Here is a 72089-nt window from a genome sequence, read left to right as displayed (position 1 = left end):
CTTCTGGGTGTTGCAAACATATGCACTAACTTATAATACCCTGTTCCACAGCGTGGAGCAGGGTATAAAAATATATGCATAATATAATTATCCCAAATCCACAAAAGATTTCTACTCTATATTTGAAGTCTACTACTAATTTTTGTAATCTTCAAATCCAAGTAATCGACTTTTGAGTTTTTTGAAAATCGAGTAGTAACCAAACTCAATTAATAGTCTAATGTTTCATCCAAATCGGCGAGAACAGTTTTAAGGAAATAATTAAAAAGCCGAAAAGGAAACGTAATGAAAATTCTATTTATGCTGAAAATTCATCAAAAAATCGAAAGTCGTGATGTCAAAAATCGATTTTTCTATATTGATGAAAATTGAAATTCGAATTTTTCTGCAATGGCCCGAAACTCGAAACTCGAAATCCGAAAATTTGATTTTTGTAAAATTGCAATAGTCGAAATTTAATTTTTTTAGCTCAGGAAGTCAAATCCATAGATCGATTTATATGAGGGCTATATATAATTATGGTGTTATAGTTAAAATTTATATTGCAGGCAGGGGACGTCCTTTCTACGTCCAGATGCTTAAATCACAGCAATAAGAAATAAAATCTCGACAAAATTCTCTATAGAAATAAAATGTTGACAAATTTTTCTATAGAAATGAAGTTTTGACAAAAATTTGTGTAGAAATAAAATTTTGACAAAATTTTATATAGAAATAAAATTTTGACAAAATTTTCTACACAAATAAAAAAATGACAAAATGTTCTGTAGAAATAAAATATTCACAAATTTTTTTTTGTAGAAATAAATTTGTGAAAAAATGTTCTGTAGAAATAAAATTTTGACAACATTTTCTATAGAAATAACATTTTGACCAAATATTCTATAAAAATAAAATTTTGACAAAATTTTCTATAAAAATAAAATTTTGACAAAATTTTATACAGAAATAAAATTTTTATAGAAATAAAATTTTGACAAAATTTTCTATAGAAATTATTGTTGATAGAATTTTCTATAGAAATAAAATATTGACAAAAATTTTCTTTTGGAAACAAGTACATGCATCAGTAAGTTCGGCCGGGTCGAATCTTAAATACCCACCACCATAGATAGAATTTTCTATCGAAATAAAATTTTAACAAAATTTACTTTCGAAAAAAATTTTCTATAGAAATAAAATTTTGACAGAATTTGCTATAGAAATAAAAGTTTGACAAACGTACAGATGCCTTAATCGAAACACTAAGAAATAACATTTTGACAAAAAATTTCTATAGAAATAAATTTTCACAAAATTTTCTAGAGAAATAAATTTGACAACATTTTATATAGAAATAAATTTTTGAGAACATATTCTATACCTAGAAATAAAATTTGATTAAAACCTCTGTTGAAATAAAATTTTAGCAAAATTTTCTTTACAAATGACAATTAAAACAAAAAATCTATAGATATCAAATTTTGAACAAAATTTTCTAAACAAATAATTCTGAGAATATTTTCTATAGACATAAAATTTTCTACAGAAATCAAAAAATTAGAAGACTTTCTATAGAAATAAAATTTTGGCAAAATTTTCTTCAGAAATTGAATTTTGTCTAAATTTTCTATAGAAATAAAATTTTGAAAAGTTTTTCTATAGAAAAAAATTTGACAAAATTTTCTATAGGAACACAATTTTCACAAAATTTTCTATAGAAATAAAATTTTGACACAATTTTCTATAGAAATATATTGTTGACAAAATTATTGGGAAATACCCTAATTTCAAACAAGAATTGAACAGAAAAGTCAATATGTGTATCCCCTTTATAGGAAGATTTTTGTGAACAGTGTTATTGATTCCATAGAGACCCGGACTTTTCCGGTTACGAAGAGTCTTAATTATGTCGCTTACAGTATCCACAGATATTACTGGTCCGTAGCCAACGTATGCTTCTAATGTACACGCAGAGAAGAAACATGATTGCCACAATCATATTCGAAGAGCAAAATAATATGATAGCAGCTATTTTTGCGGCGACCATGTAACATTTTAACCTGCAACCATGTTGGATCAGTGAACATGGTTCTAAGAAAAATACAATTGTCCTCATCTAAAATGTTATTATATTGATAAAAAGAATTTTGTTTCCATTAAAAGACAATGGTCACGATCTAAAATGTTATGTTATTCGTCAAAAATGTTTTTCTTCTAGTTAAAAGAACATGGTCACAACCTAAAATGTTTTGATTTTTATGAAAAAACTTTTTTCGTCGTCGAAAAAAGGACGCCACTTGAGAAAAGAAAACACAAAATCAACTTTATTTATTTGTTTTTATTTATTTATAAACTAATTCATTGTTTATTTGTATTTATAATGTCGTGCAAGCAAACTTCACATATTTTTACACACTCTAGTTTGGTTCAATTTCAACAATAAGTAATCATTCCATATTTACTTCGTGACCATCAAATGTACAAACGCAGACATCATGTAACTGCAAATAAAAATAAATTATACCATATATCAAAATGCAGAACAAAAACCAGGTATATTTTTTTCAATTACACTTTCCTTGTTTGTATTCACATAAAACCACGTGCCATTTCTGAATAAATAAATTAACACAATACACAATAATTCCGTATTCTCCGTCCATTCCAAGAAACAATCAACACACGACTGACGCGCAAAATGAAAATCGTGTGTACCTGCTCAATGTTTTTATAAAATTCTTGTCGCTGCAAAAAAATTAAAAAATTAAATGGTCACGAAAACAATGTACATGGTCTTTATGGCCATGTAATGGTTGTAGACATGTCTATACGTAAACTATAAAAATATTTTTTTCTCTGCAAAAAAGTTAAAAAATTGAATGGTCAGATACATTATTTTCCTGACCATATAATGGTCTCAAATTCTATCATTTAAATAATAGAACATGTTTGCGGCATTTGAGAACCATTTAAATGCTTATTGCCAACATATATTTTTCTCCGCTCGAAAATTATTTTTACAAAGACAAAATACATGGTTTTCGCGACAATTACATACTCTAAATAAGCATTAAATGGATGCGGCAACCATGTCCAAACATGTTTTTTCTGTGCGTGTAGAAATTGAACTTTGTACTAACGCCTCCACAGAGAAATTTCTAAAATTTGAAGTGGTAACATGGTTTGATAGCAAGTGCCTTGTCAGTAATTCAGATTTCTCCGCATTGGTGTAATATGTTATCCCATCCCTCTTACCTTTATTTGTATACCCTGCGCCACACTGTGGAACAGGGTATTATAAGTTAGTGCATATGTTTGCAACACCCAGAAGGAGACAAGATAGGCAAATGGTGTCTTTGGTAATAATGCTCAGGGTGGGTCCCTGAGTCGATATAACCATGTCCGTCTGTCCGTCCGTCCGTCTGTCTGTGAACACATTTTTGTGATCAAAGTCTAGGTCGCAATTTAAGTCCAATCGCCTTCAAATTTGGCACATGTTCCTAATTTGGGTCAGAATAGAACCCTGTTGATTTTGAAGAAATCGGTTCAGATTTAGATATAGCTCCCATATATATCTTTCGCCCGATATGGACTAACAAGGTCCCATAAGCCAAAGTTTTTCCCCACTTTGGTTGAAATTTTGCACTAGGAGTACAATTAGTAGTGTAGTCAAGTGTGCCAAATTTGACTGAAATCGGTTCAGATTTAGATATAGCTTCCATATATATCGTTCGCCCGATTTACACTCATATGACCACAGTGACCAATGTTTTATTCCGATTTAATTGAAATTTTGCACTGGGAGTAGAATTAGCATTGTAGCTATGCGTGCCAAATTTGGTAGAAATCGGTTCAGATATAGATATATCTCCCATATATAGATTTCGCCCGATTTATACTCATATGACTACACACAAAAAAAAATTTCATGAAAAATTTTCCAATTAAAATTTTAATTGAGTTTTAACAAATATTCAATTAAAAATTTAATTGATTCAACAAATTTTTTAATTGAGACAAAAATCAATCACAAAAATAATAGTATCAATTAATTTTTTAATTGGATCAATTAACTTTTTAATTGACCTTCAATTAATTTTTTAACTGATACTATCATTTCTGTGATTGAAGACATTTCAATTAAAAATTAATGGGATCAATTAATTTCGTGATTGAATCAGAAAAACATTTGTTTGTGTGCACAGAGGCCAATTTTTGACTCCGATTTTGTTGAAATTTTGCATAGGGAGTGGAATTAGCATTGTAGCTATCCGTGCCAAATTTGGTTGAAAACGGTTCAGATTTAGATAGAACTCCCATATATATGTTTTTCTGATTTCGACAAAAATGGTCAAAATACCAACATTTTCCTTGTAAAATCGCCACTGCTTAGTCCAAAAGTTGTAAAAATGACTCTAATTTTCCTAAACTTCTAATACATATATATCGAGCGATAAATCATAAATAAACTTTTGCGAAGTTTCCTTAAAATTGCTTCAGATTTAAATGTTTCCAATATTTTTTTACTAACATTGTGTTCCACCCTAATGCATTAGCCGACTTAAATTTTGAGTCTGTAGATTTTGTAGAAGTCTATCAAATTCTGTCCAAATCGAGTGATATTTAAATATATGTATTTGGGACAAACCTTTATATATAGCCCCCAACACATTTGACGGATGTGATATGGTATCGAAAATTTAGACCTACAAAGTGGTGCAGGGTATAATATAGTCGGCCCCGCCCGACTTTATACTTTCCTTACGTGTTAGAATCTTAGCTACATTCCAAAGCTTATTTGAGGATTTCGTAAGATTCCTTAGCATCTTATTCCATTTGCCTTTTCTGAATTGGAAAATCTTTTCCTGAATAAGCCCATTAAGAAATTTCGTGTCTACGTCTAATCCATAGTCTTCGAATGTTATTGCGATGTTTTATTAACGCTTTCACTACCGATGACCACTTAGAAGGACATTCGAAAAAGACACCAAATTCTATTTTCCCACTTAGTTTCGATTTATTTTTCGATGTTATGTTAAAGTAGAGGCTTTAGTCTAAATAAGCTATAAATATTTTCCATATTCGTGAGGTATAAAATACATTTTTATAAACTTCTTTAGCAATAAACGAAAAGTACGAAAGTTTGAGACAATTTTTCTATTGTATGTTTCTAGTAAATGGACATTCATACAAAAACTATAGCTGATACTTTTACGGGTTATTTTTTGTATTTTTTCTCACACTTTGAAAGATATCATAGGCCAAATAGCGCTTATTTTCGTAAGGCCATTTGGTCACAATTCAAGAATCAAGTTTTCAGAACAAGCTCATATAGCTCTTGAAGTGATTGTGGTAGGTTTTCAAAATTACAATTTTTGTTCTATATGCTGTTACACCGAAAGAATTTTCTTCGTAAAAAGAACGAAAAATTTCGTTAAAAGTACGAAATTTGTCATTGTTTTACAACCAAAGAAACTTTTCATTAAAAGTACGAAATATTTCGTACTTTTTACGAAGAAAAGTTCTTCCAAAATTTTCGTAGTTTGTAAGAAAAAAATTCGTACTTTTTATGAAGAATCTTCGTACTTTTTATGATGAATCTTCGTACTTTTTATGAAAAATCTTCGTACTTTTTATGAAACAATTTCGTTCTTTTTATGAAAAATCTTCGTACTTTTTATGAAACAATTTCGTTCTTTTTATGAAAATGTTTCGTACTTTTTATGAAAAATTTTCGTACTTTTTATGAAAAAATTTCGTACTTTTTTCTGAAAAATGTTCGAACTTTTAGAAAAAAAATTTATAGTCGAAAGTGCATTTGGTTGTAGCTGCAAGTGTGAAAAATGACATCACTACTTTACATCTTAAGTTTTTGAATAATTTTTAGTTTTATTGCTTCACTTTTATTCATAGCGCGCTATCACCCAAATGAGAATTAGCATAGACTTGCATACAAAAATAGAATAAAGGAATACACTCAAGCACATTATAAAAGACAATTTAATGCCGCGAACGGAAATTTTACAACTTCAATGAAACTTCTTCGTTATTTCAAAGAAAATGTTTCGTACTTTTTATGAAGAAATTTTAACGCAGAATGTTTCGTAAAATATTCGTAAAAACTTCTTCACAAAATTCATGAAATGTGAAGAAAGTTTCGTTAAAAGTACGAACTTTTTACGAAGAAAAGTTAATGTAGAATGTTTCGTGGAAGTTTCGTATATTCGTAAAATGTTCTTCGTAAAATTTACGAAAATGAATGAAAATTTCGTTATTTTAATGAAGAATTCAGGAAGAATAGTTAATGAAGAATTCTTCGTAAAATTAACGAAGAGAATTCTTTCGGTGTAGTACAAGTAAAAACCGAATAAAAATAAATGTTTTTATCGTTAGGTTTATTTCGGTAGTGAAAGGGTTAAAGATAATAAAGATCGGGGTAATTTCCTACTAATTGTTTATAGAAATAAAATTTTTGACAAAATTTTCTATAGGCATAAAATTTTGCCAAATTTGCTATGGTATGAACCATCAACGACAGCCCTGCATTCTGCATGGATACCTTAAGCATTTACTTAAGCAGCATTTCTACCAGAATTTCTTTAAAATTAACTCATGTAATATAATTTGCATAATCGCTTTTGACAAAAGGCAAAATGTAATGTCCACTTTATGTCACATTATTTATTGATGTCACTTAGCAAAGCGCCCTGGCAATAATCATGGAAACGAAGAAATTGATGGAAAAAATGCATTAAATATTCCAATTTATTTTACAACGAACAATAAAACTGAAGACTCGATCATAAAGTTTAATAAAATACACACACAAAAAATAAAATAAGACACAAACCACAAAAAAAAAAAAACAACCACAAAGCGTAACATCGTATATCGATCAAATATAGATGCCAAAATAAAACAATGATCACCTAAATGAAGTCGAAGTGTTTGGAGATTTTATTTTAAAATTTAAATTTGATTATGTTTTAGTGGAATATCCAAAAGAAAAAAGACATAAAAATTGTATATGAAACCAGTACCATTACCATGTGATGATGACAGCTGACCCCTTCCTCAGATGTTGGTTTGAACTTCACTAGAGCCATACTCTCTTTGCTACTACTCAACTCTCGGCATGGCATGCACATCAACCATCTTGAGAGCTTGATTAGCATCCGGCAATAACTACTCCATGGCCCAGCCAAACCATACATGATCAACTGTGATGGGCAGCATCCATCCGGGCAGGCCTGAAACTTAGTCAGACAGCCAGCAAGTCAGTCAGGCAACCATGAGCATCTTTGCAAAGCGTGTTATTTGTTTTGCTTGTGTTTTATTGCTGATTGCCAAACTTGTACTAATAAATACTTTTGATAAATGTTAATTTTTGCCATAAATCAATCAAATAAATTACAATTAAACAAAAAATAAAAATACAGTAATAAACATCATCGTCATCATCATCATCCATATTTAAAACGAAAAATAAAACATACTCGTACGACATACTAAGCCATATGCATAATGTCTCCTCACTAACGATCTTCATCGGAATCTTCGGCGGAACCGGCAGCAGCAGCAGCAGCTATATCCACAGCCACAGTCTCTTTGGCCACGACATACGACCATCAGTATTAAATTTTAGTCGTCATATTCACATTTGAAATAAAATCATCTACGAATATGTATAATTAAAAAAAATCCAATAAATTAACATAAAACTCACATAAAAAAACAAATTCATCTAATTGATCATAACACACGTACAAACGCGATAAATATACGAGGGGCGGGAGAGGAAGTTGAAGTCATAGCTTAACATTTAATTGGAATTTGAAATAATTATGGTTTTCGTTATAGACGCAGAAAAAAATATCACCAAAATATTTCCAATTAAAAAGTTAATGGCATCTGAAAACTTTTTCCATTAAATTAAATTAAGTGATACGATGAACTTTTTAATTAAACTGGAAAGTCAATGAATGAAAATTTAAAATTTTGACAATGTTTTCTATAGAAATAAGATTTTGACATAATTTTCTATAGTAATAAAATTAATCCAAATTTTCTATAGAAATAAAATTTTGACAAAATTTTCTACCGAAATAAAATTTTGTCAAAATTTTCATATGAAATAAAATTTTGACAAAATTTTCTACCGAAATAAAATTTTGTCAAAATTTTCATTTGAAATAATGTTTTGTCAATCTTTTCATATGAAATTAAATTTTGACAAAATTTTCATATGAAATAAAATTTTGGCAAAATATGTTAGAAATAAAATTTTGACAAAATTTTCTATACAAATAAAATTTTGACAACATTTTCTATACAAATAAAATTTTGACAAAATTTTGTACAAAAAATAAAATGATGACAAAAAAACAAAATAAAATTTTGACAAAATATTCTATAGAAAAAAAAAATTTGACAAAACATTACATTTACAAAATAATATATTTTGGTAGTTTTTGGTAAGATTTGCACCAAATGTTGGTATATTATTTTTTCTCAATTTTCGACCGTGACTGTAATGGTTCGCATTATTTTAGTACGAGATCGATAACTTCTTATTTAAAAAGTGTTCGTGTGGAAGCGTAATATAGAATCGCTTGCTTTTTATACCCTCCACCATAGGATGGGGAGTATATTAACATTCTCACTCCGTTTGTTACCCATCGAAGTATAGCTCTAAGACCCCATAAAGTATATATATTCTGGGTCTTGGTGAAATTCTGAGTCGATCTAAGCCTGTCCGTCCGTCCGTCTGTTGAAGTCACGCACACTTCAGAACGAAACAAGCAATCGACTTGAAACTTGGCATAAGTAGTTGTTGTTGTCGGATGGTATTGCAAATGGACCATATTGGTCCACTTTTACGTATAGCCCCCATAAAAACCGATCCCCAGATTTGGTTTGCGGAGCCTCTTAGAGAAGCAAATTTCATCAGATAGGGTTGAAATTTTGTACGTGGTGTTAGTATATGGTCTCTAACAACCAAGCAAAAATTGGTCCATATCTTTCTAATATTATATGTAGCCCCCGATCCCCAGATTTGCCCTCGGGACCTTCTTGGAGGAGCAAATTTTATCCGATCCGGTTGAAATTTGGTACGTAGTGTACCTATGTAGTATCTAATAACCATGCACGCCAAAATTGCTCCATATCTCTTCATAATCATATATAGCCCCCATATGAACCGATCCCCAGATTTGATTTTGGAGTCTCTTGGAGGTGCAAATTTCATCCGATTTGGTTGAAATGTTCTAGGTTGTGTAAGTATATGGCCACTAACAACCATGCAAAAATGTATCCATAACGGTTCATAATTATATATAGCCCCCATATAAGCGATCCCCAGATTTGACCTCCGGAGCCTCTTGGAGGAGCAAATTTCGTCCGATTCGGTTGAAATGTTCTAGGTTTTGTAAGTAACATCCCCAGAGTTGACCTCGGGAGCCTCTTGGAAGAGCAAATTTCTTGGAGGCTCAAATTTCATCCTTTTCCACTGAAATTTGGTACGTTGTGTTAGTATAGGGTCGATAACAACCATGCCAAAAGTGATGGATAAACCGATCGCCCATCTTGAACTACACTGAAAAAAAGCTTCCACAGATTTTGTCGTTACACTAATGATTTTGATATTTATTCCGAGTCAAAGAAGTAAGGACAAATATTGAGACACAATTCTTTTTTAAATTTCAGTTTTGGGTACTTGATCCTAGGAAACAATTTTTAATTTATTTGTTTTTTCACTTTTTTTCTTCATGTTCTATCAAATTCGCGTACTACCGATAACTTAAATTTCCAAATTCAGACTTGATTCCAAGTAGAAATCATTATATGTTTCAAGTAAAAAAAAGGAATTTGTCTTTCATGTTATATATGGACAAACTGACTTCACACTGAAAAAAACCATGCCCGGTTCCAAAGAGTTTGTCTTTAGTTTAAAAATGTTGGTATTCATTCCGAGCCAAAGAAGCGGAGAATACAAGTAAGGATACTTTTAAGACACAATTCTCTTTTAAATTTGGGTTTTGTGTACTTGCTTCTAGGAAGCAAATTTTAATTTTTCGCTTTCTCAGCTTTTCTTTCTATGCTATCTTTATATGCTATCAAACCCCTTTAAAAACGAGTTAACGGCAACTTTATTTTTGGACAAGGAAAATAACTTTATTTTAGAGAAATACGTCTTCTATGCTAAGCAAAATTTGTATTCGTATTTTAAAGACATGAAATCTTTGACCTCACGACAATATTTTTTTCAGTGTACCCTCCACCATGGATTGCATAGAAACTTGTGCTAAAGACTGTCATCCACAATCGAATTACTTGGGTTGCGGTAACACTTGCCGATGGCAAGGTATCTTAAAACATCTTAACACCGTCTTCTCAATTGTCCACACGGACAAAAGTCCGATTAAATACGTAAATAATTCAGTTTGACAAAATTTTCTATAGAAATACAATTTTGACAAAATTTTCTATAGAAATACAATTTTGACAAAATTTTCTATAGAAATAAAATTTTGACAGAATTTTCTATAGATATAAAATTTTGACAAAATTTTCTATAGAAATAAAATTTTGACAAAATTTTCTATAGAAATAAAATCCAATGAAGGACTGGGGAATTTTTCCCACTTAAATATGAGCTAAATTATTAGTTTTTGTACGCAAAGAAGTTAAACCCAACAACAACAATGCAGCAATTTTAAATTAAGCCAAACGAAATTTAAACAAACCACAAAACGGCGAAGAAAGCAACTACAGGGATTGATGGCAACAACAACAATAATGATGTGAAGTCTGAATAAGATTTTCCACTTCCACAAAAGTTGAAGACACCACCAGTAGTCATAAGTTTTGTTGGGTATAGTAATAAAATTTTGACAAAATTTTCTATAGTAAAACAATTTTGACAAAATTTTCTATAGAAATAAAATTTTGGAAGATTATTTTTGGGGATCGGCTATATATAACTATAGACCGATATGGACCAATTTTGGCTTGGTTATTAGCGGCTATATATGTTACTAGCGCAATATATCAAATTTCACCATGTACCAAATTTCAACCGGGTCGGATGAATTTTGCTCCTCCAATAGCTCCAGAGGTCAAATCAGTGGATCGGGGTTATATACAATTAAGACCGGTGTGAACCAATTTTTGCATGGTTGTTAGAGACCATATACTAACACCACGTACCAAATTTCAACTGGATCGGGTGAATTTTGCTCTTTCAAGGGGCTCCGGAGGGCAAATCAGGGGTTCGGTATATATGGGGGCTATATATAATTATGGACCGATGTGAATCAATTTTTGCATGGTTGTTAGAGACCATATGCTAACACCATTTACCAAATTTCAGCCGGATCGGATGAAATGTGCTTCTCTTGGAGGAACTGCAAGCCAAATCGGGGTATCGGTTTATCTATATATAATTATGGACCAATGTGGACCAACTTTTGCATGGTTGTAAGAGACTATATACTAACACCATTTCAGCCGGATCGGATGAAATTTGCTTCTCTTAGAGGCACCGCAAGCCAAATCGGGGGATCGGTTTATATGGGGGCTATATATAATTATGGACCGATGTTGACCAATTATCGCACAGTTGTTAGAGACCATATACTTACACCACATACCAAATTTCAGCCGGATCGGATGAAATTTGCTTCTCTTAGAGGCTCCGCAAGCCAAATCTGGGGATCGGTTTATATGGGGGCTATATATAATTATGGACCGATGTGGACCAATTTTTTTCTTGTTTGTTGAAGACCATTTACTAAGCACCATGTACCACATTTCAGCCGGATCGGATAAAATTTGCTTCTCTTAGAGGCTCCGCAAGCCAAATCTGGGGATCGGTTTATATGGGGGCTATATATAATTATGGGCCGATTTGGACCAATTTTTGCACGGTTGTGAGAGACTATATACTAACAGCATGTGCCAAATTTCAACCGGATCGGATGAATTTTCCTCCTCCAAGAGGCTCCGCAAGCCAAATCTGAGCGTCGGTTTATATGGGGGCTATACGTAAAACTGGTCCGATATGGCCCATTTGCAACACCTACATCAATAACAATTACTTGTGGCAAGTTTCAAGTCGATAGCTTGTTTCGTTCGAAAGTTAGCATAATTTCAACAGACGGACGGACGGACATGCTTAGGTCGACTCAGAATTTCACCACGACCCAGAATATATATACTTTATGGGGTCTTAGAGCAATATTTCGATGTGTTACAAACGGAATGACAAAATTAATATACCCCCATCCTATGGTGGAGGGTATAAAAAAGAATTTGTCTTTCATGTTATATATGGACAAACTGACTTCAATGAAATGTCTACACGCAAAAAAATAATTCTTTCCTCCCAAACGAAATTTTAGACAAACAAAGTTCGTTTCTCATTTGCTTTTCGCTGTAAGGAAGTGTATTTGGAAGAAAAGTATATACTTTTTGTGATAAACGTTTATTCTTTTCCAGGATGTAAAAACAATTTCATAAAGACTAGCTCAAAAAAAATATTATTTTCTTGCTAATTGCATTGCCCCTCACATCTTTCTCACATCCACGAGGATTTTTAGTTCTTAACACCTTTTCCTGTAATACCAACAATGTAGAAGAAATTATACGATTTTATAAATTTTTAAAATTTTTTTTACCTTTCGCCTGGACGGAGAATCGAACCGAGGACCATGCACATTGTAAGCCAACACACTAACCACTGAGCTATGTACCTGTTATGGTCATCAATAGATAAATATCAATATAAGTTATATTTATATAGCATAGCTTGCGGCGCCCACGAACCGAATAAACAAAGTTTATTTAACAGAAACAAACACTTAGTTTGGCACCGTGGAGCAGTGGTAGCTACGTCCGACTCTCATGCCAAGGGTCGTGGGTTCGATCCCTGCTTCGGCCAAAGTTTTTTTTTTTTTTGCTTTTGTTTTTTTTTTACATATATTCCAGATATATTCGGAAGATTCCGAAAAAATGTTCAACATTACATTGTACTATATTAAATTTTGAACTGTAAAATGTGTCTTATTAAAGACCTAAAGTCAGAAATGAACAGTGTTTGATATAAACGAAATGGACTGTGTTGTTATTTCAAAAATAACTTTTTTTATTGAAAAAATAAAAATTTTGTAACAAACGAATTTTTTTGGTGATAAAAGTTTAAAATTTTCGAAGCAATTCAAAAAACTCTAACAAAAGAAAAACGTTTTCGGTACACGATTTCCAAACGTTTTTTTTTCTTTGCGTGTATTAACTTTTGAACAAGGAAAAAACTTAACATCAGACAAATGCGTCTTCTATGCTAAGCTAAATTTTTATTCATTTTTTAAGAAGATGAAATCTTTGGACTCACGAAAATATTTTTTTGTAGTGTACATAAATTTTCTTTAACGAATGTCAAACATATTTTCTTGAGTTTGTAAAAAAATATCCTACCATTCCATTTTCATACCCATTGCTATAGCTCACACTCATAGCCTCAGCTCTTGTTTGCAATTCTCGCCTTGTTTCTAATGACTCTCAAACTGTTTTCTCTTTGCTAGCATAATAAAAGCCAAACACAAAACAAAACGTTACTCAAACTAAAGCAACAACTACAAGAACGGCAATATTAAAACTAAAAGACGAAAATTGTTATTCTTGAGCAAATGAGAAAATTATTGAGATTTATTCCGTAAGAGAGTAAAAATGAATCCTATCATATCACCTTTTCAAATATAATCAGACCAGTACTACAAAACAACATTTAACCACCCTCGTAAGATAAAAGAAATATCACATCACAAGTATATCATTTCCATACTCATACCAACACAAATACAACTACAAATAGCTTTTAACTGTAGAGCACCATTTAAAATGCGTGCTGTCGCTTTGCATCAGTGATGAGATCTAACCAAGCAGATAACCAATCCAGCTTTGCTATTCAAAATGAGTGATAATAATGTTTATTGTCTTCTCGCTGTTGTCGCCCATAAAGAATGCAAACAAAATCAAAAAAATAGCTTTAAAATATATAGGAATATTGTCTTTTAGTCTTTTCAGCTTTGTGTTTTATTATTAATGTTTGATGATTGGTGCTAAGCGCCGAAATTCATTTAAACATTTTTTTGATTTCAAACAAAAATTCCAATATCCATAAGATATTTAAGTAGAAATCATGATTATATGGGACTTCATCTCAATCAGCAGATTTATAGATCATGTTAAATTATGCCTCAGCTGCTTTCAAGTCAACTTAACTGGTCTTGTTATAATATATTTTAGTTTCGTTTTTTTGTTTTTGTTTTGCTGTTGTTGGTTTTTATCGTTTTATTTATATTTAGTATCATTATGTTTTGTTTCTTTTTTAACAATTTATTGATAAAAACTCTATTGTCATTTAAATGATCGTTGATAATAATGACAGTAGGGCTGTTGAATTTTGAAGCAAAATGAGAAAACATATCGGAAGATTTTGCTTAAGAAAGGCCTTTGCACATGATCTAAACACTGTTGCCACAATAAGTAGAATTCTACCCATAATGGTAGATTTTTTAACTGTTTGGTAGATTGGTAGAATTCTTGATGTTTAAGTAGATTTTGCAAAACATTTTTCTCCCAATAAGAGGTACTACAATTTTCTATAGAAATAAAATTTTGACAACATTTTCTATAGAAATAAAATTTGAACCAAAATAGCAATACAAATTTGACCAAATTTGTATAGAAATTAAATTTTAATAAAATTATATATAGAAACAAACATTTTGACAAAACTTTCTATAGAAATAAAATTTTGACAAAATGTCCTAAAGAAATACATTGTTGACAAAATTTTCTATAGATATGAAATGTTGACCAAATTTTCTATAGAAATAAGATATTAACAAAATTTTCTATAGAAATAAACCTTTAACAAAATTTTCGATAGATATAAAATTTTAACAAAATTTTCGATAGATATAAAATTTTGACACAAATTTTTATGGAAATAAAATTTTGACAAAATTTATACAGAAATTTAAATTTTCTATAGAAATAACATTTTGACAAAATTTTCTACGAAAATGAAATTTTCACAAATCTGTTGATAGAAATAAAATTTTTCCCAAAAATTTCTCTTGAAATACAGTTTATAACAAAATTTTCTATAGCAATAACCTTTAAAAAAATCTGTAAATTTTAACAACATTTTCTATACAAATAAAATTTTGACAAAATTTTTTTTCGAAATAAAATGTTGACAAAATTTTCTATAGAAATAAAATTTTGACAAAATTTTCTTTAGAAACAAAATTTTGACAAAATTTTCTATTGAAATAACATTTTGACAAAATTTTCTACAGAAATAAGATTTTAACAAAATTTTCTATAGAAATAAGATCTTAACAAAATTTTCTATAGAAATAAATTGTTGACAATATTTTCTATAGAAATGAAATATTGACCATATTTTCTATAGAAATAAAATTTTGAAAAAAATTTATGTAGAAATAAAATTTTGATAAAATTTTATATAAAAACAAGTAAGTAAAGTAGAAAGTCGGGCGGGGCCGACTATATCATACCCTAAACCACCATTACAGAATTAGTAATCATAAGCATTTGTGGGGTAACATATAGGTCTGGGAGATAAACCGCAGTTGCATATTTAAGAAAATTAAGGGGTACATGTCTATGGGTGCTTTGTGTCAATCTGACTATAGCTCATAGTCAATGTTGCCAGGGAAAATGTTCGGTTTACACTACAATTTGAAATTTGAGTAACGTTGGTTTATAAATAAAAGTATTATGGTCAAATTTGGGAAAATCGAGCGATGCATATGTATGGAAGCTATATGTAAATCTGAACCAATTTGCATAATATTTTGCGGGTTTGATTAATGCCACAAAAGGTTACCTTGTGCACAATTTGAGTAAGATCAGTTAAGAAATAAGGCTTCTATGGTCAAACATAATGTTATTAGGGGCAAATTTTTCTAAATCGGGCGATACATATATGGGAGCTATAGCTAAATCTGAACCGATTTCGATGAAATTTTACACATATAGTTAGTACTATAGGGGACTGAATCTAGCAAACTTTTAGTAAGATCGGTCAATAAATAAGGGTTCTATGGCCAAATTTGGGAAAATCGGGCTATACATATATATGGGAGCTATATCTAAATCTGAACCGATTTCGATGATTACGATGATTTTTTGCACATATAGTAAGTGCTATAGAAGACAACATTTAGCCAAATTTGGGTCAGATCGGTTGATAAATAAGGGTTTTGTGGCCAAATTTGGGAAAATCGGGCGACACATATATATGGGAGCTATATCTAACTTTGATCCGATTTCTTCCAAATTCAATATCGTTCGTCCTTGTGCCCAAAAAACTCTCTGTACCAAATTTCATCAAAATCGGTTAATAATTGCGACCGGAATCCTGTGAACAACAAATACATGGACAGACGGACGGACGGACGGACACCAAGCGCTAGATAGACTCAGGAGGTGATTCTGAGTCGATCGGTATATATTTTATGGGGTCTACAATCAATATTTCTGGTAGGCACATTTTTTGGCCGATCAAACTTATTATACCCAAACCACTATGTGGTTTAGGGTATAATAAAATTTTGACAAAATTTACTTAGAAATAAAATGTTGACAAAATTTGTTATTGAAGTAAAATTTTGACAAAATGTTTCTATAGAAGTAACATTTTGACAACATTTTCTATAGAAATAAAATTTTGACGAAACATTCCATTGAAATAAAATTTTGAAAAAATTTTCTATAGAAATAACATTTTTACAAAATTTTCTACAGAAATAAGATTTTAACAAAATTTTCTATAGAAATAAGATTTTAACAAAATTTTCTATAGAAATAAAATGTTGACCAACATTTGCTATAGCTATAAAATGTTGATACAATTTTGTGTCGAATTAAAATTTTGACAAAATTTTCTATATAAATAAAATTTTGACAAAATTTCCTATATAAATAAAATTTTGACAAAATTTTCTATAGAAATAAAATTTTGACAAAATTTTCTATATAAATAAAATTTGGACAAAATTTTCTATAGAAGTAAAATTTTGACAAAATTTTCTATTGAAATAAAATATTGACAAAGTTTTCTATAGAAGTAAAATTTTGAAAAAAATTTTCTATTGAAATAAAATATTGACAAAATTTTCTATAGAAGTAAAGTTTTGACCAAATATTCTATAGAAATAAAATTTTGAAAAAAAATCTATATAAATAAAGTTTGGACAAAATTTTCTATAGAAGTGAAATTTTTACAAAATTTCCTATATAAATAAAATGTTGACAAAATTTTCTATAGAAGTAAAGTTTTGACAAAATATTCTATGGAAATTTCTATAGAAGTAAAGTTTTTCTATAGAAGTAAAGTTTTTTTCTATAGAAGTAAAGTTTTGACAAAATATTCTATAGGAATAAAATTTTGAAAAAAATCTATATAAATAAAATTTGGACAAAATTTTCTATAGAAGTAAAATTTGGACAAAATTTTCTATTGAAATAAAATATTGACAAAATTTTCTATAGAAGTAAAGTTTTGACCAAATATTCTATAGAAAAAAAATTTTGAAAAAAAAATCTATATAAATAAAGTTTGGACAAAATTTTCTATAGAAGTGAAATTTTTACAAAATTTTCTATATAAATAAAATGTTGACAAAATTTTCTATAGAAATAAAGTTTTGACAAAATATTCTATGGAAATAAAAAATTTACAAAATTTTCTATAGAAATAAAATATTGACAACATTTTCTATATAAATAAAATTTTGAAAAAAATTTCTATATAAATAAAATTTTCTATAGAAGTAAAATTTTGACAAAATATTCTATTAAAATAAAATTTTCTATAGAAATAACATTTTTACAAAAGTTTCTACTGAAATGAGATTAACAAAATTTTCTATAGAAATAAGATTTTAACAAAATTTTTCTACAGAAAAATGTTGACCAACATTTGCTATAGCTATAAAATATTGATACAATTTTGTGTCTAATTAAAATTTTGACAAAATTTTCTATATAAATAAAATTTTGACAAAATTTTCTATATAAATAAAATTTGGACAAAATTTTCTATAGAAATAAAATTTTGACAAAATTTTCTATATAAATAAAATTTGGACAAAATTTTCTATAGAAGTAAAATTTTGACAAAATTTTCTATTGAAATAAAATATTGACAAAATGTTCTATAGAAGTAAAGTTTTGACAAAATATTCTATAGAAATAAAATTTTGAAAAAAAATCTATATAAATAAAGTTTGGACAAAATTTTCTATAGAAGTGAAATTTTTACAAAATTTTCTATATAAATAAAATGTTGACAAAATTTTCTATAGAAGTAAAGTTTTGACAAAATATTCTATAGAAATAAAAAATTTACTAAATTTTCTATAGAAATAATATATTGACAACATTTTCTATATAAATAAAATTTTGAAAAAATTTTCTATATAAATAAAATTTTCTATAGAAGTAAAATTTTGACAAAATATTCTATTGCAATAAAATTTTGACAAAATTTTCTATAGAAATAACATTTTTACAACATTTTCTACTGAAATAAGATTAACAAAATTTTCTATAGAAATAAGATTTTAACAAAATTTTTCTACAGAAAAATGTTGACCAACATTTGCTATAGCTATAAAATATTGATACAATTTTGTGTCTAATTAAAATTTTTACAAAATTTTCTATATAAATAAAATTTTGACAAAATTTTCTATAGAAATAAAATTTTGAAAAAATTTGCTATATAAATAAAATTTGGACAAAATTTTCTATAGAAGTAAAATTTTGACAAAATTTTCTATTGAAATAAAATATTGACAAAATTTTCTATAGAAGTAAAGTTTTGACAAAATATTCTATAGAAATAAAATTTTGATAAAATTTTCTATATAAATAAAATTGTGACAAAATTTTCTATAGATATAAAATTGTGACAAAATTTTCTATATAAAAAAATTTGGACAACATTTTCTATAGAAGTAAAGTTTTGCAAAATATTCTATAGAAATAAAATTTTGACAAAATTTTCTATGGAAGTAAAGTTTTGACAAAATGTTCTTTAGAAATGAAATGTTGACCAAATTTTCTATATAAATAAAATTTTGACAAAATTTTCTATACATACAAAATTAAAAAAAAAGGAATAAAATTTTGTGTCTAAGTTTGTTAGGTTTCACTGTATCATCCATTCTGCAAACCAAGAATACGGATTTGGGCGAATGAGCTCACAAAGCATTTGTGTTGTGTTAGAATATGGGAAAACTTTGTATTAAAGGCCCTCGAGTGTATACTCCAGCACTGTGTATCTAATTTACATAGCCAATTAAGTTTCACCAATAAAAACTTTTTTTTGTGATATATAAAAACGATTGTCTCATATTCAATATTTCAACAGATGTTGGTGTTGGTTGGCACTATGTTAAACAAAGGCTTAAGCAGCTACCAAATTAGTTTAATTTTGAGTCTAGAAAAACTCATGATACAGTTAGTTAGTTAATGATGTATCAATATTCAGGCATACCAACAGAATCTGAATTTTCCTTACATGACCCTAAGCATTAGCAAACAAAGTAAGTGAATATTGTATTGTCTGTCCATCTGGTTGAATAATTGCATACCTACGCTCGTGTATAAAATAGTGATACCAAAATCGATTTTTGACTTTTGTATCTCTAATTTGTAGTTCCTGATTTGAAGGTTTTCGTGTTGGTTTTTATTTTATTATTTTTTTTTTTTTGAGATTTCAAAGAGAATTATTTGTGGACACTTCTGTTGAATTCTCTTCAATTCAATTTCATAGATATATTGAAGATATGTTAATCTGTCCATAGAAAAATGTTCCCATGAGAGTACAAAATCAGAAAACAATTCAATACAATTTTCTATTTGGAAAATATTCGATATCAACAGTGAATTTTTTACCTTTTCATCTAATGCATGCAACCATTAAATTTAATGATCCTTCTAATCACCACTTCTTGGCCGCCACCCATTTTATCCCAGTCGATGTTTGATTGCAAATAGAAAATAGAAAATAGCAGATGCAAATGTTTGATATCTTCGCCATTATCCTTTTCACTTCGATTCACATAGAAAAATACAAGAAATGTGTGAAAATATTTAAAATACATAATTCGCAAAAATAAAATAAATATTTCCCAAAACTTTATTTCCTAGCAAAGAAAAAAAAGTAGGAAAAAAACTAGTATACCATACCTACACTCAAAAAAAAATTGTTTGGATCCTAAGATTCCGACTACCCCCTAAGGTTTTCGATTGCGAGCCCAAGGTCGGCTTCTTTGAAATAATGGTATAACACTCCCATCAGGTTCGGCTTCTACGGACATATTTCCAATCGTTACAGCGGCCCATAAGTGAAGCCAAACGCTAAGAGAGACAACCTCAGGAATAGAGCCATCCCTTCGCTTATCCTAACAATCCTATAGATCTGACACCTGAATTCCTATAGACACCACCCATCGAACTACCCGTTTACATGGATACTTGGAGATGGACATAATGTCATTTAAACATTTTCCATTTCATCATGATAACATATCGACTGACATTTATCGGCTTCCAACGGTCATAACGGACAAATCAGGAATTCCTGTTTCATCACAAAAATTCGAAAACGACATAATCTTCAAATTCGAGTAATCGACGTTTCGTAATATTCAAAATCTACCCAAATCGACCCTTTGGTCAAAAAAGCCGATGTCAACCGTTTGTTATTTCAAATTAGGTAAATCGACTTTTGGTAGTTTTGAAAAGCGACTATTCGACTTTTGATTTTGGTCAAGCCGTCAATGGATTAAAAGTCATTGGAATAAAATGGAAATATTTCTAAGATAACCATGAGAGTGCCTGTAGACGATATAATTTATTTTCAAAAAAATATTGTAAAAGAGATTCATGTACACAAACCTAAGTATGAATGAGTACAATAAAAAATTGCAAAATCGAAAAGCGGAGATTTTAAAATTTTGAACAAGTCGAAAAGTCGAATTTTCAAAATATAAAAAAGTCAAAACCCCGACTTTTCCAAAACGGACACAGTTGAAAACTCGAAAAATCGTCTTTTCCAGAAAAATTCAAAGGTGGAAAAGTCGACTTTTCAAAAATTTGTATAATATTATAACGAAAAATTCAATTTTTCAAATTTTCGATAAAAATAAAAACTCGAGAAATCGACATTTCAAATTTTCAAAAAATCGAAAAGTCGACTTTTTGAAAATTAAAAAAAAAATTAGAAAACTCGAAAATCGACTTTTTACAATTTTTTTAAAAAGTCGAAAAATTGACTTTCTCTACGTCGAGGAGACGACTTTTCAACATTTTGAGTACACAGGAGGGTCAAAAGGTTGACCTTCAAATTTAACAAAAAATCCAAACTCGTAAAATAGACTTTTCCATATTTTTAAAAAATTTGAAGATCGGAAAGTCAAGGTTGTCCACTGTTATCAAAATTAGTAAAATTTGAAATGTTAAAAAAAACCTAGTCAAAATTTTCAAAAACTTTCAATCTCGACCTTTCCAAATTCTAAAAAATAAAATCTAACATTCGTTATTTGCAACTTTAAGAAAGTCGAAAGCACGAAAAGTAGACTTTTTAGAAAGGTTGAAAAGTTGACATTTCAAAATTTTCAAAAAATGTGAAAAATCGACATATCAAAATTTGGTAAAAGTCAGAAACTCGAATCGTCGACTTTTCGAAATTTAGAGAAATTTTAAAAATCGACAAATCCACTTTTCCAAACTTGTAATAAATGGAAGTTCGAAAAGTCAGCATTGTTCAAATTTTTACAAAAAAAAAAGTAAATAAATAAAAATGGAAAGTCAACTAATCCAAATTTTAAAAGAATTTGAAAGGTCGATTTTTCGATATTGAAAACCTTCAAAAGTCGGCTCAATTTTAAAAGAATTCAAAATGTCCAATGTAGAAAATCCGAAAATTCCACTTTTCCCAATTTTGAAAAAATTGACAAAAATGAAAGGTCGAAAAATTGACATTTTCCAAATTTTTAAAAAGTTGGAAAATTCGACTTTTCAAATTATACAAATGTAAAAACCTTGAAAAGTCGATTTTTGAAAATTGTTCAAAAGTAACAACTTCGAAAAGTTAGTTAATCCAAATTTTAAAAAGTCGAAAATTGATTTTTCCCAATTTCAAAAAATTTAAAAGTAGATTTGACCAAATTTTAAAAAAATTAGAAAACTGTAAAAATCGATTTTCCCAATATTGACAACATCGAAAGGTCGAAAAATCGAATTTTCCAAATTAAAACAAGTATATACGGCCGTAAGTTCGGCCAGGCCGAATCTTATGTACCCTCCACCATGGATTGAGTAGAAACTTCTACGAAAGACTGTCATCCACAATCGAAATACTTGGGTTGTGGTATCTTAAAACTTCTTAACATCGTTTTCTAAATTGTGAGTTAGTCCATACGTGGAATATATTACACAAAAAAGTTATGTATAATTAAGTCTACAAATAATTACGAATCGATATGGACTTTTTGCACAGTACGTAGAGAGCCAGAATTGAAATATGGGGGTCGCTTATATGGGGCCTATATACAATTATGAACTTGATGTGGACCAATTTTCGTGTGATTGAAAATCGATTTATCTGAGGGATATATATAACTATAGACCGATATGCATCTAGTTAGGCATGGTTGCTAACGACCATATACTAACACAATGTATCAAATTTCAACTCACTCGGATGAAATTTGCTCCTCCAATAGGCTCCAAAACCAAATCTCGGGATCGGTTTATATGGGGCCTATATATGATTATGGACTGAAATGAACCACTTCCTGCATGGTTGTTGGATACCATATACTAACATCACGTACCAAATTCCAACCGAATGGGAAGAATTTTGCTCTTCCAAGGGGCTCTGGAGGTCAAATCTAGGGATCGGTTTATATGGGGCCTATATATAATTATGGACCGATTTCGACCAATTTTTGCATGGGAGTTTGAGGCAATATACTAACACCATATACCAAATTTCAGCCGGATCGGATGAAATTTGCTTCTCTTAGAGGCCTCGCAAGCCAAATCGGGGGATCTGTTTATATGGGGGCTATATATAAATATGGACCGATGTGGACCAATTTTTGCACGGTTGTTAGAAACCATATACTAACACCATATACCAAATTTCAGCCGGATCGGATGAAATTTGCTTCTCTTAGAGGCCTCGCAAGCCAAATCGGGGGATCGGTTTATATGGGGGCTATATATAATTATGGACCGATGTGGACCAATTTTTGCATGATTGTTAGAGACCATATACTAACACCATGTACCAAATTTTAGCCGGATCGGATGAAATTTGCTTGTCTTAGAGGCCTCGCACTCCAAATCGGCGGATCGGTTTATATGGGGCCTATATATAATTATGGACCGATTTCGACCAATTTTTGCATGGGAGTTAGAGACCATATACTAACACCATGTACCAAATTTCAGCCGGATCGGATGAAATTTGCTTCTCTTAGAGGCCTCGCACGCCAAATCTGGGGATCGGTTTATATGGGGCCTATATATAATTATGGGCCGATTTCGACCAATTTTTGCATGCGAGTTTGAGGCCATATATTAACACCATGTTCCAAATTTCAACTGAATCAGATGAATTTTGGTCTTCCAAGAGGCTCCGGAGGTCAAATCTGGTGATCAGTTTATATGGAGGCTATATATAAATATGGACCGATGTGGACCAATTTTTGCATGGTTGTTAGAGACCATATATTTACACCATGTACCAAATTTCAGCCAGATCGGATGAAATTTGCTTCTCTTAGAGGCCTCGCACGCCAAATCGGGAGGTCGGTTTATATGGGGGCTATATATAATTATGTACCGATGTGGACCAATTTTTGCATGGTTGTTAGAGACCATATACTTACACCATGTACCAAATTTCAGCCAGATCGGATGAAATTTGCTTCTCTTAGAGGCCTCGCACGCCAAATCGGCGGATCGGTTTATATGGGGCCTATATATAATTATGGACCGATTTGGACCAATTTTTGCATGGGAGTTTGAGGCCATATATTAACACCACGTACCAAATTTCAACTGAATCAGATGAATTTTGGTCTTCCAAGAGGCTCCGGAGGTCAAATCTGGTGATCGGTTTATATGGGGGCTATATATAAATATGGACCGATGTGGACCAATTTTTGCATGGTTGTTAGAGACCATATACTAACACCATATACCAAATTTCAGCCGGATCGGATGAAATTTGCTTCTCTTATAGGCCTCGCAAGCCAAATCGGGGGATCGGTTTATATGGGGGCTATATATAAATATGGACCGATGTGGACCAATTTTTGCATGGTTATTAGAGACCATATACTTACACCATGTACCAAATTTCAGCCAGATCGGATGAAATTTGCTTCTCTTAGAGGCTCCGAAAGCCAAATCCGGGGATCGATTTATATGGGAGCTATATATAATTATGGACCGATGTGGTCCATGGTTGTTAGAGACTCTATACTAAAACTATATACAAAATTTCAGCCGGATTGGATGAAATTTGCTTCTCTTAGAGGGTCTGCAAGCCAAATTTGGACCCCCAAATTGGGGGCTATACGTAAAAGTGGACCGATATGGCCCATTGTCAATACCATCCGACCTACATCAATAACAACTACTTGTGCCAAGTTTCAAGTCGATAGCTTGTTTCGTTCGGAAGTTAGCATGATTTCAACAGACGGACGGACGGACGGACCTGCTCAGATCGACTCAGAATTTCACCACGACCCAGAATATATATACTTTATGGGGTCTTAGAGCAATATTTCGATGTGTTACAAACGGAATGACAAAGTTAATATACCCCCATCCTATGGTGGAGGGTATAAAAACTGGAAAAGTCGACGTTTTTTTTTTTAAGTCGAAAATTTAACCTTTCCAAAATTTCGAAAACTCGAAGAATCGACTTTTTGAAAAAGTCAAAACTAGACAAGTTCATATTTTGAAAAATTCGACTTGTTTTTAAATCTTGCAAAATTAAAGTCAATTTTATGTTTTTAACCACAACTCAACGTGTTTTCCATTTTAGTTCTATGGCCACGCGCTCTTTTGGCACAAATGTCGGTCTATCACCTTCACGAAGGTCTGTTACAGGGCCGTGGAAAATTAATTTTTTGTAAAAAGGGTTGAAAAAAATAAATTTCACTTTTCCAGAATATTTTTTTTTTGTTAGAATTTCGGCTGGTGGTACTGTTGAGTTTTAGTCATGAAGGTGAGTGCGTATGTTTTTTTCCAATAATAGTTCCTCCAAAATTAAATATTTCTAGCAGTGTATGTAAAAAATATAGTCAAGCAAGGACGCATACCGTAGATGGAGAGGGTTAAAAATGAACATCTTTTTTGATGATGATGTGACGGTAAAACAATCAATGGGGGAAATGGATAGCAAAAGTGAAAAATGCATTGAAGCTAAATCTCAAGGGTCGATTTGAGTAGACCATGTCGATGGTAAGAACAGAGTGGATGGTGATTGTGTAGGGAGGGGGGGATACCAGAATACAATAGAGGTTTATGTTAAAATATATCTTCAACAAAGGCCATACAGGAGCATATTTGAACAATAAAATAACATTAATTTTTACGATTACGATGGACATGCAAACATATGACCATTCAACCCATCTACTTCGTTACTAATGGGGTGTTGGAATCATTGTTCAGGGCTTTTAATCGAATCTAATCAAATTATTCCCTTCCCATTTTTTTGTTTTTGGTTGGATGGTAAGACGTTTACCCTGCGATGTGGCTCATATCTTTTTATGCAAAATAGAAAAAATTTTTACAAAGTTCCTTAGAAATAAGGTTCTTTAGAAACTTTCCCAGATGCTATTGAAGAAAACCAAATTAATTGAATTGTGATGAAAGGAAGCATTCCTTCGTTTTGTCTTCAATTTAGTGTCCAAGTGGTTTAGTACAACCATGTGATCATTTCACTTTCACCAGTTTCTTATTTTTGCTTTGCTTCACTTATCTCGAGCTAGGGATACCAAAGCCGAAAATGTACTTTTTTTGTAAAAAAACAAAAAAATCGAATTTTCCAAATTTGACACCAAAAGCCAAACGTATCGACTTCAAATGTCGACTTTTAAATAATGACTTTCCTAATAGTCAAAAGTGGAGATTCAAAAGACGGAAATTGACTCTTCGAAAAATCTAATTTTGGTCAAAAACGTCGGAATGTCTCAGCTGAACTTCTGTAATCTTCTAATTGACTAAACGAATTTTAAAACTTTTAAAAATCGAATAAAATAGTAAACGACTTTTTTGAGTTGAAAGGGCAATATGATGAATTTCTGTCAAACAATGTGGAAAAATCGAACTCGACATTTTGAAAAATTCAAAATCGTTGGTCAAAATTGACTCTTAATAGAAACCAAATTTTACCAAAATAGACGAATCGAATATGATTCGAAAGGGGTATGTGATGTACACAAAAACTAATATTATAATTATTGAACTTACAATAAATTGTTGTTAAAGAAAATTTTTTAAGTTAAACAAAATTTTTGTTGATATAACAAAATTGGTTGTTAATGTGACAAAATATTATTCAACATTATCAAAAACTCAAAATTTGGAAACTTCAAAATCGTTGGCCACAATCGACTCCTAATAGAGACCACATTTTACCAAAATAGACGAATCGTATATGATTGGAAAGGGGTATGTAATGTACACAAAAAATATTATTATAATTTTTGAACTTACAATAAATTGGTGTTAAAGAAAATTTTTAAGTTAAACAAAATTTTTGGAATTGGGTATGTGATTGGAAAGGGGTATGTGATGTACACAAAAAATACTATTATAATTTTTGAACTTACAATAAATTGTTGTTAAAGAAAATTTTTAGGTTAAACAAAATTTTTGTTGACATAACAAAATTGGTTACTAATGTGACAAAAGATTACTAAACTCGTAATTGTATTTGCAAATTACGTTGTTAGCTCAAATTTAAATATAATTTTAATTGTATTGACAAGAAAATTAATTGATATTTTTGTAGATAAATTTTGTTGAAATGCATCGACAAGTCGGGAATCGATACCGGTTGCCACAGTTGGTAGAAGTCTACTAAAAATGGTAGACTTTTTATTGCTTGGTAGATTGGTAGAATTCTTGATTTTTTTTTTAGATTTTCCAAAATATTCCTCTCCAACTAGAGGTACTTCACAAAGTTCCCATAGAAATAAAATTTTGACAAAAAGTTTTTATAGAAATAAAATTTTGAGAAATTTTTCTATAGACAAAAAATTTTGATAGAACTTTCTATAGCAATAAAATTTTGACAAAAATTTCTATAGAATTAAAATGTTGACAACATTTTCTACAGACAAAAAATTTTGATAGAAATTTCTATAGCGATAAAATTTTGACAAAATTTTCTACAGAAATAAAATTTTGACAAAATTTTCTACAGAAATAAAATTTTGACAAAATTTTCTATAGAAATAAAATTTTGACAAAAATTTCTATGTAAATAAAATTTTTACAAAATTTTCTATGGAAATAAAATTATGACGTAGCTGATGGCCTTAGCAGCCAATGCTACTTTTCCCTTTTTTTTATCATACATTTACTGTATGATTAAAATAAACAATAAATAAATAAATAAAATTATGACAAAATTTTCTATGGAAATAAAATGTTGACAAAATTTTCTATGAAAATAAAATCTTGACAAAAATTTCTATAGAAATAAAATGTTGACAAAATTTTCTGTGGAAATCAAATTTTTACAAAAACTTCTATAGAAATAAAATTTTGACAAAAGTTTCGTTAGAAATAAAAGTTTGACAAAAGTTTCTTTAGATATAAAATTTTGACAAAATTTTCTAAAGAAATAAAATTTTGACATAGTTTTCTAGATATAAAATATTGACAAAATTTTCTGTAGAAATAAAATTTCCACAATATTTTCTATAAAAACAAAATTTTCTATAGATAAATATCGTCAAAATTTTCTAAAGAAATAAAATTTTGACATAATTTTCTAGATATAAAATATTGACAAAATTTTCTATTTAAAAAAAAATCGCAATATTTTCTATAAAAATAAAATTTTGACATAATTTTCTATAGATATAAAATATCGACAAAATTGTCTAAAGGAATAACATTGTTATATAATTTTCTATACATATAAAATATTGACAAAATTTTCTATAAAAATAAAATTTTGGCAAAATTTTCAAAAGAAATAGAATTTTGACATAATTTTCTAAATATAAAATATTGACAAAATTTTCTATAGAAATAAAATTTTCACAATATTTTCTATAAAAATAAAATTTTGACATAATTATCTATAGATATAACATATTGACAAAATTTTCTATAGAAATAAAGTTTTGGCAAAATTTCCTATACAGATAAAATTTAGACAAAACATTTATATAGAAAACAAGTATATACGGCCGTAAGTTCGGCCAGGCCGAAGCTTATGTACCCACCACCATGGATTGCGTAGAAACGTCTATTAAGGACTATCATCCATAATCGAATTATTTGGGTTGCGGTAACGCTTGCCGATGGCAAGGTATATTAAAACTTCCTAACACATCTTCCAAATTATAAGTTAATCCATACGTGGTATATATTAAACTAAAAAAGACCGATTAAATACGTATATAAATCAGTTTGAGAACATTTTGTATAGAAATAAAATGTTGACAAAATTTTCTATAGAAATACAATTTTGACAAAATTTTCTATAGAAATAAAATTTTGACAAAATTGTCGATAGAAACAAAATTTTCTATGGAAATAAAATATTTACAAAATTTTCTATACACATAAATTTTGATAAAATCATCTATAGAAATAAAATTTTAACAAAATTTTCTATAGAAATAAAATTTTGACAACATTTTCTACAGAAATAAAATTTTGACAACATTTTCTATAGAACTAAAATTTTGACAAAATTTTCATAGAAATAAAACTTTGGCAAACTGTGCTATAGAAATAAAATTTTGGTAGATTATTTTTGGCTTGAGGGGCAACCATGATTATGGACCGATATGGACGAATTTTTGTGTGATTGGGGATCGGCTATATATAACTATAGACCGATATGGACCAATTTTGGCATGGTTGTTAGACACCATATACTTTCACAATGTACCAAATTTCAACCGATGAATTTTGCTCCTCCAAGAAGTCGCGGAGTTCAAATCTGGGTATCTGTTTATATGGAGGCTATATATAATTATGGACCAATGTGGACCAATTTTTGCATGGTTGTAAGAGACTATATACTAATACCATTTCAGCCGGATCGGATGAAATTTGCTTAGAGGCACCGCAAGCCAAATCGGGGGATCTGTTAATATGGGGGGGGGGGTCTATAAGTAAAAGTAGTCTTATATGGTCCATTTGAAATACCGTCCGACCTACATCAATAGCAACTACTTATGCCAAGTTTCAAGTTGATAGCTTCATTTCGGAAGTTAGCGTGATTTCAACAGACGGACGGACAGACATCCTTAGATCGACTCAGAATTTCACCACGACCCTGAATAATATACACTATATGTGGTCATAGAGCAATATTCCGATGTGTTACAAACGGAATGAGAAAGTTAATATAATTTTTACAAAATTTTCTATAGAAATAAAATTTTGACAAAATTTTCTATAGAAATAAAATTTGGACAAAATGTGCTATTGAACTAGAATTTTGGTAGATTATTTTTGGCTCGAGTGGCAACCATGATTATGAACCGATATGGACCAATTTTTGTGTGATTGTGGATCGGCTATATATAGCTATAGACCGATATGGACCAAGTTTGGCATGATTGTTAGCGGCCATATACTTCCACAATGTACCAAATGTCAACCGGATCGGATGAATTTTGCTCCTCCAAAAAGTTCCGGAAGTCAAACCTGGGTATCTGTTTATATGGAGGCTATATATAATTATGGACCGATATGGACCAATTTGTGCATGGTTTTTGGATACCATATGCTAACATCACGTACCAAATTTCAGAATATCACCATGACCCAGAATATATATACTTTATGGCGTCATGGGGCAATATTTCGATGTGTTTTAAACGGAATGACAAAGTTAATCATTCTAACCATCCTATGGTGGAGGGTATAAAAAAGTTTGACAAAAGTATCTATAGAAAAAAACTTTTGACAAAATTTCCTATAAAAATGGAATTTTGCCAAAATTTCTTATAAAACTAAAATTTTTACAAAATTTCCGTTAGAAATAAAATTTTGGTAAAATTTCCTGTAGAAAAGAAAATTTTCTATAGAAATAAAATTTTCAATTTATTAAATTTGCTATAAATCTATTTAAATTTTCTATAAAATCAATATTAAAATAAAATAATATAACATAAAAATCACTTTTTTTTCATAATAACCACAAAAATGTGATGTTTGAAATGTTGATCCTTTTTCGCTGAAAATGCGGCCAAAGTTTGAAGTCGCGACGTCAAAATTCTACTATTCAATAACCGTAAAGGCCGACTTTATAGAATTTTCTATCTATATATTGACAAAATGTCAAAATTTTGCAAAAATCAAAATAAACAAAATTTCCAAATTTTCAAAACAACTAAAAACGAAAAATCTATCGGCGGTTTGAATATACGAGATATCGAATGTTTGTTGCTTTATCATACGTGGCTCGTATTGCTTTTTTAGTTTCCTCCTCCTGTAATGTTAAATTCACTTTTTTCATTTAAATTAAAAAAAACGTATTGCATTCGTCCGGAAAACTCATTTAAACCCAATCCATTGGATAACACCTAAAATATTTGGCAAAACGTTATTTTCTAATCACATTTCAAATGTCGGTGTTTAGAAAAAAAAACTCTAAATTGATTTTTTTTGCCACATCTGAATGTTGATGATGATGTTTTTGTGGACCATTGATTTGGACTTCATTCCATCTTATTTTTATTTTATTTCATTTATTGGGTGAGCACTATTGTTTCAAATAAAATTCAAATACTCGTAACATTCAATTTTCGCACCCTTTTTTCCTAAACTCGCTAGAAATATGGTCGAATTGAGTACCACTATCCTCCATGGTGTTGTTTTGCTATTGTACACTTTTCCGCTTCAAATGTCCCATATGTGGCGGGACATGCAGATGCTAAACCTTTTTACAAAATTCTAACAGAAAAAAAAACTGAAACGATTGTAAATCCATGATGTATGAACAACCACCAATTGAGGGTGAGCGCAAAATAGTTTGAAAACGAGGAAATAGTTTTTTCAATCGGTTAGCGTGTATTTTAGTTGCCCTATTTTTTTTCTTAAGCTGCTTAAAAATCGATTTGATTTGATATAATTACATAGAAATAAAATTTTGACAAAATTTTCTTTAGAAGAAAAAAATTTGACAAAATTTTCTGTAGAAATAAAATTTTCTATAGAAAAAAAAATTTGGCAAATTTTCTATAGAAATAAAATTTTGAAAAAATTTTCTTTAGAAATAAAATGCTGACAAATTTTTTTATAGAAATAAAATTTTGAGAAAAAATTATATAGAAAGGTTTTGAGAAAACTTTGTATAGAAATATAATTTTGTAAAAATTTTAACTAGAGATAAAATTTTGACAAAATTTTCTATAAAAAATAAAATTTTGACAAATTTTTCTACAAAAAATTAAAAATTTTATCAAAATTTTCTATAGAAATAAAATTTGATAAAATTTCCGTTAGAAATAAAATATTGACAAAATTTTCTATGGAAATAAAATTTTCACAAATTTTCTATAGAAAAAAATTTGATAAAATTTTCGATAGAAATAAAATTTTGACAAAATTTGCTATAGAAATAAAATTTTGATAAAATTTTATCAAAATTTTCTATAGCAATAAAATTTCCGATAGCAATAAAATTTTGACAAAATTTTCTATGGAAATAAAATTTTCGCAAAATTTTCTATAGAAAAAAATTTGATAAGATTTTCGATAGAAATAAAATTTTGATAAAATGTTATCAAAATTTTCTATAAAAATAAAATTTGATAAAATTTCCGATAGAAATAAAATTTTGACAAAATTTTCTATGGAAATAAAATTTTGACTAATTTTTCTATAAAAAATAAAATTTTATTAAAATTTTCTATAAAAATAAAATTTGATAAAATTTTCTATAAAAATAAAATTTGATAAAATTTCCGATAGAAATAAAATTTTGACAAAATTTTCTATGGAAATAAAATTTTCACAAATTTTCTTTAGAAAAAAATTTGATAAAATTTTTGATAGAAATAAAATTTTGATAAAATTTTATCAAAATTTTATATAAAAATAAAATTTGATAAAATTTCCGATAGAAATAAAATTTTGACAACATTTTCTATGGAAATAAAATTTTCGCAAAATTTTCTATAGAAAAAATTTGATAAGATTTTCGATAGAAATAAAATTTTGATAAAATGTTATCAAAATTTTCTATAAAAATAAAATTTGATAAAATTTCCGATAGAAATAAAATTTTGACAAAATTTTCTATGGAAATAAAATTTTGACAAATTTTTCTATAAAAAATAAAATTTTATCAAAATTTTCTATAAAAATAAAATTTGATAAAATTTCCGATAGAAATAAAATTTTGACAAAATTTTCTATGGAAATAAAATTTTCACAAATTTTCTTTAGAAAACAATTTGATAAAATTTTCGATAGAAATAAAATTTTGATAAAATTTTATCAAAATTTTATATAAAAATAAAATTTGATAAAATTTCCGATAGAAATAAAATTTTGACAACATTTTCTATGGAAATAAAATTTTCGCAAAATTTTCTACAGAAAAAAATTTTATCAAAATTTTCTATAGAAATAAAATTTGATAAAATTTCCGATAGAAATAAAATTTTGACAAAATTTTCTATGGAAATAAAATTTTCTATAGAAAAAAATTTGATAAAAATTTCGATATAAATAAAATTTTGATAAAATTGTATCAAAATTTTCTACAGAAATAAAATTTGATAAAATTTCCGATAGAAATAAAATTTTGACAAAACTTTCTATGAAAATAAAATTTTCACAAAATTTTCTATAAAAAAAATTGATAAAATTTTCGATATAAATAAAATTTTGACAAAATTTGCTATAGAAATAAAATTTTGATAAAATTGTATCAAAATTTTCTATAGAAATAAAATTTGATAAAATTTCCGATAGAAATAAAATTTTGACAAAACTTTCTATGGAAATAAAATTTTCACAAATTTTCTATAGAAAAAAAATTTGATAAAAATTTCGATATAAATAAAATTTTGACAAAATTTGCTATAGAAATAAAATTTTGATAAAATTGTATCAAAATTTTCTATAGAAATAAAATTTGATAAAATTTCCGATAGAAATAAAATTTTGACAAAACTTTCTATGGAAATAAAATTTTGACAACATTTTCTATGGAAATAAAATTTTATCAAAATTTTCTATAGAAATAAAATTTGATAAAATTTCCGATAGAAATAAAATTTTGACAAAATTTTCTATGGAAATAAAATTTTCACAAATTTTCTATAGAAAAAAATTTGATAAAAATTTCGATATAAACAAAATTTTGACAAAATTTACTATAGAAATAAAATTTTGATAAAATTGTATCAAAATTTTCTATAGAAATAGAATTTGATAAAATTTCCGATAGAAATAAAATTTTGACAAAACTTTCTATGGAAATAAAATTTTCACAAAATTTTTATATAAAAAACAAATTGATAAAATTTTCGATAGAAATTAAATTTTGACAAAATTTTCTACAGAAATAAAATTTTAACAAAATGTTGTACAGAAATAAAATTTTAACAAAATTTTAGACATAATTTTGAGAGATAAAATTTTGAGAACATTTTCTATAGAGACAAAATTTTGAGAAAATTTTCTATGGAAATAAAATTTTGCAAAATACGATTGTTTTTGTTTGGTAGTTTTTTGGTAAAAATTTCTCCACATTTTGGTAGATTATTTTTGGCTCGAGTTGCAACCGTAGTTACTCCTCGAATTCACAAAGGATGGATTTCGATAAATAGGAGCTAAAATGATTGTTAGGACAATTTAAAAATCTCAAAATAAATGCATTTTTTATAAAAGAAAAATGTGTCACTTCTTATGCCACAGTTTTAGAAGTTCAGTGGTAGCGGCATGACAGACTAAGTAAACTTTCCGCAAATGGTTAGAGCCAGCCAAAAAAAGGTGAAAAAACATGATTTTTGGTTTAGAATCTAATATTTTGATACGCCTGCAAAAAAAGGGTGCCAACAAACAATGACCATTAGTTGTGGTTGACTTGGCGCCCATTGGCACATAGCAAACTCCATACCAATGAGGGAGAAGTGGTGAGGGAGGTCGTTTTTTTTTTTTTAAATCAAAATAACATCGTTTTGAACATCGTCATCATACCCTGATCACAACATCAATATAGGCGACAGCATCGTCGCATCATATCTTTGCCCATTTGTTACTTTAATGGATATGTAAAACGAGTTGCCCACATCCACATCAATGACCGGACGGTCATTGGATGGATATGAATGCGCATTTTCCCAAACAATTTGTACATATCCATCCAATTATTGAATGGTCAATTGGAAATTATGTTTTCGTTCGATTGTCTGTTATAGTTTTTGTTTTTTTTTCTATAAAATTTGGACAATGTTATTGGTTTTCCGTGAATATTTATGGCTTTATGGGAAATGGGAAAATTTTTTGGCAAGGATTAGATAAAACAGTATCATCTGTTTTGCGACATTTGAATAAAACTACAATGCTATGGATTAGTATTTAGTTGCAGGAAAATTTGCAAATGTTTTCAAAATCTATGGTGATAATGAAATTGCACAGTTTTGATTATGAATTGGAATTGTATTCGAAAATTAGTTTCTTGTTAATGATTTATTGAAATCTCAATTAATTATAGCCATAGAGGTCAGAGTTTAATAGTTTAATAGTAATAGAGTATAATAACTTTGATCCAACAAAAGATGTGCCTACTAGAAATATTGATTTTAGACCCCATAAAATATATACCGATCGTCTCTGTTTTACTTCCTGAGTCGCTCTAGCTCTTTGTATACGTTCATGTATGGTATATGTAGGATTCTGGTCGAAGTTATTAACCGATTGTGATGAAATTGTGTACATAGCGTATTTTCGGAACAAACACGAACTCTATTGAACAAACACGAACTCTATTGAATTTGGATCAAATTTAAATATAGCTCCCATATCGACAGATGGAGTCACACTTTTGTCAAAATTTAATTTCAATAAGAAATTTTGTCAAAATGTTATTTCAATATAAAATAGTTTTCTATAAAAAAAAAAATTGTAAAAATTTTATTTCTATAGAAAATTTGATCAAAATTTTATTTCTGTAGAAAATTGTGTCCAAATTTCATTTCCATAGACAATTTTGTCAACATTTTATTTCTATAGACAATTGTGTCAACACTTTTTTCTATAGAAAATTTTGTCAAACATTTTTCTTTTTTTTTTTTGAAAATGTTATCACAGTTTTATATAAAATTTTCTCAAAATCGTATTTCTACAGAAAATTTTTTTCAAAATTTTATTTCAATAGAAAATTTTCTCAGAGTTTTTTGTTTATAGAAAATTTTGTCGAATTTTTATTTCTCTAGAAAATTTTGTCAAAATTTTAGTTCTGTAGAAAATGTTGTCAAAATTTTATTTCTATAGGTAATTTTGTAAAAATTTTACTTCTATAGGAGATTATTTTCAAAATGTTATTTCTATGAAAAATACTGTCAAAATGTTATTTCTATATAAAATTATGTCACAATTTTATTTCTGTAGAAAATTTTGTCAAAATTTTATTTCTATAGAAAGTTTCTTCAAAATTTATTTCTATCGAAAATGTTATCACAGTTTTATATAAATCTCAAAATCTTATTTCTCCAGAAAAATTTTTACAAAATTTTATTTCAATAGAAAATTTTCTAACAGTTTTTTGTTTATAGAAAGTTTTGTCGAATTTTTATTTCTTTAGAAAATTTTGTCACAATTTTAGTTCTGTAGAAAATTTTGTCAAAATTTTATTTCTATAGATAATTTTGTAAAAATTTTCCTTCTATAGGAGATTTTTTTTTCAAAATGTTATTTCTATAAAAAATAATGTCAAAATGTTATTTCTATATAAAATTATGTCAAAATTTTATTTCTGTAGAAAATTTTATCAAAATTTTATATAGAAATAAAATTTTGACATAATTTTATATTTATAGAAAATTTTGTCAAAATTTTATTTCCATAGAAAGTTTTTTAGCAAAATTTTATTTCTACAGAAAGTTTTTTCTCAAAATTTTATTTCTATATAAAATTTTGTCAAAAATTTTATTTCTATAGATAATTTTAAAAAATTTTATGTCTATAGCAAATTTTGCAAAAATTTTATTTTTATATAAAATATAGTGAAAATGTTACTTCTGTAGAAAATTTTTTCAAAAATTAATTTCTATAGAAAATTTTCTTAAAATTTTATTTCTATAGAAAATTCGGTCAAAAATTTATTTCTATAAAAAATTTTGTCAACATTCTATTTTTATCGAAAAATTTGTCAAAATTTTATTTCTATAGAAAATTTTGTCAAAATTTTATTTCTATAGAAAATTTTGTAAAAAATTTATTTCTATAGAATATTTTGTTAAAATTTTATTTCTATAGAAAATTTTGTCAAAATTTTATATCTAAAGAACATTTTTGTCAAAATTATATTTCTATGGAACATTTTGTCAAAATTTTATTTCTATAGAATAATTTGTTAAAATTTTATTTCTATAGAAAATTTTGTCAAAATTTTATATCTATAGAAAATTTTCTCAAGAATTTTTTTTTCAAAAATTAACTTATATAGAAAATTTTCTTAAAATTTAATTTCTATAGAAAATTTGGTCAAAAATTTATTTCTATACAAAATTTTCTCAACATTTTATTTTTATCGAAAATTTTGACAAATTCTATTTTTATAAGAAATTTTGTCAAAATTGTATTTCTATAGAAATATTTGTCAAAATTTTGTTAAATTTTATTTTCTCAGTTTCTCAAAAATGTTACTTCTGTAGAAATTTTTTTCAAAAATTAATTTCTATAGAAAATTTTCTTAAAATTTTATTTCTATAGAAAATTCGGTCAAAAATTTATTTCTATAAAAAATTTTGTCAACATTCTATTTTTATCGAAAATTTTGTCAAAATTTTATTTCTATAGAAAATTTTGTCAAAATTTTATTTCTATAGAATATTTTGTTAAAATTTTATTTCTACAGAACATTTTTGTCAAAATTTTATATCTAAAGAACATTTTTGTCAAAATTTTATTTCTATAGAAAATTTTGTCAAAATTATATTTCTATGGAATATTTTGTCAAAATTTTATTTCTATAGAATATTTTGTTAAAATTTTATTTCTATAGAAAATTTTGTCAAAATTTTATATCTATAGAAAATTTTCTCAAGAATTTTTTTTTCAAAAATTAATTTATATAGAAAATTTTCTTAAAATTTTATTTCTATAGAAAATTTGGTCAAAAATTTATTTCTATAAAAAATTTTCTCAACATTTTATTTTTATCGAAAATTTTGACAAATTCTATTTTTATAACAAATTTTGTCAAAATTGTATTTCTATAGAAATATTTGTCAAAATTTTGTTAAATTTTATTTCTATATAAAATTTTCTAATTTTTTTTCTATAGAAAATTTTGTCAAAATTTTATTTCTATAGAAAATTTTGTCAAAATTATATTTCTATCGATAATTTTGTCAATATTTTATTTCTATAGAATATTTTGTTAAAATTGTATTTCTATAGAAAATTTTGTCAAAATTTTATGTCTATAGAAAATTTTCTCAAAAATGTATTCCTATGGAAATTTTGTCAAAATTTTATGTCTATAGAAAATTTTGTCTAAATTTTATTTCTATAGAATGTTTTGGCAAAATTTTATTTCTATATAAAATTTTCTCAATTTTTTTTTCTGTAGAAAATTTTGTCAAAATTTTATTTCTATAGAATTTTTTTTTTCAAAATTTTATTTCTATAGAAAATTTTGTCAAAATTTTATGTCTATAGAAAAGTTTGTTAATATTTTATTTCTATAGAAAATATTGTTAAAATTTTACTTCTATAGAACATTTTGTCAAAAATTTTAAGACAATTTTTTATAGAAAGTAATTTTTCGTTTTTGTTTTTTATTTTTGGTTTGTACTTCAATCATATTTTTTGTTTTCATCCCAGCTTTAAAACCATTGCGTTGATTTAACTACAAGAATAGCTTAAGCAACAGAGGAAAAGAATGTTTGTCAAAATTATTTGGGCAAAGCCCTATAGACTACAAGATGGTAAGATGGACGCATTATCAGAATATATTCGGGTAGTACACTAAACCCTATGTGTACCACCCTCGTACCTTCCGAAAACAGGTTTATGATAGTTGGCCTCTGCCTAAATAGTGTACTACCCGAATTTGTTCTGATAATGCGTCCATCCAACCATTTTGCAGTCTATAGGGCGTTGCCCAAATAAGTTTAACAAACATTTTTTCCTCTGTGGGTTAAGCTACTCTTGTAGTTTAGTCAACGCAATGGTTTTAAAGCTGAGATGAAAACAACAAATATGATTGTAGTACAAACCAAAAATAAAAAAACAAAAACGAAAAATTACTTTCTATAGAAAATTGTTTTAAAATTTTATTTCTATAGAAAATTTTGTCAAAATTTTATTTCTATAGAAAATTTTGTCAACATTTTTTTCTATAGAACATTTTGTCAAAATTATATTTCTATAAAAATTGCTCAAAGTTTTATGTCTATGGAAAATTATCTCATAATTTTATTTCTATGGAAAATATTGTCAAAATTTTATTTCTATAGAAAATTTTGTCAAAATTTTATTTCTATGGACAATTTTGTCAAATATTTCTATAGAATTTTTTCTCAAAATTTTATTGCTGTAGAAAATTTTGTCAACATTTTATTTCTGTAAAAAATTTTGTCATAATTTTGTTTCTGTAGAAAATTTTTTAAAAATGTATTTCTATAGAAAATTTTGTCAAAATTGTGTTTCTATAGAAAATTTTGTCAAAATTTTATTTCTATAGAAAATATTGTCAAAATTTTATTTTTATAAAAATTTTAACAAAATTCTATTCCAATAGAAAATTTTGTCAAAATTTTGTTTCTATATAAAAGTTTGTCAAAATTGAATTACTATAGAATATTTTATCAAAATTTTAGAAAAATTTGTCAAAATTTTATTTGTATAGGAAATTTTGTCAAAACTTTATGTCTATAGAAGCTTTTATCAAAATCTTATTTTTATAGAAAATTTTGTCAAAATTTTATTTCTATAGAAAATTTTGTCAAAATTGTATTTCTATAGAAAATATTATCAACATTTTATTTTTATAGAAAAATTTAACAAAATTCTATTTTAATAGAAAATTTTGTCAAAATTTTATTTCTATATAAAAGTTTGTCAAAATTGAATTACTATAGAAACTTTTATCAAAATTTTATTTTTGTAGAAAATTTTGTTAAAATTTTATTTCTATAGAATGTTTTGACAAGTTTTTATTTCTATAGATCGAAATATCGAATTATAAAAAAATAAAACAGAAAATAAAACTCTGACCTCGAGCTTGAATTTACAAAATTATATTTCTATAGAAAATTTTAACAAAATTATATTTCTATAGATAATTTTGTCAAAAGTTTATTTGAACATTGTAACACTTTCTAATAAGCAAATTAACTTCAGCCTCACAAATATACGAATATGAAAATTATTTCCATTGCCGATCTCAATTAGCTTCTTTGTCCAATGTCTTTCTTCATTTATCGCTATTGCTTGGTTTAGATTCGCAAAATACTGAAGTTTGTCGTTGCCAAAATGCCATAACAATCACTCTTTTCAGCTGGTATATGTGAAATAATACACCAATATCTCTGACCATTAGTTCATAATTTACCTCCGTCATATCCTGTAACACTTATCAGGCTGTGTATGTACAAACATAGTGCAGGACAAAAGGATGGATTGTCTAACGAGCGATTGTATTATGCAATGACACATGGCGCTTTTGCTAGGATTCTTCATCGAAATTTACGTTGTGCGATTCTTGGTCTTTTTCTCTCTGGTTTTTTGATGAACTGAAACCGTAAACCTAGACTTCATCATACAACACTATAGGTATTGTCATAGACTTTTCTAAATCCATGACATGCGATACAAGGCAAAACATGAACATATTCAAGCCCAATGAAGTGAATTCCGGCTATATTCCATTCAAGACCAACTGTCTGATCTGTAGGCATTTACGTGTTTACATCGGGTGGCCACTAAAACTAAACAAACAGACGAACATACATCCATCCATTTGTCCATCCAGGGACAGGGGCTGAAGGAATGGTGGTGGTGTCATGTATTATCTATAGGAACATGGACTTGGTCTTTTGATTCTGTTTTTTTTTTGGTTAGTTGGTCATGTTTGAACATTTGTTTACAATTGACTTTAGGCACAATTAAGTTACTAACATTAAGAATATATCGATATTATCGAAAAATAATAGGGTGATCGAAAAAATAGATAACCAATAAGAGTTTGTTAGGGGAATACAGTTAGGCTAGGTGGCAGCCCGATGTATCAGCCTCACTTAGACTATTCAATCCATTGTGATACCACGTTGGTGAACTTCTCTCTTATTACTGAGTGCTGCCCGATTCCATGTTAAGCTCAATGATAAGGGACCTCCTTTTTATAGCCGAGTCCGAACGGCGTTCCACATTGCAGTGAAACCACTTAGAGAAGCTTTGAAACCCTCAGAAATGTCACCAGCATTACTGAGGTGGGATAATCCACCGCTGAAAAACTTTTTGGTGTTCGGTCGAAGCAGGAATCGAACCCACGACCTTGTGTATGCAAGGCGGGCATGCTAACCATTGCACCACGGTGGCTCCCATTTCTATAGAAAGTTTTTTCAAAATTTTATTTTAATAGAAATTTATTTCAAGATTTTATTTTTATAGAATTTTTTCTCAAAATTTTACTTTTTTAGAAAATTTCCTGAAATTGTGTTTCTATTGAAAATTTTTTTACGATAGAAATTATTTTTTTATAGAAAATTTGCTAAAAATTTTATTTCTTTTTGCAAAATAAAAAAAGATCTACAAATCAAAATTTTCAACTTGTATGAATGAAAAAAATTTTCGTAATCGGCTTCAATCGACTACGCGAGTGAGTTTGAGTTTATTTGAAAATCATTTTTCAGCCATAACAGTTTTATGAACACTACCACTATCTTAAATACAAATTCGTAAAAGTCTTTTTTCCTCTTTGACACAGTATCATTCGAGGAACCCTGTTTTGTAACACATTCATGTTATCCATATAAAATCTTATGTTTTATGAGCATATTGTCATATGGATATTTCTCACATGGCGTTTGATTATTGGTTCGTGCAGATTTAAAAAATTTCCAAAAAAAACTACAAAATAAACTGCAAGATCACACTCCATGCTTGGCATATGACGTGACCTAGGGCTATTTTTAAATAATTCTTATATTAACATTTATATATAAAAGCTGTAATAAATTTAGAAGAAAAACTTGAATAATGTAGATAAAGATTTATTGATTTTCTATGGCATTGGTGAAGGGAAAAATCAAAACATTATTGTGACAATTTTGTTATATAAACGCTATTGATGTGTTTTGTAAATTTGTAATAATTATTATGTATAGATTCGTAGTCATTTAAACACAGTTTTTTTTTATTAATTTATGAAATTTTTTCATACAATTTATGAAGTCCATCATTTCATAATTTTTTGTATACGTTATTCATAACATTTTTTTCACAATTTTACTTCTATAGAAATTTTTGTCGAAAATTTTATTTCTATAGAAAATTTTATTACAATTTTATTTCTGTAGAAATTTTTGCCAAAATATTAAATCGAAGAAAATTTTGTCAAAATTTTATTTCTATAGAAAATGTTGTTAAAATTTTATTTCTATAGAAAATTTTGTCACAAAAAATTTTTTTCTATAGAAAATTTTGTCACAAGTCAATTTCTATAGAAATTTTTTTTCAAAATGGAAAAGTTTGTCAAAATTGTATTTCTATCGAAAACTTTGTCAAAATTTATTTCTATAGAAAATTTTAACAAAATTTTATTTCTAAAATATTTTTATCAAAATTGCATTTCTATAGAAAATGTTGTTAAAATTTTATTTCTATAGAAAGATTTTGTCAAAAAGTTATTTCTATAGAAGATTTTGTTAAAATTTTAATTCTATAGAAAATTTTGCTAAAATTTTATTTCTATAAACAATTTTGTCAAAATTTTATTTCTATAGAAAATTTTGTTAAAATTTTATTTCTATAGAAAATTTTGTGAAAATTTTATTTCTATATGTCAACATGTATGTCAACATTTTATTTCTGTAGAAAATTTTGTCGAAATGAACCAATAGGGACCACAGAGAGTTAATAAGGACTCTAATGAATACTTAAAAGGTCGCTCCACTAGAATATTGATCCAATAAGCATCCCAGGTAACCAATAAGGACTAACAAGTCGCAATATCCAAAGATCACCCAACCAATTATGGTGCGATCCTCCACTGGCAAACCAGGCGAAGTGTAGACCCAATTGGTAACATTGCATGCTGACCAAATAAGACCGCAACCCGCCCCTTCTGCATATATAAATTTGCGCTAAATATGCGCTGCGAGAGAAAATCTTTGTTCTAATGGCCACCATGAAAATAACTTCCATGTCATCCATATCAATGCTTTCTACTGTGATGGCTGCTAACATCAGGGCTCTGTGAACGTTTGTTTTAGAGAAGTTTGGAAATTAGGCAATGACTAACACGGTTGCCACTCGTGCCGAAAATAATCTACCAAAATTTCAAGAAAATTTTTCTAAAAATCTAGCAAGTAAAAAATTCCTATTTTAAAGTTTTTGATCTGATTTTTTTTTAATTAAATGTTTTTCTTCGAAAGTTATTTCAGTTACTACTTCCACAAAAAGGGCGACTTACTCACCATGGAATTTGATAGTAAAACCTATCACGAAAATTAAAACTTTTAAACATATTGAATTTATAGAAAATTTTGTCAAAAATTTGTTATAATTTAGCGTAGTTAAACTAACGCTAAATTGAACTTATTTTTATTGAAAAAAAATTATTTGCTAGTAGTTAAATTTTATTATTTTTTTTTCGAAATTTTCTACAGCTTAATGAAATCTTACTTTTTTTAAGTATGTCTCAAAAATTTTATGAACTTAACGTGGGTGTAAAGTTCAATGACCGTACACATAAGTTCAATATGAACCAAAGCAAACGAAGATTTTCGTACGATTCCCAAAAATAGTAAGAATGAACTACTGTATGGTTAGAATGGTCATGATTTGGCGCCAATGATTTTCTTCTTTACTTTCAGTTCATTTTTTCTTCTACGAGAGGTTGTAATTTCGAGAACTGCAGTTAAAAAGTACAACGTGGCATTAAATTTTCCTGGTTTTAACAACGCTTTGTGGAAATCTCAAAATGTGGAGTAAAATTTAGTTCAATTTTTGTGCGAGGTAGTTCATTCTTCCTATAAAACAGTTCACTTTTTTCGGTGATTATTGAAAATTATGTCAAAATTTTATGTCTTTAGAAAATTTTTCCAAAAATTTATTTCTTCAGCAAATATTGTTAAAATTTTATTTCTATAGAAAATTTTGTCAATATTTTATTTTTATAGAAATGAAATTGTGTCAAAATTGCATTTTACAAAAAAAAAATCGTAGATTTGCTACTGTTTTGGTAGATTGGTAGAATTCTTGATATTTTGGAAGATTTTACAAAATATTCCTCTCCAATTATGATGCCCTACACATATTTCCCTTAGGAATAAAAATTTCGACACTACTTTTTTTTGTTTTTGATTTCAGCTCAGAAATAAAATTTTGACCAAATTTTCTAAAGAAATAATATTTTCACAAAATTTTCTAAAGAAATAAAATTTTGACACTATTTGCTATAGAAATACAATTTAGACAAAATTTTCTATGGGAATAAAATTTTGACAACATTTTCTAAAGAAATAAAACTTTGACAAAAAATTTTAAAGAAATAAAATTTTGACAAAATTTTCTAAAGAGAAGAAATGAAAATTTTCTATTAAAATACAATTCAGACAAATTTTCTATAGAACCTGAATTTTGACAAAATATCATTTCTATAAAAAATTTTGTTTTAGTTGTATTTTTATAAAAAAAAAATTCATTTCTTATCCTTAGAAAATTTTGTCAAAATTTTATTTTTATAGAAAATTGTCTGAATTGTATTCTTATAGATAATTTTCATTTCTTTTCGTCAGAAAATTTTGCCAAATTTTATTTATTTTAGGAATGACAAAATTTTCTAACGAAATAAAATATTGACAAAAATTTTCTAAAGAAATAAAAATTGGACAAAATTGTGTAAAGAAATAAAATATTTCATTCGTTTTGTTTTGTTATTGTTGGTTTTTGTTCTTTAATCATTGTTGTTGTTTTTTTGACAAAAATTTTCTAAAGAAATAAAAATTTGACAAAATGTTCTTAAGAAATAAAACTTTGACAAAATTTTCTAAAGCAATAACATTTTGACCAAATTTTCTAAGGAGAAGAAATGAAAATTTTCTATTAGAATACAATTCAGACAAACTTTTCTATAGAAATACAATTTTGACAAAATTTCATTTCTATAGAAAATTTTGTCTTACTTGTACTTTTATAAAAAAAAACTTTCATTTCTTTCCCTTAGAAAATTTTGTCAATATTTTATTTCTATAGAAAATTGTCTAAACCGTATTCTTATTGATAATTTTCATTTCTTTTCCTCAGAAAATTTTGTCAAAATTTTGATTCTTTAGAAAATTTTGTCAAAATTATATTTCTTTAGAAAATTTTGTCTACATTTTTTTTACTTTAAAAAATTTATTCAAAATTTTATTGCTTTAGAAATGTTGTCAAAATTGAATTAGTTTTAAAAAGTTTGTCAACATTTTATTTCTCTAAAAATTTTGTCAAAATTTTATTTCTATAGATTTCTAAAGAAAATTTGAGCTGAAATCAAAAACAACAATAATGATTGAAGAATAAACCAACAATAACAAAACAAAACGAATGATGTAAGAGGAATAAACCCAGGCAACTTCACTCAAATCGATGATTTGACAGTGGCAAAGGAAAAGAGATATGTTCGTACAAATTTATTTCGGCATAAACCGGCTATCGTAAACCTTTTTCGGAAGGTTCAAGTGTGGTTCACTTTGGGTTTAATGAATTACCTGAATTTATTCTGATAATTGGTTGATAGTTTTGCTGCAAGTAGAGGATGCTGATGAGGAATGTGCTAATTCCGTAACGTGCGTCCATCCAACCATCTTGCAGTCTATAGGGCTTTGCTTTAGTCAATGTATGGTTTTAAGCTGAAATCAAAAACAACAATGATTAAAAAAAACGAAAAGAAAAGAAAAACATATATATTTCTATAAAAAATTTTGTCGAAATTTCATTTCTACAGAATAATTTTTTTCTTTAGAAATTTTTTTCAAAATTTTATTTCTTTACATGACTTCGTCAAAATTTATTTTTTTTTTTTAATATTTTGTAAAAAATTTAATTCTTTAGAAAATTTTGTCAAAATTTCATTTCTAAAGAAAATTTTGTTTAAATTGTAACGTATTTTTATACAATTTAAATATTTCTCTTCCGTAGAAATTTTGTACAAATTTTATTTCTTTAGAAAATTTTGTCAAAATGTTTTTTCTTTAAAAAAATGTTGTCAAAATTTTATTTCTTTAGAAAAGATTGTCAATGATTTTTTTAGAAAATTTTGTCAACATTTTATTTCTATGGAAAATTTTGTCAAAATTTTATTTCCTTAGAAAATTATGTCAACATTGTATTTATTTAGAAAATTATGTCAAAATTTTATTTCTTTAGAAAATTATGTCAAAATTTTATTTCTTTAGAAAATTATGCCAAATTTTATTTCTATGAAAGTTTTGTCAAAATTTTATTTTTTTACAATATTTTGTCAAAATTATATTTCTTTAGAAAATTTTGTCAAAATTTTATTCCTTTAAAAAATTTTGTCAAAATTTTATTTCTTTGGAAATTTTTGTCAAAATTTTATTTCTTTAAAAAATTATGTCAAAATTTTATTTCTTTAGAAAATTTTGTCAAAATTTAATTTATTTAGTCGGGGAATCTCTAAAAAGAAATCTCAGAAGTTGAGTATGGACGGGATTTGCACGAATCTGAGTGATGTCTTAATGGAAAACCTGGAAAAAATTTGTGGACTTACCATTTTTTTTTTTAATAACAGTATTACACCGACCTAGGGTCTTATTTAATCCATTTTTTAAATCATCAAAGATTTTCTATCACAGAACTCTGTGAGTCAATTTTAAACAAACTCAGCTCTGTTGTTTTGATTTGATTTCTATTTCGAATACAACGTGAAAGGGGTTCGTTATTGATATGGTGCTCATTATGATGTTGTCACAACGTCACCTTTACACTATGATAATCAGCCGTGAAAACTAATTACCATAACAATTCGCCTAAATGTAGTTAGACCCAAAATAAATTATTATGGAAATTGAGCACCACTAATTATCAGAAAGCTGTCGCCATTGGAGTTTTATCATAATTTTCATAATTTCAATTTTCACGCATAACCAAAAAGGTTAATAATTAAACAAATATTTACTCATAATATTTCCCTGATTTAGATAGGAAGATTTTCTCCTTGGCTTAATAGTTCTTTCATGTAACTAATTTCGGAAGATCGATACCAGTAGTCCAAATATCTAAAGATATTCAAAAGAAGCCACCCAGACAAAATATCAATCCTAACACTTTAGCTGGGCATTTAAAGAAGAGGTCAGCTTTGATGTGACCGTCAGTTAATAGCTTTGTAGTTTAGCCGAGATTTCAAAGGTACCGCCTTTACTAAGAGTCAAAGAAATGCGCGTACCATTTAGTCTAGAAATTTTTATGGATTTTTGTTATACTTTTTCTTTGATTTAGTTTAGGTGTTTTTTTTTTTAATTTTTGTTGGTAGGGGATTTTTGTCACTTCGATCAATCAAAAATAAATATTTTTACGCCCAATAACACTTAATTTTGCGGAATTTCACATAAAACCTCAATTTGTATGACAACTGTCCCCATGAAAATAATTGATTTGTCCATTGGCCAGCGCGATGTGCCTGTCGTTCACCATGGCATTCTGTATTCTGTCTATTTTAGCCAAGTTAAGACACTTTTTGATTGATCTGCATACATACATTTGAATTTGTAATTGCTGCGTAGCTATTTTCCAAAAAAAAAAAAACACACTTAGAGCTAGAGCTATGCCAATGCCGCACAGTGGGACATGAAAAATCGATTGATTTTGATATGTACCAAATTAGATGGGTCCTTAAGAAAATATAATGGAATAAATAATTTATTAGATTATAAAGACTAACTAGCCTGTATTCTAGGACACAATAATTATGAGGGTGTTGGGATAAGTACGTAGTCTAAAGAAAATAACATTAAAATTGAAGTCGTCCTCAAATTCTATGAAGGATGATGTTTTCCGTAACGGTACCCCTCGTTGGGCGCCATACAAAATTTATGGCCAAACCTAGTGGATCGTTACATAAACAAATGTTTGAAAAAAAAATATTGAAAATAATAAAATATTTTGTTCTTTTTGGCGATTGCCTTTATCGGCAATGATTTTCCCCACAATGGAATATAATTTACGTATTTACCTATTACAAATTTCAAGTGCAGTGGCCACCATGCAAAGAATATCCACGTCACCCATTGGGTTGCATACTTCAGGGCTTAGTAGTCGGATTTTAACTGAAGTTGGGAAATCGGGCAATGGTCACGACGTAGGCCTGTCGTAAATAGATCGTAATAGGTAAGAACAAGTATATACGGCCGTAAGTTCGGCCAGGCCGAATATTATGTGCCCTCCAGCATGGATTGCATAGAAACTTGTACTAAAGACTGTCATCCACAATCGAATTACTTGGGTTGTGGTATCTTAAAACTTCTTAATATCGTTTTCTAAATTGTGAGTTAGTCCATACGTGGTAGAGAGTCAGAATTGAAATATGGGAGTCGCTTATATGGGGGCTATATACAATTATGAACTTGATATGGACCAATTTTTGTGTGATTGGGTATCGATTTATCTGAGGGCTATATATAACTATAGACCGATATGGACCTAGTTAGGCATGGTTGTTAACGACCATATACTAGCACAATGTATCAAATTTCAACTGACTCGGATAAAATTTGCTCCTCCAAGAGGCTCCAAAACCAAATCTCGGGATCGGTTTATATGGGGGCTATATATGATTACGGACTGATATGGACCACTTTTGGCATGGCTGTTAAATATCACAACTACCATCACGTACCAAATTTCAACCAGATCGGATGAATTTTGCTTCTCCAAAAGGCACCGGAGGTCAAATCTGGGGATCGGTTTATATGGGGGCTATACATAATTATGGACTGATATGAACCAATTCCTGCATGGTTGTTGGATACCATATACTAACATCACGTACCAAATTTCAACCGAATCGGATGAATTTTTCTCTTCCAAGGGGCTCCGGAGATCATATCTGGGGATCTGTTTATATGAGGGCTATATATAATTATGGACCGATTTCGACCAATTTTTTCATGGGGGTTTGAGGCCATATATTAACACCACGTACCAAATTTCAACTGAATCAGATGAATTTTGCTCTTCCAAGGGGCTCCTGAGGTGAAATCTGGTGATCGGTTTATATGGGGGCTATATACAATTATGGACCGATGTGGAACATTTTTTGCATTGTCATTAGAGACCATATACCAACACCATGTACGAAATTTTAGCCAAATCGGATGAAATTTGCTTCTCTTAGAGGCTCCGCAAGCCAAATCTGGGGATCGGTTTATATGGGGGCTATATATAATTATGGACCGACGTGGACCAATTTTTGCATGGTTGTTAGAGACCATATACTTACACCATGTACCAAATTTCAGCCGGATCGGATAAAATTTGCTTCTCTTAGAGGCTCCGCAAGCCAAATCTGGGGATCGGTTTATATGGGGGCTATATATAATTCTGGACCGACGTGGACCAATTTCTGCATGGTTGTTAGAGACCATATACTAACACCATGAACCAAATTTCAGCCGGATCGGAAGAAATTTGCTTCTCTCAGAGGATTCGCAAGCCAAATTTGGAAGTCGTAAAAGCGACGTAAAAGTGGACCGATGGTTAGGTTAGGTTAGGTTATATGGCAGCCCCATATATCAGGCTCACTTAGACTATTCAGTCCATTGTGATACCACATTGGTGAACTTCTCTCTTATCACTGAGTGCTGCCCGATACCATGTTAAGCTCAATGACAAGGAACCTCCTTTTTATAGCCGAGTCCGAACGGCGTTCCACATTCCAGTGAAACCACTTAGAGAAGCTTTGAAACCCTCAGAAATGTCACCAGCATTACTGAGGTGGGATAATCCACCGCTAAAAATGTTTTTGGTGTTCGGTCGTAGCAGGAATCGAACCCACGACCTTGTGTATGCAAGGCGGGCATGCTAACCATTGCACCACGGTGGCTCCCATAGTGCACCGATATGGCCCATTTGCAATACCATCCGACCTGCATCAATAACAACTACTTGTGCCAAGTTTCAAGTCGATAGCTTGGTTGGAAGTTAGCGTAATCAACGGACGGACGGACGGACGGACATGCTCAGATCGACTCAGAATTTCACCACGACCCAGAATATATATACTTTATGGGGTCTTAGAGCAATATTTCGATGTGTTACAAACGGAATGGCAAAGTTAATATACCCCCACCCTATGGCGGAGGGTATAAAAAAGAAGTTCCACGCTGTCCATTGGTATGCTTATTTCAAAGCTCTGCTGATGCGTTTGGTAATCCTATTTCAAGGCTCTGTTGACGCATTCCCTCGGAAGTTTGAAAATTGGACATTGGCCAATAGAAACTACGTCGCCGTAATAAGTACCTATTACGAATATGGGGGAAATATTTGCAATAGATATGGACAAAGAATGGAGCCACCGTGGTGCAATAGTTAGTACACCCGCCTTCTATCGAACACCAAAAAGTTTTTCAGCGGTGAATTATTCCACCTCAGTAATGAGTGTTTCAAAGCTTCTCTAAGTGGTTTCACTGCAATGTGGAACGCCATTCGGACTCGGCTATAAAAAGGAGGTCCCTTGTCATTGAGCTTAACATGGAATCGGGCAGTACTCAGTGATAAGCGAGAAGTTCACCAATGTGGTATCACGACGGACTGAATAGTCTAAGTGAGCCTGATACATCGGGCTGCCACCTAACCTAACAGAGAGAGAATTTACATATCATCCATTGGGCTGCTTACATCAGGTCACAGTGATTGGATTTCTTATGAAGTTTGAAAATTAGACTATGGTCAAGTGACAGACCCATCGAACTGAGCACCTCAATCGCCGGAATAGGTGCGAACAAAAACGTCCCATAAGTATGTTTATTTCAGGGTTCAATTGACACGTTTCTAAGAGAGATTGGTTCTTAGCCGTTGGCCAGTTGAGATGAACATAAGTCGGCGTAATAAGTACCTATTTCGAATGTGGTGGGAATATTCGCAATATATAGGAGCAAAGAAATTCCCTCTCATACATCAGGTGACATTGGACGGATTTGTACTAAAGTTTGGAAATTGAGCAATGGCCAAGAGTTACGCCGGTCGAACTTATTAGACATCGCCGTAATAGGTCGATATAACAAACACAGTCGTAATAGGTACGAGCAAATAATTTACAAATCATTCATTGATATGCTTATTTCAGGGGACGGATTTCTATTTAAGTTTTGCCAAAGAAAAATATACAGGACTTAGTAGTCGACCTGCAAATGGACCGATAGTCTGCAAAACCTTGTTTACAAATCGACTTTGTACCTAGCCAACGACATGAAATCAAATTGCTAATTCTAAGGAAATTAGTATCAATGGGAGGAAGGGAGTGATGTTGCCAGCAACCAAATGAGATCAAAAATGGTTTGCCTGAGTTGCCAAAGGCAGCCTTGTAATGGTTATTGATCAAGGTCTACTCACAAAGACTACAGGCCCAAACCGCACAATGACCATCAAACTCTCCGGATACCTTGGACTTATAGGCCTGGGACAATTCGGATAGTAAGATTGATCGTCGATCATCTCAAGACGGCGCATCACAGGGAATGGATCCATCTACCGCAGAGACACTTTTGTACAGCGTGAGATGACTTTGTCGGCCGTTTAAGTGTCATAATTCGTGACGAAGTTAGCCAATTCGAAGATTAGTAGAGGAGTTAAGCTAGCAATGATGAACTAATATTTAGAAGACGGGTTTTCAATTGAAGTTTGGTAAATGAAGAATAGACAGGACTTAGTAGTCGACCTGCAAATGGACCGACAATCTGCAAAACTTGTATTTATAAGTCGACTTTGTACCTAGCCAACGACATGAAATAAAATTGCTAATTTCAAGGAAATTAGGATCAATGGGAGCTATGGAATGATCGCCGCATATGTTGCCAGTATCAAAATGCGATCAAAGATGGTTTACCTGAGTTGCCAAAGACAGTCCTTGTGATGGTTATTGGTAACAAGAGAAAAATTGGAGGTCAAGGTCTACTCACAAAGTTTACTGGTTCAAACCATCGAAATCGAAATGCTTCTTGGTTTCAAGACGATTTCCAAATTTTTATGTTTCAAGTTCTCTCCCCCATGAGAAACATTCAATCCTTAGTCTAACATTCGTTTGATTAGACCCAGTAGGACAGACTTCGCATTCTTCGATGGTTCTTTAGTTTCTGGAGTGTGATTCCATTTTTGGTCACCAGTTAAGGAAAGACCCTTAACTGGCGACCAGTTAAGGAAAGGCATTTTCGCCGAAGTAGGCAAACACAGAATCCATCCTTAAGGAGGAGCTTTCGAATTCCTCCATCACTAATAGCATTTTTATAGACCCACTGTAGTTTTGATGAAGCTTACCCAACACCCAAATACTGCTACTGCATTTGGCAATCACCTTCCATATGAAAAATGAATTATTGCCGCTTTTCATGGTGTACCCGATTATTTTGTATATCTCTATCAGAATTAACATACTAACATACGAACATCAATCCCCAAAGTCATAGCACACGGCCGGCCGTCCGTCTGTCCATCTATTCCCCACACATATTCATAACATTTGTCCATTCATTATGATCGACATACCGCGTTGACGGATTAATTTTCGATTTGGCCTAAACCAGTGCATGATGGATGGATCACCTTGCTTCCATGTATGTTAGCATTTGTACTGGTTGAACTAACTATACCGAACCGAGTGGAGGAGAATGAAGTATGACCATTTTCTATTCTATGATATTTTTCACATCAATTTTCGCGTTAAAACCTCAAAAATAAATACAAAGTGTCCGAAAGCGAGTGTCTTCAATCATTTGTGGCAATTTTCCAAATATAAAGCAAAGCCAAATCACTTGCACCATCATTCATATGTGGTCGTTTTGTCATTTCATTCATTGGGACTTTTCTCTAATCTGTACCAGGTTAGCGAGTGTGTTTATGTGCCATCATAGTGTGTTGGAGTAGAGATGTCAATTGTGGCAAAAACTCATGCGTCGCCGATAGTAAAGGTATGGTCTGCCGGTTCAAATTAAATACCGAAGATTATCGGGAAAATATTCTAAATATTGAAGTCCTGGGTAGACAAACATATCCGTCACAGGTCATAGACATTCCCACAGAATCAGCCCAGGTCAGCTATGAATGACTTAGAAAGGAGATTCCTCGCTTCATTTCTACCGTGGTTCAATAGTTAGCAGGCCCGCCTTGCATACACAGGACCGTGGGTTCCAACCTAGTTTCGACCAAACACCAAAAAGTTTTTCAGCGGTAGATTATCCCACCTCAGTAATGCTCGTGACAGTTCTGAGTGTTTCAAAGCTTCACGAAGTGGTTTCACTGCAATGTGGAATGCCGTTCGGACTTGGCTATGAAAAGGAGGTCCCTTGTCATTGAGCTTAACATAGAAACGGATAGCACTCAGTGATAAGAGAGAAGGTAACCACTACTGCTGTATCACAATGGACTGAATAGTCTATGTGAGCCTGAAATATCGGGCTGCCGCTATACCTAACCTAACCTTCATTTCTACCTCACAATGATCACCAAACTCTCCGAATCTCAATAGTTTTGAGTTTGAGTGGTTTCACTGCAATATGGATCTCCGTTCTTTGGCTATGAAAAGGAGGTCCCTTGTCATTGAGCTTAACATAGAATCCGATAGCACTCAGTGATAAGAGAGAAGGTAACCACTGCTGTATCACTATGGACTGAATAGTCTAAATGAGCCTGTAATATCGGGCTGCCGCTATACCTATCCTAACCTTCATTTCTACCTTACAATGACCACCAAACTCTCCGAATCTCAATACTTTTGACTTTTGCACCTGGGACAGCTTGGATAGTCGGATTGATCGCCGATCATCTCAAGAAAGCGCATCGACAGGAATGAGCCCAAATACGGCAAAGCCAATTTCGTACAGCATGTGATGATTTTGTTTTCAATTTGAATGTCATAATTCGCACCGAAGTTACCCAATTTGAAGATCAGTAGATGCGTTAAGCTCGCAATGATGAGCATCCAAAAGTGGATTTAGAGGAGTTGGGAAATGATCGACCATATTATTCCACGTCTACGAATAAAGGACTTTACGATAAATTGCTGGACTAATTCCACAATTGTGCTCTCCTGGCTTTCTAAACCTCCGTGCTTCTGGGCTACTTTTGTAGCCAATAGGGTATCAAAAATCACGCAAATTGTACCACCACAGAGATGGCACCATGTAATATCTAAACTCAATCCAGCAGACTTGCCAAGTCGTGGTGTGCCCCCGCAAGATTTAATAGGCAATGAGCTATGGTGGCAAAGGCCACCATTCCTTTAGGATCCTGTGGCAAATTGGCCAATTTTCGATTTTGCCAGCGAGGCAACCGTGGAATTGAAAAGGAGGCCTTTAAAAGTGAACTTTTCCTACTTCAATGATTTTGAGGACGTTTTGGATAGGTTCTCATCACTACCAAGAGTAATCCGAATGATAGCTTATATGTTTCGTTTCTTTTAGCGAACTCATCCAAAATATAAATTCAATTTTTAGAGACCTATCAAAAATATATCCCCTTTTGAAGTTCTTTCAGTCCATATTAGACTTCAAATCATGTGTCAAAAGCCCCATTATCCTACAGAGTATCATTCACTCTCCTGTAAGAAATGAATTTCGTCTTCTAGTTCTCTATTAAGCTTGAATCCATAATAAGATAATGCGTATCTGTGGGCATCTCTCAGCTTCGCCAGCTTTAAGATACAATGAGAGGCATCCCATTATCATTCGGTACAATTGCCAATATGCACGGTTACTCCTTAGATTTATTTATGAAGTTAGCCTCCATAGTGGAAACCAGTTGGTCTTACGACTAATCCGTGCGCAATACTGGATACCGGCTCGAAGGACCAAAAAATCTATGTGTGCTGGAGTAAGATCAACCTCTTATAAGTGGAATCTCATGAGCCGAAAACAAAGTCAAAACTATTTGGGGTAATAGTTGACTTTGTCCTCCAGATGATAGGAAAGAAACCATCCACTATTAGTACAGTGGAACGAAAGAAAAAACAAAAAGTTTGATTTTAGATTAATGGTACAAAATTGGATTTATTTCTTTTCATTGGACTTCTTACCAGTATGGATGTTGATTTAAAAAAGAGAGGATGATTTTTTATTATTTTACGGAAGTTGTTCTGCGACATTGCTTGACAGTATCGTTAAGTTTAGTTGTCATTTTGTATTGTTATCGATTTATTTTTAGCTGTATCATTTGACTAAATATGGATTTTTGAAATCCCAATAGGGAATTCAATGTTAGGGCGTTAATGAAAAACGGGGGAAATATTGCTATTTATTTGGCATACACAGGAGTTAAGCTCCCAATAGGAGATTTAGAGGAGTTAAGCCCCCAATAGGAGATTTAGAGGAGTTAAGCTCCCAGTAGTAAATTTAGACGCAATTAGCTCCCCTGAGGGGCTCATCGGGGATAGAGGAGTTAAGCTCCCAGTAGTAGAGGAGTTAGTAGATTTAGAGATCCAGCAGGTGGTTTATATGAGTTAAGCAACCAATATTAGATTTGAAGGAGTTGAGCTAATAACATTGGATTTGAAGAAGTTAAGCTCACAATAGTGGATTTAGAGGCGATAAGCTCCCCTTAGTGGCTAGCCCAGGATAGTTGAGTTAAGCTCCCAGTAGTGTATTTAGAGCAGGTAAGCTCCCAATATTGGATTTGGTGGAGTTCAGCTCCCAATATTGGATTTCCAGTAGTGGATTTCGAGGAGTTAAGATCACAATAGTGGATATGGAGGTGTTTAGCTCCACTCCTAAGGGGACTTAAAGGTGATAAGCTGGCCTTAGTGGCTAGTCGGAGTTAGAGGAGTTAAGCTCACAACAGTGGTTTGGAGTAGTTAAACTCTAAGTAGTGAACTTAAAGGTGATAAGCTGCCTGTACTGGCTAATCGGGGTTAGAGGTGTTAAGCTCCCAATAGTGGATTTGGTGGAGTTAAGCTACCAATATTGGCTTTGGTGGAGTAAAGCTCAAAATAGTGGATACTGGAAATCCAGTAGTGGATTTAGAAAAGTTAAGTTCACAATAGTGGATTTGGAGGAGTTTAACTCCACCCCAAGGGGACTTAAAAGTGATGAGCTGGCCTTAGTGGTTATTCGGCGTTAGGTGGGTTAAGTTCACAGTAATGGATTTGGAAGAGTTAAGCTTCCAATATTGGATTTAGAGGAGTTAAGCTCACAATATTGGATTTGGAGGACTTGAGCTCACAATAGTGAATTTGGAGTACTTAAACTCTCTTAAACTGCCTGTAGTGGCTAGTCGGAATTAGAAGAGTTAAGCACACTGTATAGGATTTGGAGGAGTTAAGCTCACAATAGTGGATTTGGGGGAGTTAAGCTTCCAGAAGTCTATTTAGAGGTAATAAGCTTCCCTTAGTGACTAATCCGGTTTGGAGGAGTTAAGCTCCTATTAGTGGATTTAGAGGAGTTAAGCTCACAATAGTGTATTTGGAGGAGTTAAGTTCCCAGTAGTGAATTTAGAGGCGATAAACTCCCCTTAGTGGCTAGTCCGAGAGAGAGAGAGAGGAGTTAAACTCCCAGTAGTGAATTTAGAACAGGTAAACATCCAGTAGGGCATTTATATGAATTAAGCTCCTAGTATTGGATTTGGAGGAGTCAAGCTCACAGTAGTGGGTTTAGAAGTGGTAAGCTTCCCTTAGTGGTCAGTCCGGGTTAGAGAAGTGTAACTCACTCCTAGTAGCATTCAAAGCATTCACGCTCAAAGTAGTGAACTTAAAGATGAGAAGCTGCCCTTAGTGCATAATCCGTGCGAAAGGAGTCAAGCTCCCAGTATTGGATTTAATGGTGATGGTTAGGTTAGGTGGCAGGCTCACTTAGGCTATTCAATCCATTGTGATACCACATTGGTGAACTTCTCTCTTATCACTGAGTGCTGCCCGATTCCATGTTAAACTCAATGACAAAGGACCTCCCTTTTAAAGCCGAGTCGGAACAGCGTTCCACATTGCAGTGAAACCACTTAGAGAAGCTTTGAAACCCTCAGAAATGTCACCAGCATTACTGAGGTGGGATAATCCACCGCTGAAAAATTTTTTGGTGTTCGATCGAAGCAGGAATCGAACCCACGACCTAGTGTATGCAAGGCGGGCATGCTAACCATTGCACCACGGTGGCTCCCAAAGAGTTAAGCTCACACTAGTTGATTTGGAGGAGTTAAGCTCACAATAGTGGAGTTAGAGAAGTTAAGCTCGAAATAGTGGATTTGGGGGAGTTAAGATCCCAGTAGTCGATTTAGAGGTAATAAGCGTCCCTCAGTGACTAATCCGGGTTGGAGGAGTTAAGCTTCTAGTAGTGGATTTAGAGGAGTTAAGCTCACAATAGTGTATTTGGAGGAGTTAAGCTCCCAGTAGTGAATTTAGAGGCGCTAAACTCCCCTTAGTGGTTAGTCCGAGAGAGAGGAGTTAAACTCCCAGTAGTGGACTTAGAGCAGTTAAACATCCAGTAGGGCATTTATATGAATTAAGCTCCTAGTATTGGACTTGGAGGAGTCAAGCTCACAGTAGTGGATATAGAAGTGATGAGCTTCCCTTAGTGGTCAGTCCGGGTTAGATGAGTTAATCTCACAATAGCGGATTTAAAGGGTGATACGGTCAAAATTTGGTCAAGGGGAAACGCGTGTAAATCGGTGAAATCGTTTATTTAAAAAATCAAATTAAATTTCTTTTTCAAGTTCAATTAGTATAAAATTCAGGAAAAATATTCAGTTAGGCTTTCGCTTTTCCAAATCCGAATTGCCGGGCCTCACGCTTGACACCTGCCATCAGATTTTGTACAGCCACCTTGTCCACCTTCTTCGCCGCAGAAAGCCAATTTGCCTTGAACTGCTGCTCGTCCTTTTCAGTTTTTTTGGTCTTCTTTAGGTTCCGCTTGACAATAGCCCAGTATTTCTCCATTGGGCGGAGCTCTGGCGTGTTGGGAGGGTTCTTGTCCTTGGGAACCACCTGCACGTTGTTGGCGGCGTACCACTCCATGGCCTTTTTACCGTAATGGCAAGATGCCAAATCCGGCCAAAACAGTACGGAACAACCGTGTTTCTTCAGGAAAGGCAGCAGACGTTTATTCAAACACTCTTTTACGTAAATTTCTTGGTTGACAGTCCCGGAAGTTATGAAAATACTGTTTTTCAAGCCACAGGTACAGATGGCTTGCCAAACCAGAGAGAGAGGTTAGGGTTTCGCTTGAAACTACCGGCAACTCTCTTTGTCGTCTCAGCGGCTTCCGGTTTTCGATTTCCCCCCGATCCAGACTACCTGGCTGCATAAGCGTAGGAAGGCCTCTGGGGAGGGGGCTTAGACCCCCCAGAAAAATTTTAGCCCCCCCCCCCAGAATTTGAAACTCTATTTATGATTTTCCATTTTTCAGTAAATGTCAATAGTTTTTTTAATTTTTATAAAAATTAAACAATTATATACAATCGCACAAATTTCCGCTAAAGACTTTCATGAACAATCGAATTACTTGGGTTGTGGTAGCAGTTGCCGATGGCAATGTTTGAAGTCAGATATTTATGAAATAAAGCTGTGGTTGAACTTATGATTGATTTAGTTTAGTCAATTTAATTAAAAAAATAGTAATTGATATTAAAACTATTCTTTCATAAATTAATATCTTAATAATGCTGCGAAAAAGCGTTGCCAAAAAAGTAGTGAAAATGTTCTTTTTGGGTCTAGAAGTGGTGCAAAATTGGCGGAGAAGCAATAAATGTAATATGAGCTTGTCATAGGACAAATGTCCACCGTTTCAACAGCCGTTGCAATGAATTTGCATCACTTCTTAAGGTGAGATCGGAATTCAGTGTTTTGAATGTGAATTAAATTTTTTTTTCCCAAATAAATAATTTTTATATTGTTTTTATGATTTTTAATGCATTCTGAAGCTTGTTTGAAAAATTATCGATTTTTCTATAATGGATTTAGCAGTTTTGTGGCAAAATTTGAATAATTTGTACCAATTTATTTATTCTTACTCTTTTTTTAAACTATTTGAAAAAAAAGAAAACAAAAAATTACACATTAAAATATGAAAAAAAATTAAGTAAAAAAACTTCCTGTGTAGTTAAAATAATTGAGGACATTTTTGGAAGTACTTTTAAAGTTGTTCCTTTAGAACAACTCACAATTTTTTTGCTGGGAAAAGTGTGGAACTACTTTTAGTTGCTTTATTATAAATTGTTTGTCGAGTTATTTTGATGTCTATTTTTTTATTCAATTTTATGAAATAAAACATTAATTGAACCTATAAATTCAGTCTATAAATTTTAGCTAGGGGGGCTATAGCCCCCCCTAGGAAAATTGTCTAGCTACGCTAATGCCTGGCTGTCGACAAATGTTCCCCAAACACTTTAATTACATTTGTAACGGTTGATTTGACAACTTTTAGCGATTTTGCCAGTTTTGCGTGCGAGTAGCTCGGATTTTCGCGAAGCGCGAGCAAAATTTTGATACGCTGCTCTTCTTGCTTGGACGGCATTTTGACAACTGAAGAGTGAATTCCAAAATCAAAATAGGAGCAACATTCTACACTCACACACCTTCAAAATGAGGGGTGTTCAGGTTTTTTAAATGCAAAATTGAAAAAAAAAATACGTCAATTTTATATTGACCAAATTTTGACCGTATCACCCTTTAGTGCAGTGAAGCATCCCCTACTGGGAGCTAAGCTCCCCATATTGGTTTAAGAGGAGTTAATCTCACAGGAATTAAGATCCAAGTAGTGAATTTATAAATGAGAAGCTCTCCTTGGTGCCTATTCCGTGTTAAAGGAGTTAAGCTACCAGTTGTGGATTTAATGGATATACACTCCCCATAGTGGCTAGTCCGGGTTAGAGGAGTTAAGCTTAAAGTAGTGGATTTATAGCAGTTAAGATCCTAATGGAATATTTAGAAAATTTAAGCTCACAATATTGGATTTCGAGGTGATAAGCTCCCTTAGTGGCTAGTCTGGCTAAGAGGAGTGAAGCTCCCTGTAAGGAATTTATAGGAGGTAAGCTCCCAATATTGGATTTTGGAGGAGTTAAGCTTACAATAGTGGATGTGGTGGTGTTAAGTTACCGGTAGTGGATTTAGAGGTGTTAATCTCTCCTTAGTAACAAACGAGGAGATAGGCTCTCAAATTCATTAGTAGAAGCTGTAGAGATACAAAGCTACCATGGTTTCGGTTGGTATACCATATCAACGGTGTGTACTCATAATATCGAAGGAAATCCTTGTCCTACCCCAAATCCAGCGTTGCCAATTTAGCTTTTTTCCCGCTAGATTTGGCTTTTTTTGAAGACTTTTAGCGGGAAAAAAATGCATTTAGCTTTTAGCTTTTTTTCTGGCTTTTTTTCATGACCCTTTTAGCTATTTTTGGCTTTTTTTATTTTCGACATGTTTCTATTGAAATATGGATAAATCGGCGTTTTTATCTAAAGGGCACCTTATACGGTCGGATAAACCCTGCGACACAACACGTTGCGGCGACAAATCCGGTAGTATAAGGCCATGTTCGCGTGTTGCGGGGACGTGTTGGTATAAAATCAAAACAACTTTGATTTTTTCCGGTTGGGAGGCACAAATCTTCACGTGTAAGGGGATGTTCGCCAAACATTAGCAAAAACAAATTTATTTTCATAATTAAAACAAGCATTTCTGGGATGAAATTAATGAGGGATCGCTAATTAGGCTTGGAATTTTTATTGTTTCTTCCATTTTTACTAAAAAATGGCTTTACACCTAACTTTTCGTCCATCTTCATTGTTTGTGTTTATGCTTCTTCTTATTTCTTCATGTTGTTATCATAATTGTTCGTACAGTGTGAGGGTAAAACTTGAACGAACACACAACAAATAGGCGAACCTCTGTCGTAGTGTTTATCCGACCGTCTAAGGTCCGCTTAAGCCTTGCTGCAAGTATAAGGGTTTCCACATATTTCAAAGCTCAGTTGAAACATTAATAATGAGTCCAGCCATTATGCGGGCATTTTTGTAGCAAATACACCTTGTTGTAAAGTTTTTTCATTATATACATAAAAGTTATCGTAAACTTTAAATCTACTATTACCATACAAATTTGTTAGATACTCTGTCAGTAAATTATTGGGAATATTATCATTTGAGTCGTTTATCCTTTTTATGTTATTATAATATTCTAAAGTTATTACGATATTACTAAATTAAAATAGTAGATGTGAATAGCTTTGTGCACTGAAAAAATATTGTCGTCTCCTTAAAATACGAACGCGAATTTTGGTTATAATAGCATTTGTGAATTTATTTTATATAAACTGTTTTCCTTGTCCAAAAGACGATAAAGTCGTTTTGTCCTTATAATTAAGTGATTCAACTTAAAAATGGGTATGTTTTCATGAAAGAAGGAAGAATTAATGAAATAGTCTTTAAATGTGAGGAGTTTTTGCATCTTAACCACAAACCAAAATAGCGTTCAAAAATAGAAGATGTTTTTCAACACTTTATTTTAAAAACGTATATATAAAGGGTGATTCTTTTGAGGTTAGGATTTTCATGCATTAGTATTTGACAGATCACGTGGGATTTCAGACATGGTGTCAAAGAGAAAGATGCTCAGTATGCTTTGACATTTCATAATGAATAGACTTACTAACGAGCAACGCTTGCAAATCATTGAATTTTATTACCAAAATCAGTGTTCGGTTCGAAATGTGTTTCGCGCTTTACGTCCGATTTATGGTCTACATAATCGACCAAGTGAGCAAACAATTAATGCGATTGTGACCAAGTTTCGCACTCAGTTTACTTTATTGGACATTAAACCAACCACACGAATGCGTACAGTGCGTACAGAAGAGAATATTGCGTCTGTTTCTGAGAGTGTTGCTGAAGACCGTGAAATGTCGATTCGTCGCCGTTCGCAGCAATTGGGTTTGTGTTATTCGACCACATGGAAGATTTTACGCAAAGATCTTGGTGTAAAACCGTATAAAATACAGCTCGTGCAAGAACTGAAGCCGAACGATCTGCCACAACGTCGAATTTTCAGTGAATGGGCCCTAGAAAAGTTGGCAGAAAATCCGCTTTTTTATCGACAAATTTTGTTCAGCGATGAGGCTCATTTCTGGTTGAATGGCTACGTAAATAAGCAAAATTGCCGCATTTGGAGTGAAGAGCAACCAGAAGCCGTTCAAGAACTGCCCATGCATCCCGAAAAATGCACTGTTTGGTGTGGTTTGTACGCTGGTGGAATCATTGGACCGTATTTTTTCAAAGATGCTGTTGGACGCAACGTTACGGTGAATGGCGATCGCTATCGTTCGATGCTAACAAACTTTTTGTTGCCAAAAATGGAAGAACTGAACTTGGTTGACATGTGGTTTCAACAAGATGGCGCTACATGCCACACAGCTCGCGATTCTATGGCCATTTTGAGGGAAAACTTCGGAGAACAATTCATCTCAAGAAATGGACCGGTAAGTTGGCCACCAAGATCATGCGATTTGACGCCTTTAGACTATTTTTTGTGGGGCTACGTCAAGTCTAAAGTCTACAGAAATAAGCCAGCAACTATTCCAGCTTTGGAAGACAACATTTCCGAAGAAATTCGGGCTATTCCGGCCGAAATGCTCGAAAAAGTTGCCCAAAATTGGACTTTCCGAATGGACCACCTAAGACGCAGCCGCGGTCAACATTTAAATGAAATTATCTTCAAAAAGTAAATGTCATGGACCAATCTAACGTTTCAAATAAAGAACCGATGAGATTTTGCAAATTTTATGCGTTTTTTTTTTTTTTTTAAAGTTATCAAGCTCTTAACAAATCACCCTTTACAATAATTTCTACTTGAAGTCGAGTCTGAATTTGGAAATTTAAGTTGGCGTTAGCACGTTTTTAAAGCACTTTGATAGCTCATGAAGAAAAGGAAAATGTTTTTACTGGGAAATGTAAACTATAGGTATTTTCTACAATTTAAATAAAAGTAATGTATTTCGAATTTTTCACAATTTCAAATCCAAACTAAAATTTTATTTAAAAAAATGACAAATCATTTTTTTACCAAATCCAAAGCATCCCAATAAACACAGGATGAGCGTTTTTCAAATGCAACAACTTTTCAGTTTGAGGGTAAATATAATTTTCAACATAAATTCAACTTGACTTGAAATAGCTCATCTGCAATACATCTTCAAATTGTTTGCGAATTACTTCCAATTTGCCAAAATGTTGACGAAATCTTTGAAAAGGTGTTGAAGATAATATGAGAAAACTTTGACAAAACACTACCCCAAAATGCAACGAAAAAACCATGTGGTTTTCAATACTTATTTGTGCAACGAAGTTCGTGGTCAATTGCAAGAAATTAAAAAATGGAAAATTTTAGACAAATAACCAAATAGTTTATAAAAATAGGTAAGTGAAAAAAAAAAATGAAATAAAACTTTAAGGAAGTCACTAAATGTATATCTCTTTGCGAAAACTAAAATGATGGATTCTACTTTCTTGAAAACATTAAAAAGCTGACCGATGAGAAAATGGTGGACAATTAACTGGAACTGCTTCAAATAGTTTATAATAATTGGTACGTCAATATGAAAAATTAAATCAACACTTTAGAGAAGTCACTAAATTTAAATCTCTTTGCAGAAAACTAAAATCTTTGGATGCTACATTCTTGCAAACATTAAGAAGCTGACCAGTGAAAAATGAGTGGCTTATCGACAAGAAAAAGTTTCCAGAAACATTACAAGTGCAACCAATTAAAATTGTTAAAAACAACAAATTGTTGAAATCAACAACTCCTGGATGAAAATGTGCATCACATTAATTCATATGCTATTATCAGTTTAGAATGGATATATTGTGAATTCCTTCTGCTGGAAATCAATTCTAACACGCGGTCCAAATTTCAAATTGCCCGCATGTTAATATATTTCAATGCTGTTTTATGACACCAAAAGGAAGGAAGTCGAATTATCAATACAAAAGTGTTTACTAATAATGTTTAAGATATTTAAAGTTTTGTTGTTTGTTTTTTTTTTTTGTTCTTAAATGTTGATATGTTTAATAAGATTATTATTTATCAATTGGTATTGTAGTGTATTATGTAGTGTATTATTATATATTTTATTTTGATGAAAATGAATAAGTTATACAAAATGCATAGAATTTTGGCTTTAACTTTCAATTTGAAGTGAGTATATCATTCATACAAATTTAGGTTGAAAAGTATTTGCAACGATGTTAATTTTGAATTTGACTCGCATCGAAAATTGTTTGACAAATTATTGAGTAGCGATGCATTTCAATTTGAGGATAACACTTGAGATATTATTGCTAATGTGTTGAATTTCACTGTTGAGGGTAATGTCTGTTTTTTGTTGAGAACGCGATTTTCTCAACAATTTCTCAACTTTAATATTACCCTAATCCTTTGAAAAAATGTTTGAAAAATTGTTGAAATTTAGCATTTTTCAAACGTTTGTGTTTATTGGGATGCTTAGATCATTTAATATTTTAAAATAACAAGTAAATAAAATTGAGGTGTTGGTAAGGTAGCTCCCACAAAACGAAGGACTTCCAGTAAAAAATTTGTGATAGTAATCAAAATGTATCGAATACTCAAACAGAGCTAATATGCCTTAGATATTGTTACAGTCTCACAGAAGTGGAATTAAAATGAAAATAATATGCATTGTAAGTGAAATAAAGCCTTTAAGTTTGTTAAATTTCAATCAAAAATGTGACTTTTGATACAAAAAAATTTAGCTTTTTTTCTAGCTATTTTTTAACATTTTTTAGCTTTTTTTAGTTATTTTTTTGGGCAAATCTAGCGGTTTTTGGTGAAACAATTCTGGCAACGCTGCCCAAATCACATCGTATTCGTGAAGGATGAAGCAGTTTTCAGCCATTCCTCTCGTCTTGAAAATCCCGAATACTTTGTGGGAAAATGCCACATTTCTATTCTATCTATGGCATCCCAATACTACTGTACTCGATTTCTAATCATTTTGATTCATTTCAGTTGGCTTACTGACTCGTGGTGGTGGTGGTGGTCTTCCGCCAAATAGAAATTGTGCATACCTTTCAATTCATTTTCATTGTGGGGATTAACATTTCCATTTGGACTGTCTCTTCGATTGTTCGATTTCAGACACGAATCTATGCTGCTCCATCAAATAAGAAATCCCCGCACAAATTTGTCGATACACATGCCACACACCACGACTTTTTATTCTAACAAATCACTTTTTTCCACAAAAACAAAAATTCTGAGCCAAGCCAGAAAAAGACAAATTGTAAAACAAAATCAATTTTCAAAAAATTGATTGAGTAACGGTAAACAATTCACTTTGAAGCTTAGTAAAACCTCAACAAACAATACCGACCGACAATTTGTGAGGCCGAGAGTGTGGCCAGTAACTCTCATAGTTCTTAGTTCCATCCGCATAATTGATGACATGAATTTGTGGTTCCTTTGATTGTTTAACCGAAAACAAATCAATTAATTTTTTTTTTTCCATTTTATTGCTATTCATGAATAGTTGACATGAAGGGATTAGGAAATATTTAAACATTTTGATACATTGTTTTACTGTTTTTTAAGCAATGTCTAAGCAATAAATGTGAGGCAAAACAACTTAGAACTTTGAAAAGTATCAATATAAATATATAGCCATTGAATGAATTTGTTAGTCGTATAAGACAAATCCTTTTGTCCGTGAACCGATTTCCTTTGCAAGCCACTCTTGGTTGACATGCTTTGTGCGATTTTGCCGAGTCCCAATGGAATTACCATGGTCTGCGGCAGAAATATTTGTCATCCGGGATTTGAAAGCTGTATTTAGGATATTTTTCCGAAGGTATACGCCATTAATTTTGACTTCACGGTCAACGAATACTAGGGGCGGGCAACCATCGGCCGTTATGGCAACCTGTTGGTTAGGTTAGGTGGCAGCCCGATGTATCAGGCTCACTTCGACTATTCAGTCCATTGTGATACCACATTGGTTAACTTCTCTCTTATCACTGAGTGCTGCCCGATTCCATGTTAAGCTCAATGACAAGGGACCTCCTTTTTATAGCCAAGTCCGAACGGCGTTCCACATTGCAGTGAAACCACTTAGAGAAGCTTTGAAACCCTCAGCAACCTGTAACATTACCATCGGCGGTGCTGGAATTCTGCTGGCCAATCGAAGGTGTCAATTTTCAGCTTTATTCACAAACTGCTCAATTTGGAATGGCTACTCATCGAACTATATAATCTTCAGAAAGAACTAATTTCCTAGATGCCCAGATGTCAGAGTGAAAGAGGCCCCCAAAATACGTAGCGATCTCTTTAGGGTAGTTCTATACAGAACAGTAGAAAAAGCTCCACGGAATGTAACTGGGATAAGGATCCTACGAATAAAGAATTTAACGAAAAGTCACTGAGAAGGTAAATGAACCCCAGACCATTAGCTCTAAATTAAAATTCTGGCACATTGTGGACCAATTTCAAAACAATAGTAATAGGATCAGCTCAAAAAATATGTGGAAAAACAAAGTGTGGTTGACGACATATTCAAGCGACCAAATGGTGGAACGACATCTGAACAGTTCCTGCATGGTTGTTGGATACCATATACTAACATCACGTACCAAATTTCAATCGAATCGTATGAATTTTGGTCTTCCAAGAGGCTCCGCAAGCCAAATCGGGGGATCGGTTTATATGGGGGCTATATATAATTATGGACCGATGTGGACCAATTTTTGCATGGTTGTTAGAGACCATATACCAACACCGTGTGCTAAATTTCTACCGGATCAAGTGAAATTTGCTTCTCTTAGAGGCTCAGCAAGCCAAATCGGGGGATCGGTTTATATGGGGGCTATATATAAATATGGACCGATGTGACCAATTTTTGCATGGTTGTTAGAGACCATATACCAACACCGTGTGCTAAATTTCTACCGGATCAAATGAAACTTGCTTCTCTTAGAGGCTCCGCAAGCCAAATCGGGGGATCGGTTTATATGGGGGTTGTATATAATTATGGACCGATGTGGACCAATTTTTGCATGGTTGTTAGGGACCATATACTAACACCATGTACAAAATTTCAGCCGGATCAAATGAAATTTGCTTCTCTTAGAGGCTCCGCAAGCCAAATAGGGGGATCGGCTTATAAGGGGGCTGTATATAATTATGGACCGTTGTGGACCAATTTTTGCATGGTTGTTAGGGACGATATACTAACACCATGTACAAAATTTCAGCCGGATCAAATGAAATTTGCTTCTCTTAGAGGCTCCGCAAGCCAAATAGGGGGATCGGCTTATAAGGGGGCTATATATAATTATGGACCGATATGGACCAATTTTTGCATGGTTATTACAGACCATATACTAACACCATGTTCAAAATTTCAGCCGGATCGGATGAAATTTGCTTCTCTTAGAAGATCGGCAAGCCAAATTTGGGGGACCGTTTATATGGGGGCTATACTTAAAAGTGGACCGATATGGCCCATTTGCAATACCATCCGACCAACACCAATAACAACTACTTGTGCCAAGTTTCAAGTCGATAGCTTGTTTCGTTCGGAAGTTGGGAGCCCCCGTGGTGCAATGGTTAGCATGCCCGCCTTGCATACACAAGGTCGTGGGTTCGATTCCTGCTTCGACCGAACACCAAAAGTTTTTCAGCGGTGGATTAGCTTCTCTAAGTGGTTTCACTGCAATGTGGAACGCCGTTAGGACTCGGCTATAAAAAGGAGGTCCCTTGTCATTGAGCTTAACATGGTATCGGGCAGCACTCAGTGATAAGAGAGAAGTTCACCAATGTGGTATCACAATGGACTGAATAGTCTAAGTGAGCCTGATACATCGGGCTGCCACCTAACCTAACCTAACCTTCGTTCGGAAGTTAGCGTGACGGACGGACATGCTCAGATCGACTCAGAATTTCACCACGACCCAGAATGTATATACTTTATGGGGTCTTAGAGCAATATTTCGATGTATTACAAACGGAATGACAAAGTTAATATACCCCCATCCTATGGTGGAGGGTATAAAAACCATTGGTGTCATTTGAACCATACCATATAGTACATTCTCACTATTTTTGGGTATCGTACGTAAATTTTCTTTTACTTTAGTTCATAGGGAACTTATGTGTATAGTCATTGGACTTTTTTTCGGTGTAAAATTTTGACGAAAGTTTTTATAGAAATAAAATTTTGACAAAATTTTCTATAGCAACAAAATTTTGACAAGATTTTCTATAGCAACAAAATTTTGACAAAATTTTCTATAGAAATAACATTTTGACAAAATTTTCTATAGAAATAAAATTTTGCCAAAATTTCCAATGGAAATAAAATATTGAGAACATTTTCTATAGAAATAAAATTTTGACAAAATTATCTATAGAAAATAAAATTTACAAAATATTTTATAGAAATAAAATTTTGACACAATTTTCTACACGGACGAAAAAGACTGTTTTTCATATGCTTGGGTGTAAAAATTATATGTTTGGAACTCAAAATGTTAATGATAATGTTCATAAACTAGCATAACATGTTTGGGATGTATATGTTAATATGTTAGAACATATTATGTTTGGGACATAAAATGTTTGTAAATATAATATGATTAGATGCAAACATATATTAGTTTGGAAATAGCCTATAAACATATATGTATTTAGAAAGAGAGACCTAGAGAGTATGCTGCAAGTAAAATAATGGAAGTAACCAATTGGCGCCCTAAAAATATATCCACACAAAGATAATTTCATTAAATTTTTTTCACCAGTGTATGTCCTAAGGTGAAACATAATATATTTGAACAATACAAACAATATTTTGTTTGCACCAATCGTGAAAATATATAGGCTTGAAGCAAATTGTGTTTGGGGTATATGTTACTGAAGCGATTTTTGGGGGGTGTGTCCGCAGGATTGTGCTGTGGTCCGGTAATCGGATTCGGATCTCACTGTCAGGGTCTTTCACATATACGTCCAGCCCCGTTTTTTCACCCATCTTCGATCCATTGGTGTAGCAGTTATGCCTGTTTGGTACCTGCTCTGGGATTCCATTATCGCAGGACCATCTTACTAGAGTCAAAATATCACACTCGGCAGCCATGGCCACCTCTGGTATACGATCATGGATTATTGCGGCATCCACCATTTCACACACCGTTTCCCGGGCTAGGCTTTTCATCTAAACCTCTATAGGTCTTAAGTCCAGTATCGTCTCCAAGGCTCTGGTTATCGCGGTCTTCATTGCCCCAGTTATGACAAGCCAACATGTCCTATGGACTCGTTGCAAAATTTTTATACCCACCACAATAGGATAGGGGTATATAAACTTTGTCATTCCGTTTGTAACACATCGAAATATTGCTCTAAGACCCTATAAAGTATATATATTCTGGGTCGTGATGAAATTCTGAGTCGATCTGAGCATTTCCGTCCGTCTGTTGAAATCACGCTAACTTCCGAACGACAAAAGCTATCGACTTGGCACAAGTAGTTCTTATTGAAGTAGGTCGGATGGTATTGCAAATGGGCCATATCGGTCCACTTTTATGTATAGCCCCCATATAAACGGACCCCCAAATTTGGCTTGCGGGTCCTCTAAGAGAAGCAAATTTCATCCGACCCGGCTGAAATTTGGTACATCGTGTTAGTATATGGTCTCTAACAACCATGCAAATATTTGGTTCACATCGGTCCATAATTATATATAGCCCATAATTATATATTCGAATAATTCTCCAGCTATGAATGTGTGAGTTGGTTTTAGATGCATTTGCTATGCAGTGTCATTTGGAGATCTGCAAATACCATAAACATATGATTTTGACATCTTAAAATTTTGCCGAAATAAAAAAATTGTAATCATATGAGCCCATGATTTAACCTTCTTGTTCAGCCATGCATACATATACATAATCTTACCTTTGGATACAGGCCCAATTAAGAACCCACAGCTCTTCTGCACCGTGCCAAACATCAGTAGGCTTTTTCAGTCCTCCCAGATGGCCAGTCGAATTCAGCTTTCTGTCTAAGGTACAAATTCCGTAATCGATCACTTTCGCGTGCGTTGGTTGCGATATATATATCAATCACCGTGTATATGGTCCGATAAGGACCGAAAAAAATTTTCAATAGAAATAAAATTTTGAGAAAAATTTCTATAGAAATAAATTTTTGGCAATATTTCCTATAGAAATAAACTTTTGACAATATTTTCTATAGGAATACATTTTTGGCAATATTTCCTCTAGAAAAAATTTTGGCCAACATTTTCTATAGAAATAAAATTTTGTTAAAATTTTGTATAGAAATCACATTTTGACAAAACCTTCTATAAAAAAAAATTTTGACAAAATTATCCATAGAAAAAAATTTACAAAATTTTCTATAGAAATAAAATGTTGACAACATTTTTTATAGAAATAAAATTTTTAGATAATTTTCTATAGAAATCAAATTTTGAGAAAAATTTCTATAGAAGTAAAATTTTAACAAAATTTTCTATAGAAATTAAATTTTGAGAAAATTTTCCATAGAAATAAAATTTAAAAAAATAAATCTATAGGAATACAATTTTGACAAAAATTTTCCTTTAGAAACCACAAAATGTTCTAAAGAAATCATATTTTGAGAAAATTTTCTATAGAAATAAAATTTTAGTAAAATTTCCTATAGAAATAAAATTATAACAAAATTTTCCATAGACATAAAATTTTAACAAAATTTTTTATAGAAATAAAACTTTGACAAAATTTTCTATAGAAATAAAATTTTCTATAGAAATAAAATTTTGACAAAATTTTCTATAAAAATTAAATTTTGACAAAATTTTCCATAGACATAAAATTTTAACAAAATTTTTTATAGAAATAAAACTTTGACAAAATTTTCTATAGAAATAAAATTTTCTATAGAAATAAAATTTTGACAAAATTTTCTATAAAAATTAAATTTTGACAAAATTTTCTATAGAAATAAAATTTTGACAACATTTTTTATAGAAATAAAATTTTTACATAATTTTCTATAGAAATTAAATTTTGAGAAAAATTTCTATAGAAGTAAAATTTTGACAAAATTTTCTATAGAAATAAAATTTTGACAAAATTTTTTATAGAAATAAAATTTTGACAAAATTTTTTATACAAATAAAATTTGGACATAATTTTCTATAGAAATAAAATGTTGACAAAATTTTCTATAGAAATAAAATTTTTACAAAATTTTCCATAGAAATAAAATTTTGAAAAAATTTTCTATAGAAATAAAAGTTTTACAAAATTTTCTATAGAAATAAAAGTTTTACAAAATTTTCTATTGAAATACGGACGGACATCGCTGGAGTTATTTAGAATTTCTTCACGGCCCAGAATTTTTATACTTTCGGAGATCTGAGAACAAGATTTCGATGTTTTACAAACGGAATGACAAACATAGGATACGGGGTTACTATAGTGAAGGTTGTAATAAAATCAAATTTTGAGAAAACTTTCTATAGAAATAAAAATTTAAGAAAATTTTCTATAGAAATTAAATTTTCACAAAATTTTCTATAGAAATTAAATTTTGAGAAAATTATCTATAGAATTAAAATGATGACAAAATTTTCTATAGAAATTTAATTTTGAGAAAATTTTCTATAGTAATACAAGTAATAAATTAAAACAAGTATATACGGCCGTAAGTTCGGCCAGGCCGAATCTTATGTACCCTCCACCATGGATTGCGTAGGAACTTCTACTAAAGGCTGTCATCCACAATCGAATTACTTGGGTTGCGATAACACTTGCCGATGGCAAGGTATCGTAAAACTTTTTAACACTGTCTTCTAAATTGTAAGTTAGCCCATACGGGGTATATATTACACAAAAAAGGCCGATTAAATACGTATATAATCTAGTTTGACAAAATTTTCTATAGAAATAAAATTTTGACAAAATTTTCTATAGAAATGAAACCTTGACAAAATTTCCTATAGAAATAAAATTTTGACAAAATTTTCTATAGAAATAAAAATTTGACAAAATTTTCTATAGAAATAAAAACTTGACAAAATTTTCTATAGAAATAAAATGTTGACAAAATTTTCTATGGAAGTAAAATGTTGACAAAATTTTCTATAGCAATACAATTTTGACAAAAATTTCTA

Source organism: Haematobia irritans, chromosome 2 (assembly GCF_050003625.1).
Source record: "Haematobia irritans isolate KBUSLIRL chromosome 2, ASM5000362v1, whole genome shotgun sequence".
In the NCBI taxonomy this organism is placed as follows: Eukaryota; Metazoa; Arthropoda; class Insecta; order Diptera; family Muscidae; genus Haematobia; species Haematobia irritans.
The sequence above is the reverse complement of the archived record's forward strand: the minus strand, read 5'-3'. Positions refer to the sequence as shown.